General features: G+C 43.8%; 2 protein-coding genes and 1 pseudogene across 3 annotated transcripts; 2 read left to right on the top strand and 1 right to left on the bottom strand.

Annotated features, from left to right (window-relative positions):
• Positions 1-24,619: 24,619 nt before the first annotated feature.
• LOC124649564 lies at positions 24,620-26,099 on the top strand (annotated as a pseudogene).
• Positions 26,100-26,800: 701 nt separating this feature from the next.
• On the top strand, positions 26,801-32,047 carry LOC124707117. Of its 2 annotated transcripts, none has more exons than XM_047238776.1 (3): positions 26,801-27,000; positions 30,404-30,491; positions 31,580-32,047. In XM_047238776.1, the coding sequence occupies exons 1-3, from the start codon at positions 26,812-26,814 to the stop codon at positions 31,615-31,617; spliced, it is 315 nt and encodes a 104-aa protein (XP_047094732.1). In that variant the 5' UTR covers positions 26,801-26,811; the 3' UTR covers positions 31,618-32,047. The 2 variants fall into 2 exon arrangements, with proteins under 2 accessions (XP_047094732.1, XP_047094733.1); XM_047238777.1 differs by having other exon boundaries at positions 31,589-32,047.
• Positions 27,830-30,907, bottom strand: LOC124707116 (COBRA-like protein 3). Its single transcript, XM_047238775.1, is given in 7 exon segments — positions 27,830-28,183; positions 28,186-28,428; positions 28,515-28,795; positions 28,880-29,039; positions 29,429-29,885; positions 30,114-30,193; positions 30,792-30,907. Coding segments are annotated over 7 exon segments (1,485 nt in total). The 5' UTR covers positions 30,877-30,907; the 3' UTR covers positions 27,830-28,004.
• Positions 32,048-72,089: the final 40,042 nt, after the last annotated feature.

Consider the following 72,089-nt stretch of genomic DNA (forward strand, 5'->3'; position numbering starts at 1 on the left):
CCCGGTCCATTCTTTTATACCGAAATACAAATCTGCTTGCAATACTTGTTCTTTACTTGTTTTCTTGCAAACAATCATCTTCCACACAATACGGTTAATCCTTTGTTACAGACAAGCCGGTGAGATTGACAACCTCACTATTTCGTTGGGGCAAAGTACTTTGGTTGTGTTGTGCGGGTTCCACGTTGGCGCCGGAATCTCCGGTGTTGCGCCGCACTACATCCCGCCGCCATCAACCTTCAACGTGCTTCTTGGCTCCTCCTGGTTCGATAAAACTTGGTTTCTTTCTGAGGGAAAACTTGCTGCTGTGCGCATCATACCTTCCTCTTGGGGTTCCCAACGAACGTGTGAGTTACACGCCATCACCCACCCTTTGTTTCAATTCCGACGTTGGGTCCTCGCCGGCCAGCGTATCCATAGGATACCATCCGACCTCGACTACTATCAGGTATCCTGACCCGATACCTTCGCCAGTCATTGCTACCCATCATAGACCGCATTACCGTGGGGACTTAGGGCTCCCCAACCACTCCGCTTGTCCCTCGGGATTCAAGTGACTACGGTAAGCGCATCCGTTGATGAACGAGAGGGAGAAACACAACTGACTACACCGTCCCATTCCAGATCTTATGGTTAACACGGTTGTTACGGCACAAGAATCACTGGACGACATTTGTTGTTTAATCCTAGATGGATATAAACCCTTGCAATGGAACCTCCACCATACTCATGCCATGGTTCCATTGCCCACCACATAGTCATATTCATAATTATGAAGATAGCATTTTTGCTTTTCATGCAAGAGTAATAAGTATAGTACTTTACAAGTAATTTGATAAAAATACTCAAAGTAACATGAGCAAGCGATGAACTTGCCTTTCTTGACTGCAAGATTATGCAGGCAAGGTCTTCGATACGGGATAACTCCAAATTCTGAAATAGCATCATCGTCTGGTAAGGACGATGTTTAAAAGATTGGCAAGGATGCAATAATGCATAAGTATGAGATGCAATCGATCTAAGCATGACCTAACCCCGATGATTTAGGATTAGTGAGTTGTAATGGTTAGTTCAAGGTGTGTTGCACTTTTATAGATGGTTCGCAAACAAGGTTCTTATTAAGGTTTGATTAACTTGGTAGCATAAACAAGTAGTGTAATACATCATAACAATAACATTACTAGCACACAACAATGAGATTTGGTATAATCCAAACATGTAATAAATAATTGTTGGTTTTAGTACTATATGGCATGGTTAATGATTACTTATCATATACTTCAAAAGAATAACTTTTGAAGAACATGTTCTTTAATAAAGAACAAGTATGATAGTTAGGGTTGTGGAGTTCTATGGTTTACTATGGGTTCGATAAGCTTCTGGAGTAATGATTAGATGGATCTCAACATTGTTGGACTCATCAATAGCTAGGGCTTGTATGGTTTTACTTAAGCATAAGCGAGCAAATAATTATACATGGTTACTTATCATGGTTGGTTATATCTTGTTGGTGATAGCTAGCTAGGGTTTATAGGTCCTATTAGGTAGGGTTGATGGCTACTCTCTATTTACTTCAAAAGAATAACTTTTGAAGAACATATCACTTAAGGAATAAGAAGTATTTCAATTGAGGCTTAGGTTGTCTAGGGTTTGCTATTGGATCTACTAAGTAAGAATAATTGGTTCCTAAAATAGGATGGTTCATAATTCTTTGGTACTTGTAGGGTTTAGTGGAGTATGGGTATGTAATGCAAATTATTGGATATAGTTGCTATTAGGGTTCATCACAAGGTGTGATGCTAAATAAGGATAACTAAGGTTGATATCTCTAAGAATAGGAACTAGGGTTTACACTTGGTTGACCCTACTTGATCATCTAGGTCTGATGGTATGCATACATGGAAGACTAAATTATTAGTGATAGGGCTTCTACATTTTATGTGGACATGACAAGTATTTAGTTGCTATTATGGTTCTATGGATGAAAATAAAGTACCATGATCACCTGTTATAACCTAGGTTTAGGTTTATAAGCAATGTAGGGTTCACATAAAATAATGGAGTTAGGGTTTGGTTCATAATTGAATTAGGTTTTTAAGGTTTCACATGAAATGATAAGGTTGTAATTTCATTCAATAAGGGATTAGGGTTTCCTAAATACCATATAGTTCTTAGGTTAATAACTTCATTATAAGGTTGAAGTTATTAATAACTTTGAAATAAAAATAATATTGGATTTGGCATTTTATTATTTTTAAAGAATTAATAATTAAGATAATTATTATTCAGGGTTTAAATCCCTCTATTAAGGATTTAATAAGATAATAAATAAAGAAAATTAGTTTTTGTGTTTTCTTTATTTACTTAATGGTTTTTACTAAATTTAGAAGTTTTTCCTAATTATTGAATTTTAATTGAATTTAGAATTAGAATAAAAGGCTTAAATAACAAGTATTAAATAATTAAATTTTTATTAAAAATAAAAATTTCATATTATATTTTGATTGGATAGATTTTATTTTTATAAAAATTTTGATATCTCATTTGTATTTTTCTGAGTTAAAATGAATTTTAGATAATTTGGCAAAGTTTCAGATATTTTCTGAAATTTGAATTAAACTAAAAATACTAAATGTACCGGGTTAAACTACCCACATAGTCACTGACCAGTGGGCCAGAGACACGTCAGCCACCACGCGGCCTTTGACCGAGGTCAAAATCGCCGAGGTGGCGCTGGAGTGGCCGACCGACGGCCAGTTGCCGACGGTGACGGCGATTCGGTGCTCCCGCGCCTATGCTGAGTTGCTGGATGGACGGGCGGTGCTATGCTGAGCCTAAGAGTGGCGGCACCCCCTCCTATTGGTCACCGGAGTAGCTCCGGCGAGCACAAACAGCGGCGGCGGCCACGGGTGCATGACGCGGCGACGCTACGGCGGGCTAGTAAGCAAGGCGAGCATGCCATGCGGTAGAGGAGCTCACCGCGAGCACGACGGGCGTGTCGGCGAGACTTGTGGTGGCCTACATCGACGGCGAACATCGTCGTCTGATGGTGACCGGCGGAGAAACGATGGCTTGATTCGTCGGGCTTAGGGCTTCCCGGCAAGCGCGCCTCCACGAGGAGGTAGCTGGAGACAAGGCGGAGCTCCAGGGCTTCACGGCGTGGCTCGAGGGTGCTCCAATCGACGGCGAGAAGAATCGGCCGACGTGCTAGGGTTTGAGAATTTCGGGGAAAAAGAAGAACAGGAGCAAGGGAGGCTTTGGCCGAGTATTTATAGGGTCGAGGTTGGTCGTCGTCGGTCGCGCGGTCCACAATGGCGGCCGGGACGTGGAGCTCGTCGTCGCCGTGGCGGTCTCCCGTGCGTTGACGGTGGCGAAGACGGAGACGACGCTCTCCTCGCTCTTATCCGCATGAAGCGGTACACGGGCTGGGCTGGGCTGCCTTCGTGGGCTGCTTGCTGGGCTGTGGTGGTGGGCTGCTGCGGCCAGGTGAGCCAGGTGAGTTTTTCTCTCTTTTCTTTTTCTTCTCTATTTTCTGTTTTGAGATTTGCTCATTTAAATTCATATTTGAATTCTGTTATTTTTGCAGTTTCTCAATTATGTTAGTTCCATTAAGATTTAGTGCAATGATTATTACACCACTATTCTATTTGGAACAAGTATTTTATTTTGGATTATATTGCATAATTGTGGCTTATTCAAATAGCAAATAGGCATGAATTTATATTCTCATTTTTAATTTCCTTTTTCTTATGAATCAAATCTGTTTGGAATTATTAGAGTTGATAATTTCAACTCAAAGTATTTCAGAGGTTGTTATTAGGACTTGATTTCTATTTGAGAAGTGGATGACCTACATATGATTTTATGTGAGCACCAATTTATTAGGGTTTTATAATTTCTATTATAGCCCCCCTTGTAAGGTTAACACTATTGTTATATTTTAATAACAACATGAAATGCCTAGAGTAAATATTACTCTCTTCATGGTTTGGTCTTGGTTATAAGAATAAGTGGTTGATCACCACACATGGGTTTCAATTATAGGATTTAGCACTAGGTTCATCTTATGTTCAATAATTGAAGCATAAGATAGGAGAATGAGATTCAATCTCCTCAAGCAAGAGCTAAAAGATGAGAAGCATACTAATTTTATGCTCACACAAAAAAATGAATCCTATGAGCTTGAAAATGAAAAATCTATTGATGATGCTTGTGCTACTAACTCTACTTCTTGTGAAGCATCTACCTTAGAGGAGAATGTTGAGCTAAGGGCTCAACTTGAGTTGCTAACTAGCAATTATAGGAAATTGGAAGAAAGTCATGAAAAGCTCTCGGGCTCTCATAATGATCTTCTAATCTCCTATGATGGGCTAAAGTTAGCTCATGAGGCAAGTATCACTAAGGTAACAGCTTGTGAGCCTCATATGGACATTAGCACAACCTCTACTCAAAATGCTATATTGCCATGTGCTAGTCCTAGTAATCCAACTACTCATATCATTGATACATCTCGTGTTGGATTACTTGCTTCGCCTTGTTGCTCTAACAATGAAGCTTCTACTTCCTCTAGTACTTGTATTTCTATTAACCATGTAGAGGAAATAAAAGAGCTCGAGGCCCAAGTCCTTTCTTTGAAGAAAGACTTGGAAAAGCGTCATGAAGGGAAATCCGCACTTGACAAGATGTTGAGTGCGCAACAATCCCCCAATGACAAGAGTGGACTTGGATTCAACTCCAATAACAAGAACAAGTCCAAGAACAAGAGAAACAAGAAGAAGGGCCAAGAACAAGTCAAGGATCTGGCCAAGATTGTTTGCTTCAAGTGCAAAGTTGAAGGGCACCATGTTAGATCATGCCCATTGAAGAAGAAGAAGCACTTAAGTGAGAAACAACAAGGGAAACGGCCACAAGGTCAAGGTCAAGCTCAAGCTCGACCTCAAGTTGAAGATAGGCCACTTCCCAAGAAGAATCAAGATAAAGTTCCCCAAGAAAAGAAATCAATAAAGAAGAGAAAGGGGAACACTTGCTAATTATGTCGTGAGAAGGGGCACTTTGCCTCTTCATGTTTAAGTGGTACCTTATCTAACCCTATAATTGTTGATGATGATTATTCTCTAGGGAAGGATAAGGATGGCAATGTGTTTGCCAAGTTTGTTGGAACTCAAAGTGGTTTCAAGAAAAGAACCATTTGGGTTGCCAAGCCTATTGTGACTAACCTCTTAGGACCCAACTTGGTTGGGGGCCAACAAGCTCAAACTTGATCAATAGGTGCGTTTGGAGGGCATTGGAGACTTGGCTACTTCATGAAGAATTAAGGGATCTTCATATATTATATTTCATCAAGCCAAGTCATAAGGATTATCATCTATATCTTATATCCAATGTTCCTCTTTGCGGTAACTTATACTTCAACTCATCATATTTATTGTAAGTTACTTGCCCCTTTGCATGTTTGGTTTTGTACCAAATATGTGTTTGTATGTGTTGTGTCTTACTTGCCTATCTTGTGTATTCAAGTATGTTTGTTTGACTCATCATATACTTGTGTATTGTTCTGAGCCCAATGCATCTTGATGATATCTTATTTGGCTCTCTTTGAGTGATTAATGGAACATCCCATTTTGGGGGAGTGATATGCATTGTGCATCTCTCTTTCTTTAAAATGTGTGTACATGGGTACCACCACTTGGTATTGATATTGCAAGATTATCTAGTCACTATGTGGTGTGTCATACTCATGAGAAATTCAAATTCTAAATGTCCATTAATCATCTCTAGTCAAATTTTAAATTGCCTCTTGTTTAGAAGAAATGCTTTATCATATTATGGGGGACTAATATGTTTTGTACATATCACAAGCCTAGAAAATGTGAACATATGAGGTTATGCCACTTAGAGTTGATGCTCTTAATTATCTTGTTCCTAGGTGGCATGTTTGCTCAAACAAGCTCCATTCTTATTAAAAAGCTTTTATTACTCATCTTATGGGTTCTTGTTTGAGTAAGAAATTCTTGGTGCGGTTTTTCCTCAAATACATATCTCTATATCTTATTTGGGACACCGTTTGCTTCAAGCTATTCTAATCATTGCTGTGCGTGATTGTTTGACTAGTTGAAGCTATCAAGAATCTTTATCCGTGCATAGTGCTTAATTCTATATACTTATCCTATGCCTTTTATTGTGAAGTTGATCCTTACTATCATTGTCAATACACCACCGGAAATTATTTCCAATATACTCATTGTCTTTGACAATTGATAACCTTGTATGTGGTTGAATTAATGGATCATCTTCACCTTGGATTGCTTCTTATTGCCTTATTTTATTTCCAAGAAACCTTTTGTTGCTCCCATGTGTCTTCCTTGTCCTTTGAAAATATCTTTTGATAAATTCTCTTGATTCATATCAAGTGTTTGTTTTGGAAGACAAACCTTTTCCTTGCGGTACATTGTGCCATTGTGAAAAGTGTAGAGGGTTTGGTTTATTTGTTCGAACCTTGCTCTTTTGGGAGTTTTGCTATCTCATTCCTTCTTCTATGCTTTATTTGTTGAATGAGATAAATCTTTGAGCATGTTTGCTTTATTTCATCCTTTATGCTCAATGGTTTCTTCTTAGTTCATTTGTTGAACTTTGTTGAACAAATCTTTTGTGATTTGCTTCTTTGATATAATTTGGACAACAAATTTGTTTGGTCACACCTTTATGCCTTCTTGAATTCATTTGGTGTTTTGTCCAAAGTGTGTCTTTCTTGGATCTTTAAAGTCTTTATGCGTGCTTATATGTAATTTGTTTATATTTGTAGCATGCTTGCTTTCTTTGATCCATTATATAGGGTATACTCCATCAAATCCTAAATGGCTAAGATGTGCATGAAATTCAAATTTCATCTAAATATGCACATATTTATATGGAGTGTGTCCTATATATTGTGGTTAGTCTAACCATGTTGGACCCAATAAGTTTGGGGGCCAAGATGTACTTGAATGTTGTTTTAGGTACATTGGAGATGCAATGGAGGCTTGTCTCATCATAAGGAAGGTGTTGTCACCATATGAGAATTGGAGTCAAGCTAGGATGATCAATGAACTCTTATCTACTACATCATGCCATTGCTATCTCGGTAACAAGTATCTTATTCATGCATACTCATATAGCATCCAACCTCTTGTAGGTTGCATCTTGGCATGAAATTCTTTATTTCGAAAATATTGCGGTTATTGAAAAATCCTTTTAAATAAAACTTCTTATTGTACATTTGCGTAATTTGAGAAGATGCATACGATAGGAATATATATACATCATGTGTATGATTCACCTATCCCAAATATGCCCTCTAGCAATTTATTGCATATCAATTCCTCAAAGAGCTCTTATGTGCAATATTGATGAAATTGCGAAATAAATCCGTATTTGTGATACTTGTTGCCTTTCTCAAAATATTCCAACTAGATTTACTTCCCTTATTGTTAGTTGTGATGTTTTTGAGATTTTCTTGGTTGAAGCTCATTCATATACCATAAGTGAAAATTGGAGCCATAGGCTATATATGCTTTTTAAGCAAACATCCTTTGGTATATTTTATGACTTCATCTTGGATATCTTGTCTTATTTATTTTATTAACCTCTTGTGTGTGCATGTTTCTTTATGGATCACATTGTCCACTTTAGAAACTTATATACATGAGAGCGTTAATCCATCACCTTGATATCCTTGTTCTTTGCCGACCATCTTTTATCCTTTTGTTTTTAGTGGTGTTGGTAAAGAAGATTTATGAGTGCTTGGTTTATTTTTATCTTCATGCACTCATATCTCGTATTGTTGGACTCAAGTTGTTCTTGATAAGCATATTCTCATTATCTTGTGTATGTTCTAAATGATATAGAGGGAGTGAGGATTCCATGTTTGTGCATATTGTATTCAAATGCAAACATTATAAATTATGCACGAACCTTGGGGAGCTTCCTTATTTTATTTAGAGCACTATATCTCTCTTATCATTACATCTTTATTTGTCCAATTTGATCTTTGATTGCTTGCTTTATTTGTTAAAGCTTTCTTCACCATGTTATCCTTGTGCAATCTTTGATCCTCAATATAGTTTGACTTCCTTCAAGTATTCGTCATTGGATATGTGCATTTGATTCCACTCAAATTATGAGAAGTGCACACCTTGGGGAGGAACTCACATTATATTGGCTTTCTAAATTTTTCACCCATTTCGGCACTTGATGCCAATGGGGGAGAAGTTTAGAGGGTTTAAGGGAATGGTTTTATACTTAAGTTTGGTTTGTGCTTAAGTGTTTTGTCTCTCATGCATTCCATATTTATATGTCTTGCATGGTTGTTTATATATAGTGGAAATTATCCCGAAGGTTAATCTTGACAATGTATGCAATGAATTCATGTTCATCACACGTGCATACATTGTGGGGGAGTTTGCTCTATATATATTGGTTCTACTCACATCCCTTGCATTAGTTGTAGTTGTGTGAGTAGAGTTGGTTTTGATATGGGATAGTAGCTTTGTGCTACTTGACCATATCAAATACAACCTCTTGTATACAACTTATTCTCGGATAAGTTGCGTACTTGTCTCTAATACTCATTATATAAACCCTCTTATTGTGGTTGTCATCAATTACCAAAATGGGGGAGATTGTAAGGGTATATTGCCCCTATGTGTGGTTTTGGTAATTAATGACAACCCCTATGGACTAATGTTTTCATTGAGTTTATATGAAGGAATATTCCATAGGTACTACTTGTAGTCCATGTGTTGGATTCAAGTATGGATGCCATGAAGATAAAGATATACCTTGAGTATTGGCATCAAGATCATCGATTTGAAGATATATATGTGATATGATCAAGAAGAAGAAATGAAGATGGAGTTCCTATGCTCTAGCTTATGTGTTAAGCAATGAATGATCAAGATCTTGAGTGCTTGATTCCAAGTGAAGAATTCAAGATATGGCTCTAAGTCGGTGTCATGATAGTCTCATAAGTTGAGCTATGGTTGACTAAGATTTAGAGCATGCAACCAAATGAAGAATCCTTTATACACCTCAAGATAGTATGATAGAGCATGAGAATATACAAGGTTGACCAATACAAAGTGTGAAGATATGCATCAATGGAGCTTTCCCATCATAGTTTATGGGGGAGCATTTGTGAGTCTTCACGAAGCAACGATGATCAAGTAAGGCATTCCGGCTTGAGTGGAGCTTGAAGAGTTATCATCAAGATCAAGCGGGATGCGCAAGGCAAAGGTATGGCCTTGCTAGGTTTTCCTTTTACCGGTCTCAAAGTGGATGTTGGGAGACCGGATTATAGGATAGATAGCCGCACTATCAAGAGGGGCTTTCGGTTGGGTAACTTGAACGCATCGTCTTAGGGAGCTCAATACTTTGCATACTTTGCATATCCCTATTGCTTCTTGGTGTTTCTCTGTGTGAGGTTCTTGAGCTTGTTGCTAGCTTTACAACAAGCCCAAGTTCATCGAAAACGGAATCCGCATGCATCTTCTATTGCGTTTTCGAGTTTGGACGACTTCACCGTTTCTTAACGGTGGGAGACTCCCTCTCTAGAATCATCTAAAATATTCTATGAGGAGTCGTTATCTTTCCAACAAAATTGGTTTCATGTCAATCGGAGTTCGGGAGCATTTTCTATTTTAAAGAAAAAGAAAAGTTTTTTTAGGGGTCCCGAATTCCGGTCTGTGGCCCGGTACACCGGGTGCTGCTACCGGAAAAGTCGGTAGCCAGCCCGGTACACCGGGTGCTGCTACCGGAAAGGTCGGTGGCCAGCCCGGTACACCGGGTGCATCTACCGGACTGCGTAGAGGAACCAGAGCACAGGAGATTCCGGCAGCCAGCCCGGTACACCGGGTGCTGCTACCGGAAATGTCGGTAGTCAGCCCGGTACACCGGGTGCTGCTACCGGGCAGCCCGGTATGTGGCCCGGTACTACCGGGTCAGATACCGGGTTGCTCGACTTTGCCTCAAACGGTCAGTTTTCTCAGCCCGACTTTTTCCCCAACGGTTACATTTCGGCTTGGGCTATAAATAGCCCTTCTTCCACCTTGGGCAAGTTAAGTTCTTACTCTCTCTCTCTCCTCCATTGTCATCTTTGAAGAACTTGCCCGATCTCTTGATTCCCCCCATGATTCTTGCTCATTCTTGAGGGATCTAAGAGAGGAGATCAAGATCTACAATCCCTACCAATCCATTTCTCCTCTAAGTGAGGGGAACCCTTTGGATCTTGATCTTGGAGTCATTTGTTGATTTCCTCTTTGTTCTTCCTCTCCAATCTCATCCTAGCATCTGTTGCTTTGGTGGGATTTGAGTGTGAAGGATTTGAACACCTTTGGTGTTCTTGCTTTGCATCATTGCATTGTGTTGAGCTCTCCACCACGATTAGTTCGAGTGAGAGCCCGTGAGCTTGTTACTCTTGGAGGGAGACCTCCTAGTTGGCTTGGCGGTTGGTGCTCCGGTGATCTCTTCAAGGAAGATTGTGAAGAGGCCCGGGCTTCTCCTTCGTGGAGCTTGTGAAGTAGTTGTGGAGCTTGCCATCTCCGGAGTGGAGGAAAAGCTAACCATAAGGAAGGGGCCATTATCCTTCGTGGGTTTGGCTCGGAGAATAGGGTGAGCCTTCGTGGCGTTGGGGAATCCTTCGTGGGACCTCCACTCCTCCAAACGTGACGTACCTTCTTGCAAAGGAAGGGAACACGGGAATACATCCTCGTCTCCGCGTGCCTCGGTTATTTCTACCCGAGCTTACTTTCCTTGTGATAGCCATCGTGCTTGAAGTACATATATCTTGCTATCACTTGTGCTACATATATCTTGTGCCCATCTTGCTTAGCTCTAGTTGTTGTTGTTGCACTTAGGTGAGCCTAGCATATTTAGAGTTTGTGCTTGTAGAATAAACATAGTTTAATTCCGCATTCTTACAAGCCAAATCCGTAAGAGTTTTTAATCGCCTATTCACCCCCCCTCTAGGCGACATCTCGTCCTTTCACTAAGCTCTAGGTTCATTTGCATAAAGCCAATTTTATTTCATAAGAACTTAGTAGTAAAAGACTCTTTATTTGCCTAACTAACTCAAGTGGGAACATTAGTGTCATTCCCACAACTCTTTTGTGATCAAGTCAAATTCACCTTTCAAGTTCAAGTCACCAGTCATAGGTCACATTTTTGAAATTGTCTGATGACGGAACAATATGGCCTTTCCAACCGTCCATAACTGTGGACACGGCTATTCGAATAGGTTTACACTCTGCAGAGGTTGTACACTTGTGCCAGAACTTTTGATTACATCCGTCAGGGATTGCCCTGAATAATCATACTCAGTATGCGGATCATCAACCATAACCTTTCACTTACATACCCTAGTATAGGCACCTCTCCCCATGAGCTTGGCCTCCCAGTGATGCCAATCTGCCATCCTAGGAACTGCACAGGGCTTGGGCCGGACATTCACCTCATTTTCACGTCATTTCACCTTTTTTTTGGGGGGAGGCAGCTTTCGGCATAACCCCTATGACGCTTGTTTAGAGGGAACCCATACTAAAGTACATAAATTTCCAGTTAAGCCCTACCCATAATCAGGTATTGTGGGGGTACTCAGAAATTGGAATGGTATTGCATCCGAACCCAACCATCAGTTTTTGTCAAATTCACAATGTCATTCACAAGTCATATTCACCTTCAAAACTTTCAATAGAATAACTCATCATTCTAAGGTTTTCAAAGTCATTTGATTCACCTGTTCCCAGCTAGAGTAGTCAATTTTAGTTTTAGCACTAGCCACTAGTCATGAGGGGTGCTAACTAACTTGTAGCTCTCTAGGCTAATTTTGATGTTCTTGTAATACTCCATATCCAGACCAAAGTTAACTATAAAAGTAAGCTTTGATAATCAAAGTAAAAGCTTGCAAGAATAAAACTTGGGATTGGATTCTCAACATAAAATAGAAGTGTAATGGTGCCTTTCTCTTAGAAGAGCTTTGCATTAGGGTAGCTTGCAAGAGTATAGCTTGCAATAATATAGCTTGCCTTGAGTGGTACAGTGATCAAAGTTTTCTTCTTCTTCCTCGTAGAAGACCTCCTCCTCCTGGTAGTCTTCGGTACTAGCGTCTATAAACGGATACGAGGTATACAATCACCAAACAAATCTTAAGGGCTAAACTAAGCACACAATGGTTCACACAAACTATTCTAGCATCCCATCCTTATTAACATGGTGAGTGGCTTTGTTTTCTTTTTAAGAAAAATAATTTCCTCTCATTAACCATATTGATTAGGGTTTCTATTTAGTTCTTTGGAGAAATAATTTCCTCTCATTGAATCCTGTTAAGATTTAATCTCCTCAAATAATAAGGTATGAACACATGTTGACTAAGGTCAACACTTCATAATTATCATTTGAGAAAATGATTTAAATGAGGTATTACCCTCATGCAATTTAACACTACTATAATAATAATTTAATATCACCAAGTAGTACAATATGAGATCACATAGACCAAGGTCAATACCTCATGTTGAATTACTTGAGACAAAGATTTAAATGAGAGAATATCTCTCATACTATTTAATAAATAATTTTGGGTAATTTAAATGGACTAGAAATAGCCACATAGCCATTATTTTGCTCTAGTCCATGATCACAGTAAACACCTATGCTATATTTTTATATATTCATGGAGAGTATTTGAAATGTGATTTTTGAGAGTTCGAATCAACTCAAAATTCATTATGGTTGATTTTTAATAAATGTTTGAATTTTGAAAAGGTACTGACTTGTTATTTTTAGTGCAAGTGATCTACAATGAAACAAGGTTGAGAACAGTGGGGTTTGATAGAGAATTTCACAAGCTTTCCAAATATATAAAATTCATGAAATTTGGCTTAGTATATTTTTTTATTTAAATTTGAATCAAGCACCAGTATGGAATTTGAGTTAAATCGAATTAAACGAGATTTGAATTAAACGGGCGCGCGGGAAAACAAACGGGCCGGCCCAACTGTGCTCCAGTGCGCAACGGGCCGCCTGACAGTGGACCCCACACGTCAGCGTGTCTTAAACGCCGAAGCGGTACGGGGGAGAGGAGGCCGTAGGATTAGGCTTGGATCGGACGGCTATGGTTCATCACCTTCCTCGACAGGGCTCGCCGAAGAGCAAACCCTACCGGCGGCCAGGGGGTTGCGATGGGAGGCTTACCGGCGTTCAGCAAGTCCGACGAGGCAGGCAATCGACGTTGTCGACGACGGCGAGTCGAAGGATGGTCGCAGCGGCTCCAGGGATGCTCGGGATCGTCGACTTCGTCGAGCTACTGCAGCGGCGGACTCCGGCAAAATTCCGGCGAGCTGGTGTGTAATCGGAGAGGGGAAGTGGTCGAGGAGGTTCAGAAGGGAGAGGGGAGCAAGCTGGTGTGAAGAAATCGTCCATAGGGTGCCTCCTTTTATAGGGTCCAGAGGTGACCGTGGGGCCCGGGGCAGGTCAATGGTGACGACGGGGCTAGAGGTCACGCGGGGATAGGGGAGTGGGCGCATCATGTAGGCGACGTCGAGGCGGACACGACGAGCGTCAGGGCGCTGAAAATGGAGCACAGGAGCGTCGTCGTCGTCATCGTGTACCTGGGTACTGTGGCGGACGGTCGCCGACGATGGCGTCGTCTACAGGGCGCGGGCGAGCCAGTGAGGATGTCTATGAGGTAGCTGATGTCATGGTGGGTGCGTGGGGAGAAAAGAGAGGGCGAGAGGTGGTCGGACGCGACGAGGCGAGCTTGTGTACTGGCGCGTCCAGAGCGTGCTCGTGCACGCTCTGGCGCGTCCTGGCGCCTCTGGACACGTCGTGTTCTGGGTGCTGTCGGCCTCTCCTTGGCCAGGGCTTGCGCTAGTGGGGTCAGGGGGTCAAGGTCAACTTGTTTGACAAGGTCAGAGAGAGAGGTGAGGAGAGGGGAGCAGGTGTGCATGGTGGTGATCATGTGGCCGGCATGGTCATGTCTTTTGATCCTTTGTGCATTTCTCTTGCTCTCTGAGGGCATGGCATGCTTGAGTGAGGTGAGGTGAGTCTACTTGACAAGGTTAGAAGGACAAGAGAGGGAGGATGATATGGGTTGGCATGATGAGGGGCATGAGGTCATGGCATGAGCTTGGCATTGGTCATTTCTCTCATGGAACAGTGGGGCAAAGGCATGGTGGGGTAGAGGAGAGGTGCAGGGATGCAGAGGTGGTCAGGGTTGGACTTGGTCCACCCTCCAAATCTAGCATGGGCACTTATATGAACCCTGCCTGCAAGGTGTTCGACACAATGCCCGCAAGAAAATTATTTTTAAATTTTGCCAAATCCTTTTATGGGTGTGATTCAAATAATGTTTGGCACCTAGTGCTGGTGTTGGTTTGCAAATTTGAGTGGTTTTGTAAAAATCCAAAATGTGTATGATCTAGAATCTGATTCAATGTTGCCACTTGGCATGTTTATATTAAGCATTTGAGAAAGATTTTGGAAGGTTGGTCAACACAAAAAGTATTCACCTTGATGAGGTCTTGGATGAGGTGCAAAGAGTTGAGAGACTTTGGTTTAGAAATTTCTTAATACAAGGGCTCAAAGTGGGTGTCATGATATAATTGGCAGATTTGACCATTATCATATGTGAGTAGGTTTTGCTATTTCTTTTGATTTGATTTGTATTTCTTTGATTCCAAAGTGATTATTATTAGTTTAGTAACACATGCAAACCATTGACACAATTCAAAATGGCCTAGGTTAAGGATTTACAAAAATGGCCATAGCCTCATATGTGAATTTCTTGTTTTTATTCTCTTTTCTTTTTCTTTGACCAAAGGTCCTTGTTTGGTGTTCATGGAGTGTTGGATTAAGTTTAGATATGGGTTCAAACCATTTTGGTAAAGTAAAGATGGCATAAGCCAAGATTTGCAATTATGGCTATATGCCCACATATGCCTCTATGTATAATTTCATTTTCTTTTGGTTTCACCTTTGATTTAGTTGGTGAGTACTAGGTTGGGTTTGTTGAGGTTTTTCAAACCATCCAAACAAGGTAGAACATGGCATAGTTTATTATTTGCAAGAATAGCCATAAGCTCACATGAGCTTTTTCTTTTATCTGTTTTTCTCTTGGCTATGTTTCTTTTTGACTCCAAAGAGTAAGGTTTAGGGTTTAGGAACCTTTCCAAACATTTCAACAAACAATCATGGCAACAACACAATATAAATGCATGAATACTATGCAAACACTTTAAATTTAAATCAAGGGTGTGGTTGGCTCCAAATTTTGGGAAATAGCTTTTAATGGTTTGTCAACATATTAAATAAGGTTTCCAATGAACCTAGGGGTGAGATAGGGTAGTTATCAACTTTCACTAGATCCCCAAATTATGGCTAAGTGTTGAATTGAGATACTTTGATTATTGTGGCTTCTAGTTTTAGTTGATGTGTTTGATTCCTTTTCTGTTCTTAATTTAAGTACCAAATTCTATTTAATGGAGCAAGGCAGTTATTATGGCAATAACTAATTAAAACACTCATTCAAACAATATTTAAAATAAAAGTTTTTTTTTATTCTTAATTTTGGCTTCTTGAATTCTTGATAATTAACATTTCAATTTTTGGGATGTTACAAACCCTTCCCCCTTAAACAAATCTCGTCCCGAGATTTAAGAAAAGTTAGGTTCCTAAGAGAGATTGGGCAGATGAGTTAACAGGAAAACATACTTGGCATGGCCTAGGGTGCTTCGTGTGCTTCGGTTGCATTCATGTGGTAGAGACGGCCGTTGCGGTTGTTTGGGTTCCTTCTAGCTGCGAAGCGGCACTGTTGCTGGGCAGGTGCAGCAGTATTGGGGGCAGTCTTGGCAAGCTTCTTGGGGCACTCATTGGAGTAGTGACCCACAGTTCCACATTCATAACAAGTCACAGTTGACTTGTCCTTTGGGGTGACGGGGACAGCGTTGCTTCCAGTCCTTGGGGCATTGTTGGCAGCTTTCATTGGGCACTTATTAGAGTAATGACCAGTAACACCACATTCATAGCAAGTCACAGTGGACTTGTCTCTGGGGGCATGGTTGGGTATTGGGATGAGCTGCTCCAGTGATGCTATCCTCATGCGGAGGCGAGCAATGAGGTAGTCCTTCTTGGCGTGCTGATGGCGAAGTGCCTTGCGCTCCGTTGCAAGGATGTTGATGGTGTCAATCATCTTGGCATGCTCAATGTGCATCTGGTTGGCCCGGGCACGGGAGTTGTTGCGGGTAGGAGGGGCCATCTGAACAATGAGGTAGATCATAAGATAAGAGGGAAATTTCTATGGTTTGTTTGAGATAAAATTTGAAAAGTTTCAAAACTTGAGTAGTGTTGAGGGGGTAAAAACCAACAACACTTTTTCATTCATACCAAACCATCATACCTTACAAAGCTAACACACCGTTGGTTTTAAGAACCATTCATTCGTTCTACGATACAAGGGACAGGATACAAAACTCACACTTAGTGCTCTCTTGCTACGAATTTACGCAAGTGCTCTAGTGATACTACTCTTCATCTGGAATGGTGGTTTCTTTGTCTTCATAGGCGAGCTGCTTGGCGTTGGTATAAGGCACGGGTGCTGTCCAATTCGTTGCAGGTCTTGTGCAGTATGAAGTCAAGGTGTGCAAAATTTTATGGAGCAGTACAAAGAAAAGTAGAGCATATCTTTGTGAAAAGATCTCAAGGATAAGAGTGCGAATAGGTTTTCAGAAATACCGTTTAAAAAGGATCTCAAGGATAAGGGTAAGAATAAATTTTCAGAAATAATCTTTTTGAAAAGATTTCAAGTATAAGAGGGAGAATAAATTTTTATAAATATTCACTTTCTTTGTTTTGAAACTAAGTTTTTCAGACGTCCATTCTAACTAGGGTCTCCTAAGGTCAAACAATGGCTCTGATACCAACTTGTGGACACCCGGATTTTTAAGTCCAGATGCCTATTATGCCATACATCGCAATCCCAGGAATATTGTTTTTGCGAGACATAATAGATTGATATCACAGAACATCATTCATTACAAACCATAATTGTCTTACATCAAAGGATCACATGATCCAGTCTTACAACTAGGGTTGATCTAATGATCAATTACAAAACACACACAGCGGAAGAAACGTAGTAGCGGTCCATCTGTTCCACAGGCAACTGTTGACGTCAGGAGTAGTCCTAGTTATCATAGACGTCCTGCTATCCATCTTCATAGTACTGGTGCTCCTCTTCATAGTCTGGCCATTTGAATAGCCAGGGACAAAGCCATGAGTACTTTAAAGTACTCGCAAACTAATACTAGTGTAAGCACTTATCAACTATGGCAAAGGGGTTCTAAGCTCTAGGTTCATTTGCATAAAGCCAATTTTATTTCATAAGCACTTAGTAGTAAAAGACTCTTTATTTGCCTAACTAACTCAAGTGGGAACATTAGTGTCATTCCCACAACTCTGTTGTGATCAAGTCAATTCACCTTTCAAGTTCAAGTCACCTGTCATAGGTCACATTTTTGAAATTGCCTGATGACGGAACAGTATGGCCTTTCCAACCGTCCATAACCGTGGACACGGCTATTCAAATAGGTTTATACTATGCAGAGGTTGTACACTTGTGCCACAACTTTTGATTACATCCGTCAGGGATTGCCCTGAATAATCATACTCAGTATGCGGATCATCAACCATAACCTTTCACTTACATACCCAAGTATAGGCACCTCTCCCCATGAGCTTGGCCTCCCAGTGATGCCAATCTGCCATCCTGGGAACTGCACAGGGCTTGGGCCGGACATTCACCTCATTTTCACGTCATTTCACCTTTTTTTTTGGAGGCAGCTTTCGGCATAACCCCTATGACGCTTGTTTAGAGGGAACCCATACTAAAGTACATAAATTTCCAGTTAAGCCCTACCCATAATCAGGTATTGTGGGGGTACTCAGAAATTGGAATGGTATCGCATCCGAACCCAACCATCAGTTTTTGTCAAATTCACCATGTCATTCACAAGTCATATTCACCTTCAAAACTTTCAATAGAATGACTCATCATTCTAAGGTTTTCAAAGTCATTTGATTCACCTGTTCCCAGCTAGAGTAGTCAATTTTAGTTTTAGCACTAGCCACTAGTCATGAGGGGTGCTAACTAACTTGTAGCTCTCTAGGCTAATTTTGATGTTCTTGTAATACTCCATATCCAGACCAAAGTTAACTATAAAAGTAAGCTTTGATAATCAAAGTAAAAGCTTGCAAGAATAAAACTTGGGATTGGATTCTCAACATAAAATAGAAGTGTAATGGTGCCTTGCTCTTAGAAGAGCTTTGCATTAGGGTAGCTTGCAAGAGTATAGCTTGCAATAATATAGCTTGCCTTGAGTGGTACAGTGATCAAAGTTTTCTTCTTCTTCCTCGTAGAAGACCTCCTCCTCCTGGTAGTCTTCGGTACTAGCGTCTATAAACGGATACGAGGTATACAATCACCAAACAAATCTTAAGGGCTAAACTAAGCACACAATGGTTCACACAAACTATTCTAGCATCCCATCCTTATTAACATCGTGAGTGGCTTTGTTTTCTTTTTAAGAAAAATAATTTCCTCTCATTAACCATATTGATTAGGGTTTCTATTTAGTTCTTTGGAGAAATAATTTCCTCTCATTGAATCCTGTTAAGATTTAATCTCCTCAAATAATAAGGTATGAACACATGTTGACTAAGGTCAACACTTCATAATTATCATTTGAGAAAATGATTTAAATGAGGTATTACCCTCATGCAATTTAACACTACTATAATAATAATTTAATATCACCAAGTAGTATAATATGAGATCACATAGACCAAGGTCAATACCTCATGTTGAATTACTTGAGACAAAGATTTAAATGAGAGAATATCTCTCATACTATTTAATAAATAATTTTGGGTAATTTAAATGGACTAGAAATAGCCACATAGCCATTATTTTGCTCTAGTCCATGATCACAGTAAACACCTATGCTATATTTTTATATAGTCATGCAGAGTATTTGAAATGTGATTTTTGAGAGTTCGAATCAACTCAAAATTCATTATGGTTGATTTTTAATAAATGTTTGAATTTTGAAAAGGTACTGACTTGTTATTTTTAGTGCAAGTGATCTACAATGAAACAAGGGTTGAGACCAGTGGGGTTTGATAGAGAATTCACAAGCTTTCCAAATATATAAAATTCATGAAATTTGGCTTAGTATATTTTTTTATTTAAATTTGAATCAAGCACCAGTATGGAATTTGAGTTAAATCGAATTAAACGAGATTTGAATTAAACGGGCGCGCGGGAAAACAAACGGGCCGGCCCAACTGTGCTCCAGTGCGCAGCGGGCCGCCTGACAGCGGACCCCACGCGTCAGCGTGTCTTAAACGCCGAAGCGGTACGGGGGAGAGGAGGCCGTAGGATTAGGCTTGGATCGGACGGCTGTGGTTCATCACCTTCCTCGACAGGGCTCGCCGAAGAGCAAACCCTACCGGCGGCCAGGGGGTTGCGATGGGAGGCTTACCGGCGTCCAGCAAGTCCGGCGAGGCGGGCAATCGACGTTGTCGACGACGGCGAGTCGAAGGAGGGTCGCAGTGGCTCCAGGGGTGCTCGGGATCGTCGGCTTCGTCGAGCTACTGCAGCGGCGGACTCCGGCCAAATTCCGGCGAGCTGGTGTGTAATCGGAGAGGGGAAGTGGTCGAGGAGGTTCAGAAGGGAGAGGGGAGCAAGCTGGTGTGAAGAAATCGTCCATAGGGTGCCTCCTTTTATAGGGTCCAGAGGTGACCGTGGGGCGCGGGGCAGGTCAATGGTGACGACGGGGCTAGAGGTCACGCGGGGCCAGGGGAGTGGGCGCATCGTGTAGGCGACGTCGAGGCGGACACGACGAGCGTCAGGGCGCTGAAAACGGAGCACAGGAGCGTCGTCGTCGTCATCGTGTACCTGGGTACTGTGGCAGACGGTCGCCGACGATGGCGTCGTCTACAGGGCGCGGGCGAGCCAGTGAGGATGTCTACGAGGTAGCTGAGGTCATGGTGGGTGCGTGGGGAGAAAAGAGAGGGCGAGAGGTGGTCGGACGCGACGAGGCGAGCTTGTGTACTGGCGCGTCCAGAGCGTGGTCGTGCACGCTCTGGCGCGTCCTGGCGCCTCTGGACACATCGTGTTCTGGGTGCTGTCGGCCTCTCCTTGGCCAGGGCTTGCGCTAGTGGGGTCAGGGGGTCAAGGTCAACTTGTTTGACAAGGTCAGAGAGAGAGGTGAGGAGAGGGGAGCAGGTGTGCATGGTGGTGATCATGTGGCCGGCATGGTCATGTCTTTTGATCCTTTGTGCATTTCTCTTGCTCTCTGAGGGCATGGCATGCTTGAGTGAGGTGAGGTGAGTCTACTTGACAAGGTTAGAAGGACAAGAGAGGGAGGATGACATGGGTTGGCATGATGAGGGGTATGAGGTCATGGCATGAGCTTGGCATTGGTCATTTCTCTCATGGAACAGTGGGGCAAAGGCATGGTGGGGTAGAGGAGAGGTGCAGGGATGCAGAGGTGGTCATGGTTGGACTTGGTCCACCCTCCAAATCCAGCATGGGCACTTATATGAACCCTGCCTGCAAGGTGTTCGACACAATGCCCGCAAGCAAATTATTTTTAAATTTTGCCAAATCCTTTTATGGGTGTGATTCAAATAATGTTTGGCACCTAGTGCTGATGTTGGTTTGCAAATTTGAGTGGTTTTGTAAAAATCCAAAATGTGTATGATCTAGAATCTGATTCAATGTTGCCACTTGGCATGTTTATATTAAGCAATTGAGAAAGATTTTGGAAGATTGGTCAACACCAAAAGTATTCACCTTGATGAGGTCTTGGATGAGGTGCAAAGAGTTGAGAGACTTTGGTTTAGAAATTTCTTAATACAAGGGCTCAAAGTGGGTGTCATGATATAATTGGCAGATTTGACCATTATCATATGTGAGTAGGTTTTGCTATTTCTTTTGATTTGATTTGTATTTCTTTGATTCCAAAGTGATTATTATTAGTTTAGTAACACATGCAAACCATTGACACAATTCAAAATGGCCTAGGTTAAGGATTTACAAAAATGGCCATAGCCTCATATGTGAATTTCTTGTTTTTATTCTCTTTTCTTTTTCTTTGACCAAAGGTCCTTGTTTGGTGTTCATGGAGTGTTGGATTAAGTTTAGATATGGGTTCAAACCATTTTGGTAAAGTAAAGATGGCATAAGCCAAGATTTGCAATTATGGCTATATGCCCACATATGCCTCTATGTATAATTTCATTTTCTTTTGGTTTCACCTTTGATTTAGTTGGTGAGTACTAGGTTGGGTTTGTTGAGGTTTTTCAAACCATTCAAACAAGGTAGAACATGGCATAGTTTATTATTTGCAAGAATAGCCATAAGCTCACATGATTTTTTTCTTTTATTTGTTTTTCTCTTGGCTATGTTTCTTTTTGACTCCAAAGAGTAAGGTTTAGGGTTTAGGAACCTTTCCAAACATTTCAACAAACAATCATGGCAACAACACAATATAAATGCATGAATACTATGCACACACTTTAAATTTAAATCAAGGGTGTGGTTGGCTCCAAATTTTGGGAAATAGCTTTTGATGGTTTGTCAACATATTAAATAAGGTTTCCAATGAACCTAGGGGTGAGATAGGGTAGTTATCAACTTTCACTAGATCCCCAAAATATGGCTAAGTGTTGAATTGAGATACTTTGATTATTGTGGCTTCTAGTTTTAGTTGATGTGTTTGATTCCTTTTCTTTTCTTCATTTAAGTACCAAATTCTATTTAATGGAGCAAGGCAGTTATTATGGCAATAACTAATTAAAACACTCATTCAAAAAATATTTAAAATAAAAGTTTTTTGTTTATTCTTAATTTTGGCTTCTTGAATTCTTGATAATTAACATTTCAATTTTTGGGATGTTACATTCAACGATGACTTCGTGATCGAAAGAACCATTTACAAAAAATAACAATTCCCTTTGTCTCGTGATATTTTACTTATCCGAAGTTTGATCATCGGTATCTCCATACCTAGTTCAACCTCGTTACCGATAAGTACTCTTTACTCGTACCGTGATATGATATCCCTTGTGAACCAGTCACATGCTTGCAAGCTAATTGGATGTCATTCCACCGAGAGGGCCCAGAGTATATCTATCCGTCATTTGGATGGACAAATCCCACTCTTGATCCACGTGCCTCAACCCTATACTTTCCGAACACTTAATGCCACCTTTATAACAACCCATTTACGAAGTAGTGTTTGGTGTCATCAAAGCATCCATCCGGTGTAGGTGATTAACATGATCTCATGGTCGAAGGATTAGGTTACTATGTATCTTAAAGCTTGAAGCACAACTAACTTAATGACTTGATCATATGCTACGCTTACTATGGGTGTATGTCCATCACATCATTCACCTAATGATATGATCTTGTTATTAATAACATCCAATGTTCATGATCAGGAAACCATGATCATCTATTAATCAACAAGCTAGTTTAACAAGAGGCTTACTAGGGACTCCTTTATGTTTACAAAACACACAAGTATTAATGTTTCCGGTTAATACAATTATAGCATGGGATGTAAACATTTATCATGAACACTAAGATATAACAATAAACACTTTTATTATTACCTCTTGGGCATATCTCCAACACAAATAACCAACCCACAATAAGTAGGGAAGGTGGGGTGGGGGGCGGTGGCCCCCTGACTTGTGCGTACCTCCGCCTCTAATGATGGTGTTTACTACTGGATCTTCCCGAAGATATTGGGGTTTATCTGTGCACGAGCGAAGCAATTGATGAAGGTTGCAATTGATTTATCACAAGGAAACCTAGAATGATATCGCCAAGTGTACCAGCGAGGATTGCACGGGCCTGATGCCGAGTGACCTGGAGTTGTTGAAGCTTCATTCTGTTGTTTTCTAGTTGTATGTGGATGTACAAAGTTTGTTTTCGTGTATTGTTTGTAGCTTTTAAGGAGTGCGGAGACAATGGTGGGAGCTGAATGTTTGTAGGTATCCGGTAGTTCCAGTGACAATGGGTTTTTGCCCCGTAGTCGATGTTTCGATATCAAACATTCATAGCAGGTTTTCCATTGGTGCTCCAACTCGCTCTCTCCCCTATCTTTTTTTTTTACTTTCTCATTCTAGTTTTGGTTTTAATGAACTTCGTCTTTCCGTGCAAGCGAACTTGCCCGGTTGGAATCCATCATCTTGAAGAGGTAACTCTGCGATAACATATCCTAGTTAAGCTAGCTAGCCATTCTCGTCCTCGGGTCGCTCCCCCCGCGGGCGACTCTAGGGCGTCCCAACCCTAGCCCCCGTCTACCCTCCCCCCTCCGCCCTTCCCCCATTGCCGCTGCCGGCGGGAGCCTCCGGGCAAAGCCCAGGCGGTGCTGGCGGCGGCGGCCCCTTCTTTACCCGGCGCGCTCCTTCTCCAGGCGGGGCTGGCGGGCTAGCAGCGGTGCTCCCTAGGTCGGCTGCGTTCTGGCGGCGGCGTGGCTCTCGGGCGGCCCGGTGTTGGGTGGCCTGGTGGCGGCGGCGCGGCGACAAGGAAGCTGGGGGCGGCGCTCTCCCGGCCCGGATCTGGGCCCTTTGGGCCCCATCTGGGCCTGGGCGGGCTAGGTACGGGCTTCCCTGTGGTGTCTCCGGCGAGCAACGGAGCGGCTCGTGCTGCGGGGGCTCTGGACTGCGGCGCGCTGACTGTAGCGTGGCCATGGGAGCTTCATGAGCCCGCCGGGCTCGGCCGGGCCAGTAGGGGCCTGGTTTGCTCCTGTAGCTGCGTCCGGTCGGTTACCGCAGGCGGCGGTGGAGGTTGTGCCCTCCCGCGTGGCCGCTGTTCAGCCGCCTCCTGGCCCTGGTTGTCTCTTCTCGTTTCTGTCGGTCGTCGTTGCTTGACCACGGTGAGACGGCGGTAGTGACTCCAAGACCGTGGTGGCGCGAGCTGGTGGGTGGTGAGGTTGGCGGAGCGCGATGGAGCGTCCGGGGTCGTGGTTCTTTGGGGGTTGGGAGAAATCCTTGTCGGATGTCCGACACCGACGCGGTGACGCCTGCTGGCGCCGCCATTCCTTCTTGAAGGGCGCCGGGTTCCCCCTCCCACCCCCCCCCCCCCCCCGCATACCGGGGGAAACCCTAGGATTTGTCCGGGCAGCAGCGTCGTCATCGTCGCATCCCTTCTTGAAGGTGTTGCTTAGGTATGCGGCGCTTCGGAGGGCTAAGATTGTGGTGGGAATTCTCCGGAGGGCGCAACGGTGGTGGATCATTAGCGTTTTCGTCGATCCGGCTTGGTCGACATTGTTTTCTTTTTTCTTCTTATTTTTTTTCTCTTGGGCTTGCCCTAGCGGTGGTCTCAATCTTGTATCGGTTGGTTGTTTGCTATATTAATATAGCGGGCCGAAAGCCTATTTGGAGGAAGAGGTAACTCTGCGGACTGTGGGCCTTAAGTTTTGGTTTGCTGGGTTACCTATTGGGCTACACTGGGCCGTAGCGGGCCATAACCCTAGCCATACGAGCAAAACTCTGACCGCAACTCCCCAAGCCGTTCTTCTTCGGCGGCAGATTCAAGAGCAGATTCCTCTGCTACAGATACCCACCCTTCTTCTTTCTCTGCAAGCCGCAGCAGATTCACCCACTTCATCAAACAGTATACTGTATACCTTCGGCGTCCGCCGATTTGATTTGATCAGGGAGAGGTTGGAAAGCGAGGAGGGGGAGATGCCGACGCTGACGAAGCTCTACAGCATGAAGGAGGCCCGCCCTCCACAACACCCCCGACGACTGCTGGATCGTCGTCGACGGCAAGGTAGCAAGGCTTGCGCTATCGCGCCCCCTCTCCTCCCTCATACTCTTCTCTTCCGATCTGGGTTGAACAATACCCGTAAGATCAGTAGTTAGGTAGGGGATGTGTATGTGTGGAACCGCCGGTGCGGTTGTTGCTTGTTGGGCTTCGAAGCCATCCGTAACGTGTTCGACGGAATGTCTAGGAGATGCTGCGCTCGCTTTCGTTGTGAGATGGCTGCAGAAACAAGATCCATCCAACAGCTCGTCTCCTCTACCAGTCTTCAGGCTGATAGTGCAGGAGCTGTTATTTCTTTCTGAATAAAAGTCTATAGTTTCCACGCAAAAACAATGGCTGCAGAAACTGGAACCAAGGGTCTCTGTGACTGAGTGTGGCCTGTCAATCTAGGCACCACTACTGGGTTTAATCCTTGCGGGACAATTGTTCTGGGATATCTTGTTTGTGGAGGCTCTGTTCCTCTTTTCAAAGAGATCACAGATGCCTCTGTTGAAGGCTTTGAGTCAAATTGAACTGGTTTCAAGTAGAGGCATAATGTTTGGCCATATGTTCCCTTTTCTGATTGCTCAGCACTCTTATGCCATGTTGATGGATGCATTGCAGATTTATGATGTGACCAAGTATCTGGAGGACCATCCTGGAGGTGCTGATGTTCTGCTGCGTGAGGTGACAGGTACTGCTACTACTCTCCTCCTGATGTCCCTTGTTCGGCACTTTTTATTTTCTCTTAGTTTTTTTGATCATATACGACAACCCGTTTGAAGGTAAGGATGGCACGGAGGAATTCGACGATGCGGGCCACAGCAAGGATGCCAAGGAGCTAATGAAGGATTACTTCATTGGGGAGTTGGACTTGGACGAGACGCCTGACATCCCTGAGCTGGAGGTTTACAGGAAAGAGCAGGACATGGCCTTTGCCAGCAAGCTGCTGGCCAACGCGGGGCAGTACTGGGCCATTCCGGTTGCAGCAGTCGGGATATCAGCCGTTGTCGCCATATTGTATGCACGCAAGAAGTGATGATCCCTTATAGGTTGATTGGATGACCATTTTTGGGGAACCAACCCATTTATATCTGGTTATGGATGGAGAATATGTACTTTTGTTCAAAGTGGAAGACGTATTTCTGTATTGAGGCCTTAGGCACTTGAATCTAATATTCTGCCACAAAATTGGTGGTGCTGTTTTATCAGTATGTCATTCAACGGATGGATTCGTTACAGACTCTGAACCATGTGTGCGATATAAACCTCTTGTGGGCTTGTTGCAGCAGCTAGCATAATTTTGTTCCATGCCACCACTGCTATTTGCTTTTGCAATGGCACCACGGCACTGTTTATTTCTAAATATTGTGATTTTCCAGTATCTTGCTTCCTTCTGGAAAAAGTAAAACTGAATATATCTGTACCATTGGTTCTTTTGTACCATTCAAGGCAAAATGTACTTTGCTGGTCCCTTGGTTTGATTGAAGCTTCCTGGGTTTGCTAATTTACGGCCATTATTTTCTCACATTTTTCATGTTCACCTTTTTCTTTCCCTCACATTGCATCACTTCACAAGGTGCATATAGTTGGGCAGTAGACTTCAGAAGCGTGGCGGGTGATTTTTGCTGGCCCCCTCTGATATATCTCCAGTGGTGATGTTCCACCATCAGTAGGTAAAAGTTAAAGAAATCTTATTCTGTGGTACTACTGAGTAACCTGGAAGAATGCACTTGGCCTGATAGTACTGTGCAGGGTCTCCCTCAGATTGGATTGGATTTCCTTCAAGGCTGAGCAAAAGCCAACATGTGGAAGGTGGTGAGGCTGGTTCTGAGCTTCAACCTGAGGCTTGCTTGCAACTGCAACCAGCCAACGAACCAACAGCTACGGTTGAACCATTTCACCAATCCTTCCATTACACTGCATCTCATCTCATGGGCACATATATATACCAGGCCATGGGTGGCATATTGTTGTCCTCTGTCTTGTTGGAACTTCATAAGCTCTCAGCGGCAGCAGCATCACTGAAGCGGGGTGAAGCTGGGAACAAGGCAAGGCATGGTTCCTTTCAAAGGGGAGCATATATGATTAATTTGTCGCAGAGAATGGTGTCTCGGAGGGGGTTTGTATCCATCGTCCTTGCTAAGGTAAAGTGTTTCTCCGGAATTCATGCGCTGCTATAATATCGTGATGCATTTTGTAGTAGTACTCTTGTTATGTTTCTCGTTGTGGTTTATCTATTATGAATAATACAAGTTCCTCTTGTTTGATCAAATAGATTGCCCGAATAGTAATATGTAGGAAAGATCTCTATCTGATATATATATAGCTTCTGTTTACCCTTTCTCCAAAGTAGCTGTAGATGATCATCTCATTTTTGTCGAAAAAAGAGTGTATCTTCGTTGGTTACTTTCTCTGCCTCGTGAAATGTTGCTTATCTTGTGGCACAATGGCACCGTATAAGCAATCAAGATTCAGACAAACCGAGAAATGCTACAGATGGGGGAAAAATCGAAGGGTATTAAGAAAAAACTCATATTGTGTAGATAGGGAAGCACTACTAGTATTATTAGCCCATTATACATACCATTAGCGTTAGGATGAACCTGGTACGTTAAAAATAACAGTTAAATGATTGCAGTCTCAAGTTCCTGTGTGCAGAGAAATTAGCACCGTTTCATACTTTATGTTGTAGCTTTTCTGATATTTGAGTTACGATTTCTTTCAGCCTCTAATACTGTTGTAGGTTGCTTCTTTTGGTTCGTGTTATCTAGCACACGGAACAAGAAAATCGTTCAGCTCAGGAACTTGGTTTAAAAGTCAAAGCGGCAAGGAAAACAATGCTAAATTTTAGATGAACAAGGAGCGCTCGCTCCCCAGATCCATTTTCATTGAAAATGAAACAATGCTGAATTATCTCAACCAACAGCATCTCCTTGTCACAAATTCAAAACATAATGATGGACAGCATGCATATACTACAAGAAAGGCAGTCATATAATTCAATGAAATATCCGTTTGCTATAAATACAAAAGGTGCAACTGTAATCACCTAAATTGCAGTAACTAAGTTCACCAAAGTGTTGTGGCCAGTATATACCAAACAACAAATACATTTCCGGCCCTTTTAACAACTTACAAAACACACATATCAGCTTTCCTCTGCGCGACACCTGTCTCTCCTATGCAACCGTGGAACTGAATGAGCAAATGACCCGTTGCCGCGCACCTCATGGGACCTGACAACAACTTGAAGCTCGCTGATTCTCTTGACCTCATTCATCATACATAAGCCAGCAAAGTAGCCAACACAATCGAGAATACCAAGACCGGGAGCGTCAACGGTTGTTTTGTTAGAGGGCTTGCATTAGGCAACCACGGATATGAGTCAGGGGACGGCATGACACAGTTATCACCATTGAAGTACACACGCCTTGGAAAGGCCCATCCCTTATCCAAGGTGAAAGTCTCTGAGTCCTTCTGCATGAGTACTTCTGACTGCGCATTTCCTAGCGGACCAGCTTGATTAAGGAAATCATTGTAGAACTTCATTCCCCAGAACATTGCAGTATCATCTGAAGCGGAAGGAATAAACCCCATCAGACAGGATGCACATTTTCATTAGGAAACCACAAGTAAAATAGTTCACAAAATGACTTACTTATGCGGCCTCCATATGGGGTAAGTGGCTTGTAGTTGAAGCTAAAAAGCTTGGTGATATTGTTGAAGTTAGGATGCTGGGCAACTAAGTTCCAATCTGAATAGTTCATGCGGTAGTTGAAGTTTGTGATAGTGACTTTCACTCTCCAGTAGTCCTTGTAGTTGAGCTTCACATGCCAGTGGACTCTTATCGGGCACATGTGGGAAGTACATTGGACAAGAGGCTGGCCGGTAATTTTGCCAGGACCATTGATGGCAGATTGTAAATAAGGCGAATTGTCACTGTAAAATGAAAAGGGTTCATAAGAAATTTTGCAGAAAATTAGAACCTTAATAGAAAGTGAAAGAGCAACAAGCTGTACTCACTTTACGCAGCTTCCTGGATGAGTGACATTGTTTTGACAGCCACAAGAGCATGTTGGGCAGTTCACAATAGTGTCATTGTAAAATGATGAAAGAGATACACAGCAGGTTGGAGTCTTCTGAGCAAGAAATTGGGAGTATGTGCAGGTTACATTCCAGGTCACTGTGAATAGATAAATTATTTGTTAAAATACATCAAATAAAGAAAGTTATCTGCAGTCAAACATAAACATATATATGGAACTAATCTGATGCTTCGTGGATTTGACATGCATTATTTGCATTAGAACAAAGCTGACTAAAATAGGCAGCCTGAGCTAACATCGGTTATAGGTGATGAACTCATCTCCCATCGAGAACAAATCGCTTGTCATTTCAATGGTTCACTCCTTCCACTAACCCTACACAAAATGTAACCTAGCATTCATCCATCTTTAAGGAGCAGAAACATGCTAAACTAGTACTACGATGTGTTCAGCTTACTAATGCATTTGCACAAAATATTCAAGCAACTAAGAGCAAGGAGCAAGGAGCAATAAATGGGCAACTTACTAAGAGCTTGGGTTGCCCTGCGCCCGTCTGAGGAGTAAAACCTGGTAGGCTTGCCAACAATAGCACGCCCACATGTGTACCCAGGACCTGGGGCCTTGAGAGTGAAGTTTTTCGGCACCTTAACCGTCTTATTGGTAGTCCCAGCAAGACCTACACTGATCTGGAAGGAGGAAGCAGCATTTGCTGGGTCCTGGTTAAATGTCTTTATAACTCCCGCCTTGCAGCAATTGGCAATTTGCTGGTTGAACGGGGTGCCTGGAAGAAGATCGACAATGTTTGGCTCCTTCTTGCAGCAATGGGGAGGGCTGCTCTTGAACTTTGAGCAATCACCCTGCTCGGTGGCCTGAGCCCCCACCATCGACCAGATGACCTCCTTCTTTGCCCACGCCCACCCCAGCGACCACCCTGGCGCAGAGATGTGCCGGAACTGTTGGTAGTTGAACATCGTGACTGTTGCCTGCACATGACAAGTTTGGAGAGAAAAATCATGATACAGCCATACAGGATGACCAGATATCTGTAATCGGGACGATGACTGCACTTGTTTGGTGGATACTATATTGTTAGTAGCAAAGTTTGTAATCGGTCATTGGCCGGTGCTACTTGTCAAGGTCAAAACTACTCGGTAAAAAACCATGGCCTGGGATGAAAGGCAGAGCTGTTGATGTGAAGGAGTGCTACTTACAACATAACCATCAGGAGTCCAACTGATAATATCCCATTTTATGGTGATGTTGCCATTCGGATCCAGCGAATCATAAGCCTCTGCAGTATCAAACAAAGGTTACATGTCAGACACACAATATATGGAAACAAGACAGTAGAAGAAGCTGAATTGCACGGTAGATGGACTCCTATGATATATCCTTGTTCCTATTTGCAAGATCTATCCGCTTAAACTGGCAACTGGACTTTTAAGCAGCAAAACACAGCTGATTGAGACGTTTTCACTAATTTGCTTTCCCTCCTGAACAGATCCATCGTTACACAGCACGAAGCCAGGGAGTTTTGGCCAAGAATCAGCAGAGAGTGGCACTGTGGAAGCTTGGCATGCGTCAGATAGGTATGTGGCTTCCTAAGTCGGGTTCGGAATTCGGAATCGAGCTGAATCAACCCGGTGGGATCTTGATTAGAAGCCACCGACACCGAGCTGGAGCCACCGACACCGACAGGACTAGGCGAAATGGGAGTGGCATTGACCTGACCGGCACGCAATCCGAACCTCGCGGTCGCTCCGTCTCACCAATACAAGGCGGCGATCGGGCAGCCGGATCTAACCAATTCGCCGGTTCCCGGCACGACGCGGCACCATCGAGAGGGTGAGAAGGACCGGGCGGGGGCAGGTAAAGGAGAGGAGCCGAACCTGTGGTGGCTGGCGCGGAGAAGAGCAGCACCGCGGCGAGCAGCACGGCGCAGCAGGCCGCCGCGGATCCACCAACCGCCGCCATTTCCCTTCCCACCCGCTACTGCTCCACCGACACTCCCTCTTTCGCAGGCAACCGCTACACCACCGATCCCCGCTTCACTTGGTACGGCGGCGAATGCTGCCGCGGTGGCGCTCGCCCGCCGGTGGCGGATGCGGCTGGGGGCGAGGATGGAGGTGGTGGTGGTGGGAGCGGAAACTCTCGATCAGCACCAATCTTTTAGAGCAGGCTGATTAAACTAATGGCGTTGGGTGGTGAGTGTCATGAGAGGCTAAATCACACATGCAGGCCGACACCTCGGGGAATAAATAAGCGCCCCTCTCCTCCCCTCTTTCTGTCGGTGGAGGAGATTAACAGCAGATGATTAGCGCGCGCGAGGCCACCGACTAACGCCGTCGGACCCCGTCGCCGTCCCGCCGGTTGGTGCTGTTACCTGGACGTACCAACAACCCCGTCGCGTGATAGCACTACCAAATTTCAGAGCCATCGTTTTTCTATTCCTGTTTTTTTGTTGTTCATCGGTCATTGTTACCTAGCTAGCCAACTATGCTAGCATCAAGATCTTTCCAGCTGTATGTGTGTGTGCGTAGTCTGTTGCCCAGCTCTAACAACCTCGTGGACATGTTCTTTTCTGTCTCTTTCTTCTCTTGTTGATTATTATTGGGAAGAGCATGGAATGAATGGGATTTATTGTAGCTGATTGCTGACAGTGTGGTCCGCATGGCAGTGAGTGCAGGGAATGTGACAGTCCGCATGGTTGAATAGCTCTGGGGGGTGGATGCGCATGTGCATGGCTTGCGGGTGGAAACTAATATCTGGACATTGTACAAGATCAGTTAAGGCTCAGCACTGAAAACTGGGCTCTTAAGTGTGAAACATGCGAGATGTCTCATGTACCAGCGAGGGAAATGATGAACTCTTCTGAATTTCCACGCTAGCTAGTCCTAGCTGCAGATTGTCAAATTGTTGTAATATGTTACATTGATACTAGTTTGGTCATATATACAAATAAAATTCAATCTCAATTAGGCTAAGAATTTATTAAGAGGTAGCACAATGGTTTAGAAGAATTATATACTGGTTTTAGATGAGTTCTGAAGCTTAACATTGCGATGGATTCTACAAACGAAATATTGAGTACATCATTGTTATGACAATAACTAAAGAGGGTGTTTGAGTCAATAATGTTCTTTTAGAACTTGGTGTAGTTTCGAGAGTGTCAGAACTATGAAGCTATATTGTATGCGACAATATTGGTAACATAAATCAGACCAGAAATTAAGGTTCCAACAAATATATACAAATGTCAGCTAATTGGAAATGAGTGATGCTGGTAGACGCAAATATTTTGCAAAGTACATGCTGATCTAAATGTTGCAGACCCGTTGACGAAACCTCTTCACAAGCTAAGCATGATCAACACCAAAAGACAATAGGTGTTAGATTTTTGCCAAATGTAAACTAGTTTATTTGTAGTCTAGTGCAAGTGGCAGACTGTTGGAGATTGTAAGGAGATTGTAAGGGTATATTGCTCCTATGTGTGGTTTTGGTAATTAATGACAGCCCCTATCGACCCGGACGTTTGGAACCTGGCTACGCGCGAGGATTAAATCGTGAGCATCAATGTTTGATTTGAGATTGGCACTTAATATAGCAGCTAATCAATACGCTTTCTTTAACTTTTCTATACCTGTTGGATACTAGAGAAAATACGGCAAGTGTTAAGGCAAATGTTAGAGTAGTTAATGCTAGTAAACAAAATTTGTCAGCGTAGTACAATGTCCTTTATTCTACATAGGAGTTGCTGAATTAATTCTCAGCTTTGCACAGGAAGAAAAAGGTAGATCGAAATATCAGGCTGGATTACTGAAAAAGATTACTTGCAAAACAGCAGCATAATTAGCACATTACACATGTAAACAAGGGATTATGATCTGACATCATTTCTTGAGACGGAAGCATTCGAAGAAAGTTAAGAAAATACCCAACGAACTAATTATAACTCTGAATATCAAACTGAGACCAACTGAAAAAAATATGAAAGAACCAAAAACAATTGCTGATCATAAGGCACTTGCTAAGCTCACGATTGGATCCATCGATTTTTCAGAGTTCATAAGGCACTTGCTAAGCTGCTGCTAGCTAATCAGATGCAAGCAGTACTGTAAGCCACAAGTCCAAGTATGAGAACATTACACGCAAATATCATGAAAAAGAACTAGGAAAATGCCCGCGCGTTGCAGCGAACCTTCCATCCATCTCCAACATCTCTCAAAATTTGATCGAATTTTTAATAGAACATGCCCGCTAATCTTTTTTTGAGGGATTATTCTAGTCTCTTTGATCCGGGAATATTTTCTATTTTTTTATATTCAAACCTATGAGGAAAATTCATGAACACTTATATTATCAAAGTCTCACGGGAACATGAGCATGAACATGACACCACTGTCCTCTGTGATGAGACTAAATCTAAAACTAATTTGTGTGTTCAGAGAAGAGGAATAAGCAAGTCCGACCAACAGCGGTAAAACAGACCGAGATGTACCTGGACTCCACAGCCTGCTGTCATAGTTTTGTTGCCTCGATGCTCCTTCCACTTGCCAACAACTCTTTATTTAGAATATCAACAAAGCTATTGAATGGTTTAGTGCCGAAGCAAGTATTGCAGAACTTGGAGTATTTGTGACAGTACAAAGGGCCCTGTGGAATTAATAGTCCATCAGTAACTACTAATAGTTGCTTGTCCGTGAAGCCAAACTATGATCCACGAGTAGTATGATCGAGAGGTAAAGGGTGGTTCTATATTAGTAAAGTTTGTCAGTATATAAACCACGATGGCATACATCACTGAACGATGGGGTACTATTTATGTATCCAAGGATACTAACCGATTTGTAGTTAAGCCTGTAGCTTTTGGTTGGATACTTGAGCACGGCCGAGTTCCAACGAATAGGCAGAACGGCGACTCGGCGAGACAGCAGACCCGCAGAGCAAGATCCGATCGTTCGGTCTCGTCCCGTGCTGGACCTGCGGAGAAGAGGGTGGTCCGTCCTCGTTGACCTTGGCTCTACTCTTCCCCATGGCATCCGTGCGCCTTCTTCGACGACTGCGTGGCCTGCTTCGATTGCGTCGCCGCTCTTCCTCCATGGCATCCGTGCGCCCACTTAGACGGTTGTGTGGTCTGCTTGGACACTCTCGGCAGGCGTATTAACGATCGAGACGCCGAGGCCGGGATGACCCTTCCAATCGTACTCGCCCTGATTGTTGTAATATGTTACATTGATACTAGTTTGGTCATATATACAAATAAAATTCAACCTCAATTAGGCTAAGAATTTATTAAGAGGTAGCACAAAGGTTTAGAAGAATTATATACTGGTTTTAGATGAGTTCTGAAGCTTAACATTGCGATGGATTCTACAAACGAAACGTTGAGTACATCATTGTTATGACAATAACTAAAGAGGGTGTTTGAGTCAATAATGTTCTTTTAGAACTTGGTGTAGTTTTGAGAGTGTCAGAACTATGAAGCTATATTGTATGCGACAATATTGGTAACATAAATCAGACCGATGAATTAAGGTTCCAACAAACATATACAAATGTCAGCTAATTGGAAATGAGTGATGCGGGTAGACGCAAATATTTTGCAAAGTACATACGGATCTAAATGTTGCAGACCCGTTGACGAAACCTCTTCACAAGCTAAGCATGATCAACACCAAAAGACAATAGGTGTTAGATTTTTGCCAAATGTAAACTAGTTTATTTGTAGTCTAGTGCAAGTGGCAGACTGTTGGAGATTGTAAGGGTATATTGCCCCTATGTGTGATTTTGGTAATTAATGACAACCCCCATGGACTAATATTTTCATTGAGTTTATATGAACATAGGTACTACTTGTAGTCCATGTGTTGGATTCAAGTATGGATGCCATGAAGATAAAGATATACCTTGAGTATTGGCATCAAGATCATCGATTTGAAGACATATATGTGATATGACCAAGAAGAAGAAATGAAGATGGAGTTCTTATGTAGAACTCAATATTAGCCATGCTCTAGCTTATGTGTTAAGCAATGAATGATCAATATCTTGAGTGCTTGATTCCAAGTGAAGAATTCAAGATATGGCTCCAAGTCGGTGTCATGATAGTCTCATAAGTTGATCTATGGTTGACTAAGATTTAGAGCATGCAAACAAATGAAGAATTCTTTATACACCTCAAGATAGTATGATAGAGCATGAGAAGATACAAGGTTGACAAATACAAAGAGTGAAGAATAGATTTAGAGCATGAAGAATGCGCCACGTGAAGTCATGTGGTATGGTAAGCCTTGTCAATTATGCTTTATGAACTAACCCATCATATATGTGCCCTTGTGTTGTCTATGTGGGTTAGGTATCTTTTCATGAGCATGCATCAAAAGTGAGATCTCATATAGCCCATGAGAGGATGACATCAAGTGATGATCGTCATCAAGGTTGAGTTGGGCAAGTTCAAGTTGAGCATCTCAAGAGGATCATATGCTTGAAGCTTGCCGTCCATTTGGTGATAATGGACATGTGAAGATGTGCATCAATGGAGCTTTCCCATCATGTTGTATGGGGGAGCATGTGTGAGTCTTCACGAAGCAACAATGATCAAGTGAGGCATTTCGGCTTGAGTGGAACTTGAAGAGTTATCATCAAGATCAAGCGGGATGCGCAAGGCAAAGGTATGGCCTTGCTAGGATTTCCTTTTACCGGTCTCAAGTTGGTTGTTGGGAGACCGGATTATAGGATAGATTGCCGCACTATCAAGAGGGGCTTTCGGTTGGGTAACTTGATCACATCGTCTTAGGGAGCTCAATCCTTTGCATACTTTGCATATCCATATTGCTTCTTGGTATTTCTCTGTGTGAGGTTCTTGCGCTTGTTGGTAGCTTTTCAACAAGCCCAAGTTTATCGAAAACGGAATCCGCATGCATCTTCTATTGCGATTTCGAGTTTGGACGTCTTTACCGTTTCTTGACGTTGGGAGATTTCCTCTCTAGAATCATCTAAAAATATTCTGTGAGGAGTCTCAATATTTCCAGTAATTGTTGGGGTTCTATTTTTCATTATCTTTCCAACAAAATTGGTTTCATGTCAATCGGAGTTCGGGAGCATTTTCTGTTTTAAAAGAAAAAGAAAAGGTTTTGGCCTGAAGCAATTCCCGGCCCACCGCCCGGCAAGGCCGAGCCTGCCACCGGCCCATCCGGTGCGCACCGGCCGTTGGGCTCGTGCACACCGGCCCGCTCCAGGTGTTCCCCGGCCCTTGTTCGGCTCCTGGCCCGGTGGCCGCCGGACCGTCCGGCCCAGCGCACGGTCGACCGGCCCACCCTCCGGTTGGGCCCTTTTGGCCGCTACGTGGCCCGCCTGCCCCGGCCTCGGCTCGTCGGTCGGCGGCTGCCGGCCTGTGCACCGGCCTGTCCGGCGCCGGCCCGGTGGACTGGCTGGGTCAATTTTTTGCCCGTTTTCTCACCCAACGGTTCTATTTTTCCCTAGACTATAAATAGGCCTTCTTCCACCTTGGGCTGGATAAGTTCTTCCACTCTCTCTCCTCCATTGTTGAATTTGAAGAACTTGCCCTATCTCGTGATTCCCCCCATGATTCTTGCTCATTCTTGAGGGATCTAAGAGAGGATAAGTTATTGAGGGATGTAACTTTTTCCCACGATCATTTTGATATATTATACGTTTTTTTCCGACGTCGTAGGCAAAAGTTAATGCCATTTTACCTTTTTCTAAACTTTTTATGCAAAAAAATTCGAAATTCAAATTTGTTAATTTTCCCTAATAGTAGGTTGCGTAACATACAGGAATCTTAAAAGATTTTATTTTTTGAATTTTCTATCATTTTCTTTTCTATTTTACAGAGTTAAAAAAGACGATCCACGGGGTGGGGGGGGGGGGGAGGTGCGTGGGGAGCAGAAAAACCTAATACGAACCGGTGCTAAAGGGTTCGCGGCTGATGCCTGAAGGAGATATGCCCTAGAGGCAATAATAAAAGTAGTTATTATATCTCTATGTTTATGATAAATGTTTATATGTCATGCTATAATTGTATTAACCGAAACATTAGTACATGTGTGATATGTAGACAACAAGAAGTCCCTAGTATGCCTCTTAAACTAGCTTGTTGATTAATGGATGATTAGTTTCATAATCATGAACATTGGATGTTATTAATAACAAGGTTATATCATTATATGAATGATGTAATGGACACACCCAATTAAGCGTAGCATAAGATCTCGTCATTAAGTTATTTGCTATAAGCTTTCAATACATAGTTACCTAGTCCTTATGACCATGAGATCATGTAAATCACTTATACCGGAAAGGTACTTTGATTACACCAAACACCACTGCGTAAATGGGTGGTTATAAAGGTGGGATTAAGTATCCTGGAAAGTATGAGTTGAGGCATATGGATCAACGAGTGGGATTTGTCCATCCCGATGACGGATAGATATACTCTGGGCCCTCTCGGTGGAATGTCGTCTAATGTCTTGCAAGCATATGAATGAGTTCATAAGAGACCACATACCACGGTACGAGTAAAGAGTACTTGTCGGGAGACGAGGTTGAACAAGGTATAGAGTGATACCGAAGATCAAACCTCGGACAAGTAAAATATCGCGAGACAAAGGGAATTGGTAATGTTTGTGAATGGTTCATTCGATCACTAAAGTCATCGTTGAATATGTGGGAGCCATTATGGATCTCCAGATCCCGCTATTGGTTATTGGTCGGAGTGAGTACTCAACCATGTCCGCATAGTTCTCGAACCGTAGGGTGACACACTTAAAGTTGGATGTTGAAATAGTAGTTCTTGAATATGGAATGAAGTTGGAATATTTGTTCGGAGTCCCGGATGTAATCCCGGACATCACGAGGAGTTCCGGAATGGTCCGGAGAATAAGATTCATATATAGGATGTCATTTTATGTGAATAAAATGTCGCGGAAGGTTCTATGGAAGGTTCTAGAAGGTTCTAGAAAAGTCCGGAAGAAACCACCAAGGAAGGTGGAGTCCACAAGGGACTCCACCTCCATGGCCGGCCAGCCCTAGTGGGGGTGGAGTCCCAAGTGGACTCCACCATAGGGGGCCGACCACCCCCACATGGGAGGTGGGAATCCCACCTTTGGGTGGGAGTCCTAGTTGGGCTAGGTTTGCCCCCTCCTATGGAAGGTTTTGGTTTCGGGTCTTATTCGAAGACTTGGACACCAACACTTGGGATCCACCTATATAATGAGGGGCCAAGGGAGGGGGCCGGCCACCCCTAAGACCATAGCTTGGCCGCCCCCTTGAGTGGCCGGCCACCCCTCCCAAACCCTAGCTTTGCTCCTCCACTTCATATTGCCCGGTTTGCTTAGCGAAGCTCCGCCGAACTTCTACACCGCCACCGACACCACGCCGTCGTGCTTGTCGGATTCAAGAGGAGCTACTACTTCCGCTGCCCGCCGGAACGGGGAGGTGGACGTCGTCTTCATCAACAACCGAACGTGTGACCGAGTACGGAGGTGCTTGCCCGTTCGTGGCGCCGGAACCGATCGTGATCAAGATCTTCTACGCGCTTTTGCAAGCGGCAAGTGAACGTCTACCGCAGCAACAAGAGCCTCATCTTGTAGGCTTTGGAATCTCTTCAAGGGTGAGACTCGATACCCCCTCGTTGCTACCATCTTCTAGATTGCATCTTGGCTTGGATTGCGTGTTCGCGGTAGGAAAATTTTTGTTTTCTATGCAACGTTATCCTACGGTGGTATCGAGCCGTGTCTATGCATAGATGGTTGCACGAGTAGAACACAATGGTTTGTGGGCGTTGATGCTCTTGTTATCTTTAGTTGAGTACTTTGCATCTTTATGGCATAGTGGGATGAAGCGGCTCGGACTAACTTTACATGACCGCGTTCATGAGACTTGTTCCTCGTTCGACATGCAACTTGTATTGCATAAGAGGCTTTGCGGGTGTCTGTCTCTCCTACTATAGTAAAGATTCAATTTACTCTTCTATTGACAACATTAGTATCAACGTTGTGGTTCATGTTCGTAGGTAGATTAGATCTATATCGAAAACCCTAAACCACGTAAAATATGCAAACCAAATTAGAGAGCGTCTAACTTGTTTTTGCGGGGTTTGGTGATGTGATATGGCCATAATGTGATGATGAATATGTATGAGATGATCATTATTGTATTGTGGCAACCGGCAGGAGCCTTATGGTTGTCTTTAAATTTCATGTTGAGTAGTATTTCAAAGTAGTTGTAATAGTTGCTACATGGAGGACAATCATGAAGACGGCGCCATTGACCTTGATGCTTCGCCGACGATGATGGAGATCATGCCCGAAGATGATGGAGATCATATCCGTGCTTTGGAGATGAAGATCAAAGGCGCAAAGACAAAAGGGCCATATCATATCACATATGAACTGCATGTGATGTTAATCCTTTTATGCATCTTATTTTGCTTAGATCGCGACGGTAGCATTATAAGATGATCCCTCACTAAAATCTCAAGATAATAAAGTGTTCATCCTTAGTAGCACCGTTGCCAAGACTTGTCGTTTCGAAGCATCTCGTGATGATCGGGTGTGATAGAATCAACAAGTGCATACAACGGGTGCAAGCCGATTTGCACATGCGGATACTAAGGTGGCCTTGACGAGCCTAGCATGTACGGACATGGTCTCGGAACACGTGATACCGAAAGGTAGAGCATGAATCATATGATTGATATGATGAACACTTTGAGTGTTCGCCATTGAAATTACACCTTGTCTCGTGATGATCGGACTATGGTGTGGTGGATTTGGTTCGTGTGATCACTAAGACAATGCGAGGGATATTGTTTTGAGTGGGAGTTCACCTAGATTTTTAATTATATTGAATTAAAATTTGAACTCAATTTGTCATAAACTTAGTCTAAACTATTGCAAATATATGTTGTAGAGATGGCGTCCCCAATCAATTTTAACCAGTTCCTAGAGAAAGAAAAGCTTAAGAGCAACGGTAGCAACTTCACCGACTGGTTCCGTCATGTGAGGATCTTCCTCTGTGGCGGAAATCTGCAATATGTGCTTGATGCACCGCTAGGTGACCCTCTCCGGCAAACTGAAACCGATGAAGTAAAAGCTGTTTACGAGACTCGGAAAACTCGGTACTCTCAAGTTCGGTGTGCCATCCTGTGCGATGCTGGAATCCGATCTTCAAAAACGTTTTGAGCACCACGATCCTCATGAGTTGATGAAAGAGTTAAAGACTATTTTCGAGACTCATGCGGCCGTGGAATGCTATGAAGCATCGAAACATTTCTTCGAGCTGTATGATGGAAGAAGGCAGCTCCATTAGTGAGCACATGCTCGCCATGACCGGGCATGCGAAGAAACTCAGTGACTTGGGAATAGTGATTCCTAACGGACTGGGGATTAATCGTGTCCTTCAATCACTGCCACCAAGTTACAAGAACTTTGTGATGAACTACAATATGCAGAACATGAACAAGGAGTTACTCGAACTCTTTGGCATGCTAAAAGCTGCTGAGATTGAGATCAAGAAAGAGCACCAAGTGTTGATGGTCAACAAGACCACTAGTTTCAAGAAACGGGGCAAGTCTAAGGGAAAATTCAAGAAGGGTGGCAAGAAAGCTGCCACGCCTCCTATGAAACCTAAGAACGGCCCTAAGCCCGATGCTTGAGTGCTATTATCGCAAGGAGAAGGGACACCTGGAAGCGTAATTGCTCCAAGTATCCGGCTGATCCGAAGAGCGGCCTTGTCAAGAAGAAGAAAGAAGGTATATCCGATATACATGTTATAGATGTTTATCTCACTGGTTCTCGTTCTAGTACACTGGGTATTTGATACTTGGTTCGGTTGCTCATATTTGTAACTCGAAACGAGGAACTAAAGAATAAACGAAGACTACTGAAAGATGAAGTGACAATGCGCGTTGGAAATGGATCCAAAGTCGATGTGATCGCTGTCGGCACACTTCCTCTACATCTACCTTCGGGATTAGTTTTAAGCCTAAATAATTGTTATTTTGTACCCGCGTTGAGCATGAACATTATATCTGGATCTTGTTTAATGCAAGACGGTTATTCATTCAAGTACTGAGAATAATGGTTGTTCTATTTTTATGAATAATATCTTTTATGGTCAAGCACCACAAAAGAATGGCTTATTTCTGTTAGATCTCGATAGTAGTGATACGCATATACATAACATTGATGCTAAGCGAATTAAATTAAATGATAATTCTACTTATATGTGGCACTGTCGTCTTGGTCATATTGGAGTGAAGCGCATGAAGAAACTCCATACTGATGGATTACTTGAATCACTTGACTTTGAGTCACTTGATAGATGCGAAGCATGTCTAATGGGAAAAATGACTAAGACTCCATTTTCTGGTATGATGGAGCGAGCTACGACTTATTGGAAATCATACATACCGATGTGTGCGGACCAATGAGTGTAGCATCGCGCGGTGGTTATCGTTATGTTCTAACCTTCACGGATGATCCGAGTAGATATGGGTATATCTATTTCATGAAACATAAATCCGAAACTTTCGAGAAGTTTAAGGAATTTCAAAGTGAAGTAGAAAATCAACGTAACAAGAAGATAAAATTTCTACGATCTGATCGTGGAGGTGAATATCTGAGTTATGAGTTTGGCATGCATTTAAAGAAATGCGGAATACTTTCACAATTAACACCGCCGGGAACACCACAACGAAACGGTGTATCCGAACGTCGTAATCGAACTCTCTTAGATATGGTTCGTTCTATGATGTCTCTTACTGATTTGCCATTATCATTTTGGAGTTATGCATTAGAGACAGCCGCATTCACTTTAAATAGAGCACCATCAAAATCCGTAGAAACGACACCGTATGAATTATGGTTTAATAAGAAACCTAAGCTGTTGTTCCTGAAAGTTTGGGGTTGCGAAGCCTATGTAAAGAAGTTACAACCGGACAAGCTAGAACCCAAAGCGGAGAAATGCGTCTTCATAGGATACCCTAAGGAAACTATAGGGTATACTTTCTATCACAAATCCGAAGGCAAAATATTTGTTGCAAAGAACGGAACCTTTCTTGAGAAAGAATTTCTCACTAAAGAAGTGATTGGAAGAAAAGTAGAACTCGATGAGATTAATGAATCTATACTCGTTGATCGAGTAGCGCGATGACGGAAGTTGTACTGTACCGCCTACACCGGCAACGAGAGGAAGCTAATGATAATGATCATGAAACTTCGAACGAGGAAACTACGAACCTCGCAGATCGACAAGGGAACGTGCCACTCCTGATTGGTATGATCCTTGTCTAAATGTCATGATTGTGGATAACAATAATGAGGACCCTGCGACGTATGAAGAAGCAATGATGAGCCCAGATTCCAACAAATGGCAAGAAGCCATGAAATCCGAAATGGGATCCATGTATGATAACAAAGTATGGACTTTGGTAGAATTACCTGATAGCCGAAAGGCTGTCGAGAATAAATGGATCTTCAAGAGAAAAACAGATGCTGATGGTAATATTACTGTCTATAAAGCTCGACTTGTCGCAAAGGGTTTCAGACAAATTCAAGGAGTTGACTACGATGAGACTTTCTCACCTGTAGCGAAGCTAAAATCTGTGAGGATTTTGTTAGCAATAGCTGCATTTTTCGATTATGAGATTTGGCGGATGGATGTCAAAACGGCGTTCCTTAATGGAGACATTGAGGAAGAGTTGTATATGGTACAACCCAAAGGTTTTGTCGATCCTAAAAATGCCGACAAAGTATGCAAACTTCAGCGTTCAATCTATGGACTGAAGCAAGCATCAAGAAGTTGGAACCGACGCTTTGATAAGGTGATCAAAGACTTTGGGTTTATACGGTGTCATGGAGAGGCTCGTATTTACAAGAAAGTGAGTGGGAGCTCTGTAGCATTCACGATATTATATGTAGATGACATATTATTAATTGGGAATGATATAGAACTATTAAGCGAGTGTAAAAGGTTATTTGAATAATAGTTTTTCAATGAAAGACCTTGGTGAAGCATCGTATATATTAGGCATCAAGATTTATAGAGATAGATCAAGACGCCTAATAGGGCTATCGCGAGTACATATCTGGACAAGATTCTAAAGAAATTTAGAATGGACGAAAGTAAGAAAGGATTCTTACCTATGTTACCGGGCAAGGTCTTGAGTAAGACTCAAGGACCGGCTACGGCAGATGAAAGAGAAAGGATGAGTAATATCCCCTATGCCTCGGCGATGGGATCTATCATGTATGCCATGCTATGTACTAGACCGGATATAGCACATGCTCGTTAGTTTGACTAGCGAGATATCAAAGTGATCCGGGAATGGAACAACTGGACAGCGGTCAAGAATATCCTGAAGTACTTGAAAAGAACTAAGGATATGTTTCTTTGTTATGGAGGTGACCAAGAGCTCGTTGTAAATGGTTACACCGATGCAAGTTGGAACACCGATCCCGATGACTCTAAGTCACAATGCGGGTACGTGTTTATATTGAATGGTGCTTTGCGATGAGCTGGGCAAGCTCGAAGCGGTGCACGGTGGCGAAGTCTTCAACGGAATCGAGTACATAGCGGCTTCAGAGGCTTCATAAGAAGCGGTATGGATGAAGAGGTTCATTGTAGAGCTCGGTGTGGTTCCTAGTGCATTGGACCCATTAATCATTTCCTGTGATAACATGGGTGCCATCGCCAATGCACAAGAGCCAAGGTCACACAAGAGGCTGAAGCATATCAAGCTGCGTTACCACTCGATTCGCGAGTACATCGAAGATGGAGAAGTAAAGATTTGCAAAGTACACACCGATCCGAATGTAGCGGATCCGTTGACTAAAGCTCTCCCTAGGGCAAAGCATGACCAACACCGGAATGCCATGGGTGTTAGGTATATTACAATGTAATCTAGATTATTGACTCTAGTGCAAGTGGGAGACTGAAGGAGATATGCCCTAGAGGCAATAATAAAAGTAGTTATTATATCTCTATGTTTATGATAAATGTTTATATGTCATGCTATAATTGTATTAACCGAAACATTAGTACATGTGTGATATGTAGACAACAAGAAGTCCCTAGTATGCCTCTTAAACTAGCTTGTTGATTAATGGATGATTAGTTTCATAATCATGAACATTGGATGTTATTAATAACAAGGTTATATCATTATATGAATGATGTAATGGACACACCCAATTAAGCGTAGCATAAGATCTCGTCATTAAGTTATTTGCTATAAGCTTTCAATACATAGTTACCTAGTCCTTATGACCATGAGATCATGTAAATCACTTATACCGGAAAGGTACTTTGATTACACCAAACACCACTTGCGTAAATGGGTGGTTATAAAGGTGGGATTAAGTATCCGGAAAGTATGAGTTGAGGCATATGGATCAACGGTGGGATTTGTCCATCCCGATGACGGATAGATATACTCCGGGCCCTCTCGGTGGAATGTCGTCTAATGTCTTGCAAGCATATGAATGAGTTCATAAGAGACCACATACCACGGTACGAGTAAAGAGTACTTGTCGGGAGACGAGGTTGAACAAGGTATAGAGTGATACCGAAGATCAAACCTCGGACAAGTAAAATATCGCGAGACAAAGGGAATTGGTAATGTTTGTGAATGGTTCATTCGATCACTAAAGTCATCGTTGAATATGTGGGAGCCATTATGGATCTCCAGATCCCGCTATTGGTTATTGGTCGGAGTGAGTACTCAACCATGTCCGCATAGTTCTCGAACCGTAGGGTGACACACTTAAAGTTGGATGTTGAAATAGTAGTTCTTGAATATGGAATGAAGTTGGAATATTTGTTCGGAGTCCCGGATGTAATCCCGGACATCACGAGGAGTTCGGAATGGTCCGGAGAATAAGATTCATATATAGGATGTCATTTTATGTGAATAAAATGTCGCGGAAGGTTCTATGGAAGGTTCTAGAAGGTTCTAGAAAAGTCCGGAAGAAACCACCAAGGAAGGTGGAGTCCACAAGGGACTCCACCTCCATGGCCGGCCAGCCCTAGTGGGGGTGGAGTCCCAAGTGGACTCCACCATAGGGGGCCGGCCACCCCCACATGGGAGGTGGGAATCCCACCTTTGGGTGGGAGTCCTAGTTGGGCTAGGTTTGCCCCCTCCTATGGAAGGTTTTGGTTTCGGGTCTTATTCGAAGACTTGGACACCAACACTTGGGATCCACCTATATAATGAGGGGCCAAGGGAGGGGGCCGGCCACCCCTAAGACCATAGCTTGGCCGCCCCCTTGAGTGGCCGGCCACCCCCTCCCAAACCCTAGCTTTGCTCCTCCACTTCATATTGCCCGGTTTGCTTAGCGAAGCTCCGCCGAACTTCTACACCGCCACCGACACCACGCCGTCGTGCTCGTCGGATTCAAGAGGAGCTACTACTTCCGCTGCCCGCTGGAACGGGGAGGTGGACGTCGTCTTCATCAACAACCGAACGTGTGACCGAGTACGGAGGTGCTGCCCGTTCGTGGCGCCGGAACCGATCGTGATCAAGATCTTCTACGCGCTTTTGCAAGCGGCAAGTGAACGTCTACCGCAGCAACAAGAGCCTCATCTTGTAGGCTTTGGAATCTCTTCAAGGGTGAGACTCGATACCCCCTCGTTGCTACCATCTTCTAGATTGCATCTTGGCTTGGATTGCGTGTTCGCGGTAGGAAAATTTTTGTTTTCTATGCAACGTTATCCTACAATGCCAACCCTTTAGCACCGGTTCGTGGCATGAACCGGTGCTAAAGGTCCCGCACGAACCGGTGCTAATGCCGCGGCTGGTCCCCTGGACGTCCAAACCGCACGAACCGGTGCTAATGACCCCTTTAGCACCGGTTCGTGCCAAATCCGGTGCTAATGCTCTTTGGAGCAAAAAACCAAAGCCTTCTTTTCTACTAGTGGACGATCAGGTTTAACTAAATTCCTATCGATTCATCGTGTTTGGACAGAAGTTAGCAAAAGGGAGAAAATTAACAGCCACGCTTGGCTCTCCAAGTCTTCATGGCTCTAACTGCTAGTGACAGTGATGGATTCACCATGGATAGCAATACTTCGACGTTGCCGTTCCACTTACTACTCGCTACTATTCTGCTAGACTTTTGTTATTTTGTCGATGAATAATGGCAGCCCTACCATCAGACTACCGCATCATCAGTTCATCACAAATGGCTGCAGCGAGTCTCTCCCGAACTCTCGATGAGGAGGGGCAAAATCGGAAACTCTCGATCAGCACCAATCTTTTAGAGCGAGGCTGATTAAACTAATGGCGTTGGGTGGTGAGTGTCATGAGAGGCTAAACCACACATGTAGGCCGACACCTCGGGGAATAAACAAGCGCCCCTCTCCTCCCCTCTTTCTGTCGGTGGAGGAGATTAACAGCGGTGCACGCGATTCACAGATGATTAGCGCGCGTGAGGCCACCGACTAATGCCGTCGGACCCCAGTCGCCGTCCCGCCGGTTGGTACCGTTACCTGGACGTACCAACAACCCCGTCGCGTGATAGCACTACCAAATTCCAGAGCCATCGTTTTTCTATTCCTGCTTTTTTGTTGTTCATCGGTCAGTGTTACCTAGCTAGCCAACTGTGCTAGCATCAAGATCTCTCCAGCTGTATGTGTGTGTGCGTAGTCCGTTGCCCAGCTCTAACAACCTCGTGGACATGTTCTTTTCTGTCTCTTTTTTCTCTTGTTGATTATTATTGGGAAGGGCATGGAATGAATGGGGTTTATTGTAGGCTGATTGCCGACGGTGTGGTCCGCATGGCGGTGAGTGCAGGGAATGTGACAGTCCGCATGGTTGAATAGCTGCGGGGGTGGATGCGCATGTGCATGGCTTGCGGGTGGAAACTAATCTCTGGACATTGTACAAGATCAGTTAAGGCTCAGCACTAAAAACTAGGCTCTTAAGTGTAAAACATGCGAGATGTCTCATGTACCAGTGAGGGAAATGATGAACTCTTCTGAATTTTCACGCTAGCTAGTCCTGGCTGCAGATTGTCAAATGGTTTTAAAGCTAATGCCACCAAGGAATTGAAGATTCTGTGGCGAGAACCTGGTCTTGTAAGCTCTTTTGCGGCGATATACAAATAACATGGGAAGTTTTGTATATGGTAGTGACAAACAAGTTGTTGTAATATGTTACATTGATACTAGTTTGGTCATATATACAAATAAAATTCAATCTCAATTAGGCTAAGAATTTATTAAGAGGTAGCACAATGGGTTAGAAGAATTATATAATGGTTTTAGATGAGTTCTGAAGCTTAACATTGCGATGGATTCTACAAACGAAACGTTCAGTACATCATTGTTATGACAATAACTAAAGAGGGTGTTTGAGTAAATAATGTTCTTTTAGAACTTGGTGTAGTTTCGAGAGTGTCAGAACTATGAAGCTATATTATATGCGACAATATTGGTAACATAAATCAGACCGAGGAATTAAGGTTCCAACAAACATATACAAATGTCAGCTAATTGGAAATGAGTGATGCGGGTAGACGCAAATATTTTGCAAACTACATACAGATCTAAATGTTGCAGACCCGTTGACAAAACCTCTTCACAAGCTAAGCATGATCAACACCAAAAGACAATAGGTGTTAGATTTTTGCCAAATGTAAACTAGTTTATTTGTAGTCTAGTGCAAGTGGCAGACTGTTGGAGATTGTAAGGGTATATTGCCCCTATGTGTGGTTTTGGTAATTAATGACAACCCCTATGGACTAATGTTTTCATTGAGTTTATATGAACATAGGTACTACTTGTAGTCCATGTGTTGGATTCAAGTATGGATGCCATGAAGATAAAGATATACCTTGAGTATTGGCATCAAGATCATCGATTTGAAGACATATATGTGATATGATCAAGAAGAAGAAATGAAGATGGAGTTCTTATGTAGAACTCAATATTAGCCATGCTCTAGCTTATGTGTTAAGCAATGAATGATCAATATATTGAGTGCTTGATTCCAAGTGAAGAATTCAAGATATGGCTCTAAGTCGGCGTCATGATAGTCTCATAAGTTGATCTATGGTTGACTAAGATTTAGAGCATGCAAACAAATGAAGAATTCTTTATACACCTCAAGATAGTATGATAGAGCATGAGAAGATACAAGGATGACCAATACAAAGAGTGAAGAATAGATTTAGAGCATGAAGAATGTGCCACGTGAAGTCATGTGGTATGGTAAGCCTTGTCAATTATGCTTTATGAACTAACCCATCATATATGTGCCCTTGTGTTGTCTATGTGGGTTAGGTATCTTTTCGTGAGTATGCATCAAAAGCGAGATCTCATATAGCCCATGAGAGGATGACATCAAGTGATGATCGTCATCAAGGTTGAGTTGGGCAAGTTCAAGTTGAGCATCTCAAGAGGATCATATGCTTGAAGCTTGCCGTCCATTTGGTGATAATGGACATGTGAAGATGTGCATCAATGGAGCTTTCCCATCATGGTGTATGGGGGAGCATGTGTGAGTCTTCACGAAGCAACAATGATCAAGTGAGGCATTTCGGCTTGAGTGGAACTTGAAGAGTTATCATCAAGATCAAGCGGGATGCGCAAGGCAAAGGTATGGCCTTGCTAGGATTTCCTTTTACCGGTCTCAAGGTGGTTGTTGGGAGAGCGGATTATAGGATAGATTGCCGCACTATCAAGAGGGGCTTTCGGTTGGGTAACTTGATCACATCGTGTCAACACCCGGATTTTTAAGTCCAGATGCCTATTATGCCATACATCGCAATCCCAGGAAGATTGTTGTTGCGAGACATAACAGTTTATATCATAAGTCATCATTTATTACAAACCATAATCGTCTTACAAAAGTAGATCACATGATCCAATATTACATAAATAGTTGATCTAATGATCAACGAACAATGCATAGCGGAAGCATAATAGTAGTGGACTATCTAATTCCACAGGTCAACGCTTGACGTTAGAAGAACTCCTAGTTGTTGTAGACGTCCTGCTGGCCGTCATCTTCATACTGCTGCTCCTCTTCATAGTCTGGCCATTTGAATAGCCAGGCACACAGCCGTGAGTACTCTTAAAGTACTCGCAAACTCATACTAGTGTAAGCACTATCAAATTTATTTAGGGGATGCTAGGCTCTAAGTTTATTTGCATAAAGCCAAATTTTAGTTCATAAGTATTTAGTAAAAGACTCTTCATTTGCTAACTAACTCAAGTGGGAACATTAGTGTCATTCCCACAACTCCTGTTGTGGTCAAGTCAAATTCACCTTTCAATTCCTCATTCATTATTGGAAAACATCTGACAACGGAACAGTATGGCCATCCAACCGTCCATAACCGTGGACACGGCTATTCGAATAGTTTTACACTCTGTAGAGGTCGCACACTTGTGCCACAACATTTGATTACATCCGTCAGGGGTAACCTGAATAATCGTAACTCAGTACGCGGATCATCAACCATAACCTTTCACTTACATCCCCTAGTATAGGCACCTCTCCCCATGAGCTTGGCCTCCCAGTGAAGACAAACCGTCAGCTCAGGAACCGCACGGAGGCTTGGGCCGGACATTCACCTCATTTCACGTCATTTCACATTTCTCGGAGGCAGCCTCGGCATAACCCCTATGACGCTTGTTTAGAGGGAACCCATACTAAGACACATGAACTTCCAGTTAAGCCCTACCCATAATCAGGTATTGTGGGGGTACTTGTAAATTGGAATGGTATCGCATCCGAACCCAACCATCAGTTTTTATCAAATTCATCATGTCATTCAAGTCATATTCACCTTCAAAACCTTTCAAAGTCATTTCATTTCACATGTTCCCATCTAGAGTAGTCAATTTTATTTGTTAGCACTAGCAACTAGTCATGAGGGGTGCTAATTAATTTGTAGCTATCAAGGCTAAGTTTGATGCTCTTGTACTTCACTATACTTAGACCAAAGTTAACTATAAAAGTAAGTCTGTAATAAATAAAGTAAAAACTTTGCAAGAATAAAACTTGGGATGGGATCATTAAGCATAAAGTATTATGTAATGGTGCCTTGCTCTATTTAGAGCTTTGCACTTGCAAGAATATTAGCTTGCCTTGGGTGGTGTACTGATCAAAGTGGTCTTCTTCTCCTTGGAAGTAGACCTCCTCCTCCTCTTGGTACTCCTCGGTACTAGCGTCTAAAAATGGATACATAATACACAATCACTGTACAAATCTTAGAAGCTAGACTAAGCACACACACGAGTCACACAAGCTAGGCTAGCATCACAACATTATTATTATGTTGGTTGACTTTGTTTTCTTCTTAAGAAAAATAATTTCCTCTCATTACAAATATTAATTAGGGTTTCTATTCAATTCTTTGGAGAAATAATTTCCTCTTGTTAAGATTTAATCTCCTCCAATAATAATATATGACCTAGGTTGACCAAGGTCAACTTCTTCATAATCATCATTTGGGAAAATGATTTAAATGAGGTGATACACCTCCTGCAATTTAATCCTAACATAGTAATGATTTAATGTCATCAATTAATTCAATATGAGATCAATTAGACCATGGTCACTACCTCATGTTGAGTTATTTGAGACAAGATTTAAATGAGGGAAATGCTCCCATACTATTTAATAAATAATTTTGCACAATTTAAATGGACTAGAAATAGCCATAGAGCCATTTTTTTTAATCTAGACCATGATCATACAAACAACTATGTCATATTTTTATATATTCTGATAGACAATAGGAAATGTGATTTTTGAGAGTTGGAATCAACTCAAAAGCATTTTTGGTTGATTTTTAATAATTGTTTGAAGTTGAAAAAGGCCCTGCCTTGTTATTTTTGTCACATTAATTCTATAGAATCTATGGGTGAGACCAGTGTAGTTGTTTAGAAAATTTTATAAGCTTTCCAGATATATAAATTTTGTTAAATTTGGCCAAGTAGATTGGATTCTATTTAAATTTGAAAATGGATACAGTACTCAATTTGACAAATTTGAAATATTTAAATTTGAATCACTGGGCCTAGGCGGGAAACTTAACTGGGATGCACAGAAAAAATTAAACGGGCCGGCCCAGCAGTGCGTCTCGCACACGCGGGTCGCCTGACGCTGGGACCCACGTGTCAGTCTCACTTAACGAGCGAAACGGTAAGGGTGAATGTGGGGCGTAGGATTAGAAGGGGATCGTGCGGCGCTGGTGCGTCGTCGTCGACGGCGAGCACAGCTCACTGGCGCGGCGAAGGCAGGGGGTCGGAGGCTCACCGGCGGCGCGGCGATCATCGGCGATGTGCTGCGGTGGCGTTGTGGACGACGGCGGATCTCCTCGAACAGACGGCGTCTCCTGGGGCAGCTCCTAGCTCCTCCTTCTTCCGCGGCGGTGCTACGGGCTACGGTGGTGCAATTGGGCGGCGCTAGTGGGCAATGTCGAGCAGAGAGGTGTCGAGGAGAGCGAGGGAGAGGAGGGGAAGGTGCTGGTGTGGTGAATGGAGGTACGGGGGTGCTCTTTTTATAGCGGCTGGGCGAGGCCGTGGTGTTGCGGAGGTGGCGGTCATGGCGATGCGGCTACAGGGGCGCGGAGTGGCTGGTGATGACGCGAGCGGTTCGGCGACGTCACGGCGGTCACGCCAGGCCTGATTGCGGTGAAAACTAGACGGAGACGAGGGCAGGCGCGTGATGCGAGCGCACGGTGCCACGGCGGAAGTCGTCGATGGTGATGACGGCCACCGTCCTCTCCGGCGCAGGTGAGCGTGTCAGGGGAGTTGCTGGGTCACTGTGGAGTGCGTGTGCGCGCGGAGGGGTCAAGGGGAGGACGAGGGTGACGAGGGGTAGTGACGCTCTGGCGCGTCCAGAGCTTGTCGCGTCGTGCTCTGGCGCGTCGTGGGCGTCTCCGGGCACGCTCGTGCTGGCGCGTGGCGTGCTCCATTTCGTCGACCGGCGTGTCTAGCGGGTTCAGGAGAGTGAGAGGAGGCTATGTGACACGGTGGTGCACGTTGGATTCGGCCAGAGAGAGGAGTGGCATGGTGAGGTCATGATCACGACGGCATGGCCATGTCCTGATGTGCTAGGAGATGGAAGAGGGTGCAGTGGTGGTGCACTGATGCCAAGGGAGGTGCCAGGGTCTCAGGGATGCAGGGGTGACCAAGGTTGGACTTGGTCCACTTTTACAAATTCAGCATGGGCTCAATTCTAGCCCCTGCCTGCAAGGTGCTCGACCAAATGGCCGAAAGATTGTCAAATGGTTTTAAAGCTAATGGCACCAAGGAATTGAAGATTCTATGGCGAGAACCTGGTCTTGTAAGATCTTTTGCAGCGATATACAAATAACATGGGAAGTTTTGTATATGGTAGTGACAAACAAATTGTTGTAATATGTTACATTGATACTAGTTTGGTCATATATACAAATAAAATTCAATCTCAATTAGGCTAAGAATTTATTAAGAGGTAGCACAATGGTTTAGAAGAATTATATACTGGTTTTAGATGAGTTCTGAAGCTTAACATTGCGATGGATTCTACAAACGAAATATTGAGTACATCATTGTTATGACAATAACTAAAGAGGGTGTTTGAGTCAATAATATTCTTTTAGTACTTGGTGTAGTTTCGAGAGTGTCAGAACTATGAAGCTATATTGTATGCGACAATATTGGTAACATAAATCAAACCGAGAAATTAAGGTTCCAACAAATATATACAAATGTCAGCTAATTGGAAATGAGTGATGCGGGTAGACGCAAATATTTTGCAAAGTACATGCGGATCTAAATGTTGCAGACCCGTTGACGAAACCTCTTCACAAGCTAAGCATGATCAACACCAAAAGACAATAGGTGTTAGATTTTTGCCAAATGTAAACTAGTTTATTTGTAGTCTAGTGCAAGTGGCAGACTGTTGGAGATTGTAAGGAGATTGTAAGGGTATATTGCCCCTATGTGTGGTTTTGGTAATTAATGACAGCCCCTATCGACCCGGACGTTTGGAACCTGGCTACGCGCGAGGATTAAATCGTGAGCATCAATGTTTGATTTGAGATTGGCACTTAATATAGCAGCTAATCAATACGCTTTCTTTAACTTTTCTATACCTGTTGGATACTAGAGAAAATACGGCAAGTGTTAAGGCAAATGTTAGAGTAGTTAATGCTAGTAAACAAAATTTGTCGGCGTAGTACAATGTCCTTTATTCTACATAGGAGTTGCTGAATTAATTCTCAGCTTTGCACAGGAAGAAAAAGGTAGATCGAAATATCAGGCTGGATTACCGAAAAAGATTACTTGCAAAACAGCAAGCATAATTAGCACATTACACATGTAAACAAGGGATTATGATCTGACATCATTTCTTGAGACGGAAGCATTCGAAGAAAGTTAAGAAAATACCCAACGAACTAATTATAACTCTGAATATCAAACTGAGACCAACTGAAAAATATGAAAGAACCAAAAACAATTGCTGATCATAAGGCACTTGCTAAGCTCACGATTGGATCCATCGATTTTTCAGAGTTCATAAGGCACTTGCTAAGCTGCTGCTAGCTAATCAGATGCAAGCAGTACTGTAAGCCACAAGTCCAAGTATGAGAACATTACACGCAAATATCATGAGAAAGAAAAGGGATTGTACGGAACGCAGACGGACATATCTGACTGAGAGGAGAAACAGACTATCCATATACCAGGTCGCCCGTCGTTCCTGCTGCCAGCGGTCCTCGATTCCAATCCATGGCGTTCCTGCGGCCGCGCCCGGCGTTCCCGCCGCCGGCGCCCACGACGACGATGCTGAAGCGCAGATCCGTGTCAACCACGCTGTGCATCATGATGCGGCAGAGGAACTCGAGCCACTCACGCGACCGGTCGCCAGTCGTTCCCGCGGCCACGCCCGGCGTTCCCGCTGCCGGTGCCCACGACGACGACGCTGGAGCGCAGAGCCGTGTCGACCACGCTGTGCATCATGATGTGGCAAAGGAACTCGAGCCACTCACCGCGCTCCGATCTCGCATCCAGGAGACGCTCTCCTCCAGGTCACCGGGGTCCCCGTCGTAGGATCATACGGAGTCGGAACCACCTGCGTCGCGAGAACCGGCACCGTCCGCGCCGCCGGATGCCATCGCAGCAGGGTGGCAGCAGGCTGAGCAGAAGAGGAGAAGCAAGAGGAGGTGCCAGCGGAACGGGAGTTCTCCTTCCCACCGATCGAGGGGCCACCCAATGTCGTGGACGCTGCGGCTGTTCTTGGCCAGTTCGCCGCCCAGTTCTTGGAGGCGACGACGGTGGGCGCCACCGCGGGCCCAGTACGGAGGAGATCATGATCTCCTTCTCAGCCGGAGGGTGGTCGACGTGCCGGGGCTCGAGAGGTGGCTGCGGAAGGTGGAGGCGCTCGCGGAGCTCGCGTGAATCATAGAGCTGTGCTCCAACGAGGATTCGGCCGTGCTGGAGGCGAAAAGGAAGAGGGGATGCGGGGAGGAAGAGATGGGAAGGAGCAATGCAGGGCAGGGGATTTAATGCCAATCAATGTCACGCGTCTGTGAGCAGAGAAATACACACCACATACCTCATATACCTGCTAGCAAATACACATGTACTCAGACAGATGTTGCTCTCGGATTTGCGGCAGATTCATCCTCGCCCGTACCCGGGTTCCATTCAGTATTTCCGCAACCCATATGGACTAATGTTTTCATTGAGTTTATATGAACATAGGTACTACTTGTAGTCCATGTGTTGGATTCAAGTATGGATGACATGAAGATAAAGATATACCTTGAGTATGGCATCAAGATTATCGATTTGAAGACATATATGTGATATGATCAAGAAAAAGAAATGAAGATGGAGTTCTTATGTAGAATTCAATATTAGCCATGCTCTAGCTTATTTGTTAAGCAATGAATGATCAATATCTTGAGTGTTTGATTCCAAGTGAAGAATTCAAGATATGGCTCTAAGTCGGTGTCATGATAGTCTCATAAGTTGATCTATGGTTGACTAAGATTTAGAGCATGCAAACAAATGAAGAATTCTTTATACACCTCAAGATAGTATGATAGAGCATGAGAAGATACAAGGTTGACAAATACAAAGAGTGAAGAATAGATTTAGAGCATGAAGAATGTGCCACATGAAGTCATCTGGTATGGTAAGCCTTGTCAATTATGCTTTATGAACTAACCCATCATATATGTGCCCTTGTGTTGTCTATGTGGGTTAGGTATCTTTTCATGAGCATGCATCAAAAGTGAGATCTCATATAGCCCATGAGAGGATGACATCAAGTGATGATCGTCATCAAGGTTGAGTTGGGCAAGTTCGAGTTGAGCATCTCAAGAGGATCATATGCTTGAAGCTTGCCGTCCATTTGGTGATAATAGACATGTGAAGATGTGCATCAATGGAGCTTTCCCATCATGGTGTATGGGGGAGCATGTGTGAGTCTTCACGAAGCAACAATGATCAAGTGAGGCATTTCGGCTTGAGTGGAACTTGAAGAGTTATCATCAAGATCAAGCGGGATGCGCAAGGCAAAGGTATGGCCTTGCTATGATTTCCTTTTACCGGTCTCAAGGTGATTGTTGGGAGACCGGATTATAGGATAGATTGCCGCACTACCAAGAGGGGCTTTCGGTTGGGTAACTTGATCATATCGTCTTAGGGAGCTCAATCCTTTGCATACTTTGCATATCCATATTGCTTCTTGGTATTTCTCTGTGTGAGGTTCTTGAGCTTGTTGTTAGCTTTTCAACAAGCCCAAGTTTATCGAAAATGGAATCCGCATGCATCATCTATTGCGTTTTCGAGTTTGGACGTCTTTACCGTTTCTTGACGTTGGGAGACTTCCTCTCTAGAATCATCTAAAAATATTCTGTGAGGAGTCTCAATATTTCCAGTAATTGTTGGGGTTCTATTTGTCGTTATCTTTCCAACAAAATTGGTTTCATGTCAATCGGAGTCCGGGAGCATTTTCTGTTTTAAAAGAGAAAGAAAATGTTTTGGCCTGAAGCAATTCCCGGCCCACCGCCCGGCAAGGCCGAGCCTGCCACCGGCCCATCCGATGCGCACCGGCCGCTGGGCTCGTGCACACCGGCCCGCTCCAGGTGTTCCCTGGCCCTTGTCCGGCTCCTGGCCCGGCGGCCGCCGGACCGTCCGGCCCAGCGCCCGGTCGACCGGCCCACCCTCCGGTTGGTCCCTTTTGGCCGCTGCGTGGCCCGCCTGCCCCAGCCCGGCATGTCAGCCGGTGCTGCCGGCCTGTGCGCCGGCATGTCCAGCGCCCGGCCCGGTGGACCGGCTGGGTCAATTTTTTTGCCCGTTTTCTCACCCAACGGTTCTATTTTTCCCTAGACTATAAATAGGCCTTCTTCCACCTTGGGCTGGATAAGTTCTTCCACTCTCTCTCCTCCATTGTTGACTTTGAAGAACTTGCCATATCTCTTGATTTCCTCCATGATTCTTGCTCATTCTTGAGGGATCTAAGAGAGGATAAGTTCTTGAGGGATGTAACTTTTTGCCACGATCATTTTGATATATTATACGTTTTTAATGCCATTTTACCTTTTTCTAAACTTTTTATGCAAAAAAATTTGAAATTCAAATTTGTTAATTTTCCCTAATAGTAGGTTGCGTAACATACAGGAATCTTAAAAGATTTTATTTTTTTAATTTTCTATCATTTTCTTTTCTATTTTACAGAGTTAAAAAAGGCGATCTGGAGGTGCGTGGGGAGCAGAAAAACCTGCTAAAGGGTTCGAGCCAACCCTTTAGCACCGGTTGAACCGGTGCTAAAGGTCCCGCACGAATCGGTGCTAATGCCGCGGCTGGTCCCCTGGACGTCCAGACCGCACGAACCGGTGCTAATGACCCCTTTAGCACCGGTTCGTGCCAAATCCGGTGCTAATGCTCTTTGGAGCAAAAAACCAAAGCACTCTTTTCTACTAGTGGACGATCAGGTTTAACTAAATTCCTATCGATTCATCGTGTTCGGACAGAAGCTAGCAAAAGGGAGGAAATTAACAGCCACGCTTGGCTCTCCAACTCTTCATGGCTCTAACTGCTAGTGACAGCGATGGATGCACCATGGACAGCAACGCTTCGACGTTGCCGTTCCACTTACTACTCGCTACTATTCTGCTGGACTTTTGTTATTTCGTCGATGAATAATGGCAGCCCTACCATCAGACTACCGCATCATCAGTTCATCACAAATGGCTGCAGCGAGTCTCTCCCGAACTCTCGATGAGGAGGGGCAAAATCGGAAACTCTCTGTATGGGTATTTTACCCTTATCCATTATTTTGGTAACAATGACACTGTTGCTAGAGTATTTGATCTAATACATGTCTATGAGATTATTCCCAGGTATTAGCTAAATAGGTATAATGGTGTATAAATGGAACAAAAAGTTAAAGGGAGACCCCCCACTTCGACAAAAATAAAGAAGGATTTCTCAGCACCCGGCCGGTCACAGGCCCGGTCAGACCGGCCGTGGCACCGGGTGGTCCGGCGTTGACCGGCCCTAGGACCGGTGCACACCGGGCACATTCCAGTATCGCTGGCACCTTCGCCCGGTGCTGGCCCGGCCTGAGGTCCGGTCTGGACCGGCCTGCTCCGGTCACTCGCCCGGTCGGACCGGGCTGTGGACCGGACGGCCCGGCGGAAACCGGAGGCCATGTACTGTGCGACAAGTCCCGCCCCGGTCAAGGCCCGGTCCCAGCTCCGGTTCGGACCGGACGGTCCGGTCTCTGGGCCGGTCTGACCGGCCCCTGCGCCGAACGGCCCGGTCCTAGGCCCAGTTGACCGGGTTCCTCAAAGAAAATGCTGAGGTGTCAAGTTGCAACGGCCAGATTTCAAGTGACACTATAAAAACCCCTTCTCCTACCTCTGGACAGTTAGGCACTACACTGAAAACTGTTCTTGAGCTCTCTCTCTCTCACTCCATTGATAGAAACACCAAAAGCCTCAGATCTCCCTCCTCCTCCACCCAAACTCAAATCCCTCCGGGGAAAAGAAAGAGGAGGGCCAGATCTACCGTTCCACCAAGCCAAATCTTGTTCCCCCTTGTATTCATCAAGAAACTTGCTCTCTAGCGTTCCTTGGAAACCCTAGGTGGGCAAAAGAGGTCCGGAAGCATCCGGGCTGTGGATTTGCTCCTGACAAGATTGTGAAGGTTTGGAGGCTGCCTCAAAGTCTACCACAAGTGAGCGAGCTATTCCTTCGTGGGATAGGCTCCGGAGAATAGGGTGAGCCTTCGTGGCGTTGGGGAATCCTTCGTGGGACCTCCACCTCTCCAAACGTGACGTACCTTCTTGCAAAGGAAGGGAACACGGGAATAAACCCTCGTCTCCGCGTGCTATCGGTTATCTCTAACCGAACTCCTTACTTGTGATATAACTGCATGTGAGAGCATTCGTGCTTGAGTTCTTGTATCATCATATAGGGTGCCTCACCTAGTTTGCATTAGGCTAACCTTTATATTCCGCAAAGCCTAATATTGCAAAGAAAGAATTGAAATTTGTAGAAACCTATTCACCCCCCCTCTAGGTTTACCATCTCTGAACTTACAATTGGTATCAGAGCCTGGACTCTTTCGAAGGGCTTCACAGCCTTAAGAGTGAGATGGATAAACTATTCGAGGGTCTGGATGAAGATTCTAACCTTTCGGTTAAGGAGATGAAATCCAGATTCTTAGCATATGATGCTGAGAAAAAGAAGAAGGAGGATGAAGTACAAAGCCAAATGGCACAAATGACTGCCATGCTTAAGAACTTGACTAGTGGGACTTCTAGTGGGACTTGATTCCTCCGGAAGGTTACCATGAAGTCAATCATGACTATCCCAAAAACACTTCACCCATGCCTCATATAAACCATAGTGGGAATGTTCCCCATTTTGATGGAACTCACTTTCCTTTTTGGAAATCCTCTATGGAGTCTCATATTCGCAGCTGCAGTGTGGAGTTGTGGGAGATCATTGTTAATGGATACCGGAAGCCACAAGATCCCATTCGGTTGACCTCCACCGAATTCTACAACCATCAACTCAATGCTTCTGCATGTGACAAGATTAGGAGTGGCATCAACCGCAAGCTCCTTGATCAAGTCAATGACATTGACTCCGCTAAAGAGTTGTGGGATCGGATTGTAGTACTCCAAGAGGGAACCAATCTGATCCAAGCAGCTCTCTATGAGTCAGCAAAGATAGAGGCAACTATGTTCATGATTAGAGAAGGAGAATCCTTGGCCGATGCCTATGGAAGACTTGGTGCTCTTAGAGTGAAGGTCAAGGGCCTTGGATGTGAAAAATACAACGATGGTTTTGAGATGAATGAAGAATTCATAAAGTCCAAGGTCATTGCCATGATTGCAGTCAAGCAAAAGGACACCAACCTTGCACTCAACTTGCAAATCCTTACCAAGCAAGCTGATCTGAACGCAGATGATCTAGTCTCCTATGTGGCAGCCAATGACAACATGGCCAAGACAGGAGAAAGGCTCATGGCGATGAACCGTGTTGATGAATCCTCACACAACCTTGCTTTGAAGGCTAGGGCTGACCAAGAAAGAGAAGAAGCCTATGAAATCGAAGAAGATGAAGAGATGACTTCAACTAGTGACATCGCGACAGATTTTGCTTTCTTTGCCAAGAAGTACAAGAAGAAATTTCCAATATCCTTCAATGAGAAGAAGAAGAGAACGTGCTACAACTGCGATGAAGATAGTCACTTTGCAAATGAGTGCCCTTATGAAAAAAGGGTAGACAAGCCAAAATTTATCAAAGGGGTCAAGCCAAGATTGAAGCCAAACCCTATCAATGAACGATACAAGAAGAACAAGGGAAGAGCCTTTGTTGGGGCTGAGTACTTCTCCGATGAAGAGGAAGAAGACAAGGAGAAGGAGGCCGGAGTGGCTGGTTTGGCTTTCTCCAAACCCGGGTCACTCTTCACATATGACTACTCCAAGGATTACTCCACGGAGAATGATATTGGTTCTTCCTTCATGGCAAGAACAACTCATGATGATGACTCCGATGACTCTCCCTCCTCCACAATCGTCGGCTCTTATCTAATGGCAAGGGAAACAAAGGTAATGGAATCCCCACCTTCTCTATCTAGTGTTCTTGATGATGAAACTGAAAATCAAGAAGAGGTAGCTATGCTTAAGGAACTTTACAAAGTAAGATGCACTCTTCGTGGTGATGCTCTTGTCAAGTTTGATTTCTTGATGGACTCCCTCAAAGAAAAGGACGAGTCTATTGTTAGAATATCATTTGAATGATAAAGAACGGAGATTCAATCTCCTAAGACAAGAGCTAAAAACCGAAAGTTGCATATCTCAAGGCCTTAAGCAACAAATTGAAACTTTTGAACTAGATAAAGTTAAGGACCTTGAAACTATTGAAAGGGCTCAATTGTTGGCCCAAGAGCTCGATGCCTCAAAAAAGGAGCTTGAAGTTGCTCATGCTTCTCTCAATAGGGATCTTGACCACCTTGAAAAAGCTAACAAGCTTGTTAAGGATGAGCTTAAGAAACTTAGAGAGAACCATGAACTACTCCAAGAAACCTACAAGAAGGCTCTTGGATCAATGAATGATCCCATTATTGCTGAAAATGTTGCTAGTTCCTCTACCTCATTTAGTTGTGAGCATGCCAAACTTGTTGAGGAACATGTTCGTTTGCAAGAGGAATTATCTTTGCATGTTGAGACCAATACATATCTTGAATCCTTGGTGACCAAATATGGTCTCAACTATCATCCAACTGATTCGGCTTGTGAACAAGCAACTATTCTTAAAGAAAATGCTAGGTTGACAAAGGAACTTGCCAAGTTCACCACCGCCAAGAATAAGATGGGATTGGATGACCTTTTGAGTAAGCAAAGGTCAAACAATCAAAAGCGTGGACTTGGGTATGCTCCCAAGCCCTACAAGAAGAACAACTACAAGAAGGAGAAACCCGCTCAAGAGAAGAACAAGAAGGTCACTAATGTTGGCAAAGCCTCAAAGGGCAAAGCCACTAGTGGTGACCGCACGTGACCTAACAATCACTATGATTTATTTGTTGATTATTATGGTGATGTTTATGCTAACTATGTTGGCCCTCGTAGTGGCTATGCTTATAGAGGGTACTCAATTTGGGTACCAAAATATCTTATTGCCATTACAAAGGAACCCATTAATCGATGGGTTCCTAAAACCTCCACTTGATTTTGTAGGGGTATTCCTCCGGTGGTCCAAAATGGGTGTTTGATAGTGGATGCACCAATCATATGACCGGAGGAAGAGGTGTGCTTGACCAATTCATAGAAGATATTAACAAGAAGTCAAGCATCACCTTTGGTGACAATTCAAAGGGAAAGGTACTTGGGTATGGCAAGGTGGCAATCTCTAAGGACTTGTGCCTTGAGACGGTCATGCTTGTTGAATCCCTTGGCTATAATTTGCTTTCTATATATCACCTTGCGGATGCCGGTTATAATTCATATTTTACTAATTATTGGGTGAAAGTCTTTAGGAGTGATAATCTCAAATTGGTCCTTGTTGGATATGTGGAGAACAACCTTTACGTGGTTGACCTCTCGAAAGAGAGCCCCTCTCCCTCCACATGTCTAATGGCGGCCAAACATGACGAAGGTTGGCTTTGGCATCGCCGCCTTGGTCATGTCAATATGAGAAATCTTAAACAACTCCTAAAGGGTGAGCACATTGTTGCACTAACCGGCATTTCCTTTGAGAAAGATCGTGTATGCAGTGCATGTGTAGCGGGAAAACAACTCAAGAAGAGACATCCTATCAAGAGTATAGTCACCTCCTCTAGGCCTTTGGAGCTCCTTCACTTGGATCTCTTTGGACCATCACATTATGATACTCTTGGTGGGAGCAAGAATGGACTTGTCATTGTTGATGATTATTCAAGATACTCTTGGGTCTTTCTCCTTAAGTCTAAGGATGAGACCTATAGAGAATTCATCATCTTCGCCAAGAAGGCTCAACGCATGTATGAATCTGAGATCAAGGCGATAATGACCGACAATGGCACCGAGTTCAAGAACTACACTATGCAAGAGTTTGTTGATGATGAGGGCATCAAGCATGAGTTTTCAGCTCCATACACCCCTCAACAAAATGGTGTTGTTGAAAGGAAGAACCGGACTATTATTGAGATGGCAAGAACTATGTTGAGTGAATTCAATTCACCCCATAACTTTTGGGGAGAAGCCATCTCTACAGCTGTCCACTACTCCAACCGGCTCTTCCTCCGCCCCCTGCATAATAAAACTCCATACGAGCTTCTTACAGGTAACAAGCCTAATGTCATGTACATTCGTGTCTTTGGATGCAAATGCCTTGTTAAGAACAATAAGGGGAAGCTCGGTAAATTTGAAACTAGAACTATAGAGGGTACATTTGTTGGATATGCGGAGAACTCTCACGCCTATAGATACTACAACAAGTCCACTGGGGCTATTGAAGTATCTTGTGACGTGGTGTTCTTGGAGGATAATGGCTCCCAAGTGGAGCAAGTTGTTCCATGTGTTGCAGGAAATGATGATGATCCTTCTAGTGCCATCAAGCTTATGGGCATTGGACACATCCGGCCCACAGAAGTTCATAATGATGATCAAGATGATGGAATAGAAGTATCAAGCTCAGCCCAAGTAGAGCCTAGCTCAACTCAAGCTGAGCCATCAAGTGCAACTCAAGATCTATCCTCTTCTCAAGATGAGCCACATTCCGAAGAACAAGAAGAAAGCCCTCAACCCACTGAGCAAGACCATGATGCTGATCAAGAAACATCCTCAACTCATGTTCAAGATCAAATTGTCCCTCATGATCGAGTACTAGCAAGAGATTAATTTGTTGATCATGAAGGAACCATTCGGAAGATCAAGGCTGCAACAAGGGCAAGTGACATGAAAGTAGATCAAGTCCTTGGTACCATCTCAAAAGGAGTGGTAACTCGTAGACACCATGCATTACTTATCACTTATTGTCAACACCATGCTTTTGTGTCTAGTTTTGAGCCACTCAAGGTACATGAAGCCTTGGTTGATCCGGATTGGGTAATTTCCATGCAAGAAGAATTGGAGTGTTTCACCCACAATGAAGTATGGTCTCTAGTTGAGAGACCCAAGGATCATCGCATCAATGTTATTGGGACCAAACGGGTATTCAAGAACAAGCAAGATGAGAATGGCATTGTCATAAGAAATAAAGCAAGGTTAGTGGCGCAAGGGTTTGCCCAAATAGAAGGTATGGATTTTGAGGATACCTTTGCGCCGGTAGCCCGTCTTGAAGCTATTCATCTTTTGCTTGCATTTGCATCTTTCCACAATTTCAAACTATATCAAATGGATGTGAAAAGTGCATTTTTGAATGGTCCCCTAAAAGAAACTGCATATGTAGCTCAACCCTCGGGTTTCGAAAACCCACGCCGACCCAACCATGTGTATTTACTCCATAAGGCACTCTATGGTCTCAAGCAAGCTCCACGTGCTTGGTATGAGTTCCTTAGGGATTTCTTACTACATGATGGGTTTTGCATGGGTACGGTCGATTCCACCCTTTTCACCAAGCGGGTTAAAGGGGTGGCTTATTTATATGTCAAATATATGTTGATGATATTATCTTTGGTGGAACTAACCCCAATCATAACAAAGCTTTTGAGCTATTGATGACTAGGAAATTTGAGATGTCCATGATGGGAGAGTTGAAGTTCTTTCTAGGCTTCCAAGTGAGGCAACTTGCAAAAGGCACCTTCATCTCTCAAGAAAAGTATGTGAAGGACATGCTCAAGAAGTTTAACATGACCGATGCAAGCCCAATGAAGACACCCATGCCCGTGAAGGGGCAGCTTGGCTCATGTGATGGTGAGAAGGATGTGGATATAAAGGTATACAGTTCCATGATAGGATCCTTGCTCTACCTTTGCGCTTCTAGGCCGGATATCATGTTAAGTGTAGGGATGTGTGCTCGTTTTCAATCTGCTCCTAAGGAGAGCCATTTGATGGCGGTCAAACGGATTCTAAGATACCTCGTTCTTACTCGTACTCTCGGGCTGTGGTATCCAAAGGGGTCAACCTTTGAACTCATAGGCTATTCGGATTCCGATTGGGCCGGTGATAAGGTTGACCGGAAGTCTACCTCCGGGGCTTGCCAATTAATTGGCCGGTCATTGGTGAGTTGGTCATCCAAGAAACAAAACTCCACCGCTCTATCCACCGCCAAAGCCGAATACATATCCGCGGCATCTTGTTGCACTCAGTTGTTATGGATGAAGCAAACCTTGAAAGACTATGGTGAATCTCTTGGTACGGTGCCTCTTCTATGTGACAACGAAAGTGCAATAAAGATCGCCAATAATCCAGTTCAACACTGTCGCACCAAACACATTGACATTCGCCATCACTTCCTATGTGACCATGTTGCCAATGGGGACATTGATCTCACTCATGTGGGAACAGCGTACCAATTGGCGGATATTTTCACTAAGCCTTTGGATGAAGCCCGGTTTGTAAACTTGAGAGGAGAACTTGGTATTCTTGATCCTAAAAACTTAGATTGAATAACTTCTTGCACTATATTCTTGCATTTAACTTGCTATTTAGCTTAATTGTGCAGCACATATGGGGATAGTCATCTTACCATGTCTTGGTATGATGCATACCTATGTGTGCGACATAAATAGACCCAATGTCATTATATGGACCCAAGCATGTCTCTTCGAGGTCTCATGACATTTGCGCTTTAACATAGGGGGAGTAATCCCCCGCCCTTCATTAAGCCTCAATTGCAAATTGATTTGACTATATAAGGCTAAATGATCTTATTGCAAAAACTATTTCAAAATGATTTATGATTCTTGATATATTTCAAATCATGCCCATTGTTGCTATTTACATCTTGTTTGGATTTCACTCAAATGGGTATGTCTAGAAAACCTTGTGTTTCCTACCCCATGTCTGTGCTCCTCTCATCATACATCTATCTATCTATATGTACATGTCATCGTATGATCATTCACACACATTTGCACAAAGATTAGGGGCAAAACGAGGCAAAAATGTGCTGCCCGGTCCCTGGTCCGGTTGGACCGGCCCATGCGCCGGCCCTCCCGGTCTCCAGCCCGGTCAGCCGGGTCGGGCGCCGGTCGCGCGACTGGTTAAGTGGGGAGGAGGTTACCCCTTGGGGCTCTTCTTCCTCACTTCCTTCCTCCACCATAGACTCCATTGGCGCCGCCCCCTTCATCTCCACCACTCCCTAGGGCTTTCCCACCACTAGAACCTTCTCAAACTCCACCCACCATAGATCGGGCACATTGGAAGATCTCCACCAAGCGATTTGGTTCCTCTCAAGCCATATTTGGAGATTTTGGGTTTTTGGCCCTCAAACTTCCTCTTGCTGTTCTTCTTGTTCTCTTGAGCAAGGAGGACCATGTCTTCGGGTAATTTCCTCTCCCCATCCCTCTATGTCTTGATTCCCTCACACATTGTATATTTTTGGGGATTTGAGAAAGTTAGGGTTAGGGTTAGGGTTTGTCTAAAAAGTCCTCATGCCATTAGAGTGTCACACACCACTATGCACTTGCTCCACTCTACATTGTTGTAATATATGTACAAGTAGATGAGTTTTTGTATGATTTTGTGATTGAAATTCTGGGCAAAATCTCACAAATCGACAGTGCCCGGCCCCAGGCCTGGCCAACCGGCCCTCACGCCGGCCGGCCCGGCGGCTCGCCCGGTCGACCGGATGGTAGACCGGCCAGTCCGGTCTCTCGTCCGGTTGGACCGGCCGGTGCGCCGGCTCGCCCAGTCTTTCGCACAATCTCGTCAAAACACTTGAACATATGTTATACTCCTTGGTCTCCTTATCTCTGATGACATGTACACTTATCCCACTGCTATCCTCGCTCTATTTGCTCATTCACAGGTGATTCAGGTGATGACCCCCGTGGTACTATTTCCAAGAGAGGGAGGCATGAGAGGCCTCCAGGGTGTCGCACAAGCTCTCGTATGTCTAGCAGAGCAGCTCAGGGCAGTGGTCCAGGTAGTTCAGCTGGAGGTTGAAGCAAGACAGTGGCCAAGAGAAAGGAAGACAAACATGCAGCTCAAGAGGATGATCTTGTTGAGAGAGTGCCAACGTACAATGTGGGCACAGTGCATCTTGCTGATTGGAGAAGACTCAGAGAGGCGAATCCCTATCGGTTCGAGGAAAGGACTTATCTTGGTGAAGATAGGGAATTCTGGACCAACACTCAAGTGAGCATATGGGATGATTTCTACAACTCCATAGAGTGTATGAAGAATGGTGTCATTGTGATGCCAAGGCCATCAATAGGGAAGTACTCACCATGCACCAAGCCACTAAGTATCGCTTTGTGGTTGATACCTTGCAGAAGATGGGGCTGTTTGATCTTGTGTGTCTGAAGCCTGGTGATGCAAAGGGAGTTGGGTACTATTGTCCACTCCTTGTCCATCAATTCCACTGCACCGTGTTCTTTCATGATGATCCCGCTCGCACCATGACTTGGATGACTGGACAAGAGAAGTACTCTTGTAATTATATTGACTTCTGTGAAGCCATGGGATTTGGTGGTGGCCGTGCTCATGGTTTCAAGATTCACTCTCAGGATAAATTCACTCATGGGGACATTGCTTTCTGCTATCCTCCGGAACCTACAGCTGATCCTCCCATTATCTCTGGAATGTATTATTCTTACTTTGTGCTTGCCAAGCTCTTCCGTGAGAATCTCATCAGCAAGTCAGGAGATACAAGTGAATGCTGGGCCTACCATCTTAATCTCATGTACTATTGCCGTCCTGAAAAATTGAGGACTATTGATGGCTGTGACCTCCTCTACTGTGAACTGAGGCGCTCTGTTCGAGACCGCATGACTCCAAACTATGCTCAGTATATTCAGCAGCTCATCAATACTGTTGTGCCAACTCCCAACAACAAGAAAGGACAGCTAATCAAGATGGAACCTTACAAGATTCCCCAGCAGGGAGATAGACCGGAAGTTCCATCTATGATGCCTTCTGAGCGCCGGTCCAAGGAAAGGCATGACCCTGCTAGCTCCAGCTATTCTATGCGCCCCAAGCGGGTGCCTCTCGCTTCTTGACTAGCCTATGGCAGATGTGCAGGAATACCAATGATGTTGCTCATCAAAGCCTTGCCTTGAACCAAGAGACTAGGAGGTGCCAAAATGAGTTCATGGCTACAAGAAACCATCCTGTTCCTCCGCCTGGACCTGAGATGGAGCATGTGGTTGCACCGACTTGGGAGATGCCTCCCATTAATGATGAGATGCTCCAGAACTTTGATATCTCACTATTTGCTCATGGTGGTCTTCCTCCTCCTACTACTAGATCTGCTCATGCTCCTGAGGCTTCTGGAACTGGCATTGATGATGAGGGAAATAAAGATTATGACGAAGATGAAGAAGAGGATGATGATGAGGATGGTGATGAGGACTCTCCACCCACCGGGACAGAGTTCTATTGATGGGAGCGTTAGCATCCCTACTTTTTTCTTCGCCTTTTTGGTGTTCCGATGCCAAAGGGGGAGAAGAGAGTAGAGTCTAGGATCACGGGGTTCCTTGGGTGTTGCACAAGCCATGCTTGATACTTTATTTGCTTCTTACTTGGCTTGTGCTACTTGCTTGTTTTTCATTTCCGGAACCATTTGCTACTTTGAATAATTCGTGTATGGACAAGTTATTGTATGCTTAAACTCTATGTTAGGGTGATTATGCTATTTGATTATATCTATATATATTCCTGTCCATACCATGCTTGTTTCCTAAAGATATTGGGGGAGCTTCTCATGTTTCAACAAATGGTGCACTTTGCATTCAAACGCAAACTCTCCAAGTGCACACATTATGGGGGAGCTGTCTTAATATCTTATATGGAATCAAGGTTTAAGCTTATCATAATATCTATATGTGACTCTAGCTCGGTTTGTCATCGTATACCAAAAAGGGAGAGATTGTAAGGGTATTTTACCCTTATCCATTATTTTGGTAACAATGACACCGTTGCTAGAGTATTTGGTCTAATACATGTCTATGAGATTATTCCCAGGTATTAGCTAAATAGGTATAATGGTGTATCAATGGAACAAGAAGGTAAAGGGAGACCCCCCACTTCGACAAAAATAAAGAAGGATTTCTCAGCACCCGGCCGGTCACAGGCCCGGTCAGACCGGCCGTGGCACCGGGTGGCCCGGCGCTGACCGGCCCCAGGACCGGTGCACACCGGGCACATTCCAGTATCGCTGGCACCTTTGCCCGGTGCTGGCCCGGCCTAAGGTCCGGTCTGGACCGGCCTGCTCCAGTCACTCGCCCGGCCGTCCGGTCTGTGGACCGGACGGCCCGACGGAAACCGGAGGCCATGTACTGCGCGACAAGTCCCGCCCCGGTCAAGGCCCGGTCCCAGCTCCGGTTCGGACCGGACGGTCCGGTCTCTGGCCCGGTCTGACCAGCCCCTGGGCCGGACGGCCCGGTCCCAGGCCTGGTTGATCGGGTTCCTCGAAGAAAATGCTGAGGTGTCAAGTTGCAACGGCCAGATTTCAAGTGACACTATAAAAACCCCTTCTCCTACCTCTGGACAGTTAGGAACTACATTGAAAACTGTTCTTGAGCTCTCTCTCTCTCTCTCACTCCATTGATAGAAACACCAAAAGCCTCAGATCTCCCTCCTCCTCCACCCAAACTCAAATCCCTCCAGGGAAAAGAAAGAGGAGGGCCTGATCTACCGTTCCACCAAGCCAAATCTTGTTCCCCCTTGTATTCATCAAGAAACTTGCTCTCTAGGGTTCCTTGGAAACCCTAGGTGGGCAAAAGAGGTCCGGAAGCATCCGGGCTATGGATTTGCTCCTGACAAGATTGTGAAGGTTTGGAGGCTGCCTCAAAGTCTACCACAAGTGACCGAGCTATTCCTTCATGGGATAGGCTCCGGAGAATAGGGTGAGCCTTCGTGGTGTTGGGGAATTCTTCGTGGGACCTCCACCTCTCCAAACGTGATGTACCTTCTTGCAAAGGAAGGGAACACGGGAATAAACCCTCATCTCCGCGTGCTATCGGTTATCTCTAACCGAACTCCTTACTTGTGATATAACTGCCTGTGAGAGCCATCGTGCTTGAGTTCTTGTATCATCATATAGGGTGCCTCACCTAGTTTGCATTAGGCTAACCTTTATATTCCGCAAAGCCTAATATTGCAAAGAAAGAATTGAAATTTGTAGAAACCTATTCACCCCCCTCTAGGTTTACCATCTTTGAACTTACACTCTCGATCATCACCAATCTTTTAGAGCAGGATGATTAAACTAATGGCGTTGGGTGGTGAGTGTCATGAGAGGCTAAACCACACATGCAGGCCGACATCTCGGGGAATAAACAAGCGCCCCTCTCCTCCCCTCTTTCTGTCGGTGGAGGAGATTAACAGCAGCGCACGCGATTCACAGATGATTAGCGCGCGAGGCCACCGACTAACGCCGTCGGACCCCCGTCGCCGTCCCGCCGGTTGGTGCCGTTACCTGGAGGTACCAACAACCCCGTCGCGTGATAGCACTACCAAATTCCAGAGCCATCGTTTTTCTATTCCATTTTTTTTGTTGTTCATCGGTCAGTGTTACCTAGCTAGCCAACTGTGCTAGCATCAAGATCTCTCCAGCTGTATGTGTGTGTGCGTAGTCTGTTGCCCAGCTCTAACAACCTCGTGGACATGTTCTTTTCTGTCTCTTTTTTTCTCTTGTTGATTATAATTGGGAAGGGCATGGAATGTATGGGGTTTATTGTAGCTGATTGCTGACAGTGTGGTCCGCATGGCAGTGAGTGCAGGGAATGTGACATTCCGCATGGTTGAATAGCTCTGGGGGGGTGGATGCGCATGTGCATGGCTTGCGGGTGGAAACTAATCTCTGGACATTGTACAAGATCAGTTAAGGCTCAGCACTGAAAACTGGGCTCTTAAGTGTGAAACATACGAGATGTCTCATGTACCAGCGAGGGAAATGATGAATTCTTCTGAATTTTCACGCTAGCTAGTCCTGGCTGCAGTTGTCAAATGGTTTTAAAGCTAATGGCACCAAGGAATTGAAGATTCTATGGCGAGAACCTGGTCTTGTAAGCTCTTTTGCAGCGATATACAAATAACATGGGAAGTTTTGTATATGGTAGTGACAAACAAATTGTTGTAATATGTTACATTGATACTAGTTTGGTCATATATACAAATAAAATTCAACCTCAATTAGGCTAAGAATTTATTAAGAGGTAGCACAAAGGTTTAGAAGAATTATATACTGGTTTTAGATGAGTTCTGAAGCTTAACATTGCGATGGATTCTACAAACGAAACGTTGAGTACATCATTGTTATGACAATAACTAAAGAGGGTGTTTGAGTCAATAATGTTCTTTTAGAACTTGGTGTAGTTTTGAGAGTGTCGTAACTATGAAGCTATATTGTATGCGACAATATTGGTAACATAAATCAGACCGATGAATTAAGGTTCCAACAAACATATACAAATGTCGGCTAATTGGAAATGAGTGATGCGGGTAGACGCAAATATTTTGCAAAGTACATACGGATCTAAATGTTGCGGACCCGTTGACGAAACCTCTTCACAAGCTAAGCATGATCAACACCAAAAGACAATAGGTGTTAGATTTTTGCCAAATGTAAACTAGTTTATTTGTAGTCTAGTGCAAGTGGCGGATCGTTGGAGATTGTAAGGGTATATTGCCCCTATGTGTGATTTTGGTAATTAATAACAACCCCTATGGACTAATATTTTCATTGAGTTTATATGAACATAGGTACTACTTGTAGTCCATGTGTTGGATTCAAGTATGGATGCCATGAAGATAAAGATATACCTTGAGTATTGGCATCAAGATCATCGATTTGAAGACATATATGTGATATGATCAAGAAGAAGAAATGAAGATGGAGTTCTTATGTAGAACTCAATATTAGCCATGCTCTAGCTTATGTGTTAAGCAATGAATGATCAATATCTTGAGTGCTTGATTCCAAGTGAAGAATTCAAGATATGGCTCCAAGTCGGTGTCATGATAGTCTCATAAGTTGATCTATGGTTGACTAAGATTTAGAGCATGCAAACAAATGAAGAATTCTTTATACACCTCAAGATAGTATGATAGAGCATGAGAATATACAAGGTTGACAAATACAAAGAGTGAAGAATAGATTTAGAGCATGAAGAATGCGCCACGTGAAGTCATGTGGTATGGTAAGCCTTGTCAATTATGCTTTATGAACTAACCCATCATATATGTGCCCTTGTGTTGTCTATGTGGGTTAGGTATCTTTTCATGAGCATGCATCAAAAGTGAGATCTCATATAGCCCATGAGAGGATGACATCAAGTGATGATCGTCATCAAGGTTGAGTTGGGCAAGTTCAAGTTGAGCATCTCAAGAGGATCATATGCTTGAAGCTTGCCGTCCATTTGGTGATAATGGACATGTGAAGATGTGCATCAATGGAGCTTTCCCATCATGTTGTATGGGGGAGCATGTGTGAGTCTTCACGAAGCAACAATGATCAAGTGAGGCATTTCGGCTTGAGTGGAACTTGAAGAGTTATCATCAAGATCAAGCGGGATGCGCAAGGCAAAGGTATGGCCTTGCTAGGATTTCCTTTTACCGGTCTCAAGGTGGTTGTTGGGAGACCGGATTATAGGATAGATTGCCGCACTATCAAGAGGGGCTTTCGGTTGGGTAACTTGATCACATCGTCTTAGGGAGCTCAATCCTTTGCATACTTTGCATATCCATATTGCTTATTGGTATTTCTCTGTGTGAGGTTCTTGCGCTTGTTGCTAGCTTTTCAACAAGCCCAAGTTTATCGAAAACGGAATCCGCATGCATCTTCTATTGCGATTTCGTGTTTGGACGTCTTTACCGTTTCTTGACGTTGGGAGATTTCCTCTCTAGAATCATCTAAAAATATTCTGTGAGGAGTCTCAATATTTCCAGTAATTGTTGGGGTTCTATTTTTCATTATCTTTCCAACAAAATTGGTTTCATGTCAATCGGAGTTCGGGAGCATTTTCTGTTTTAAAAGAAAAAGAAAAGGTTTTGGCCTGAAGCAATTCCCGGCCCACCGCCCGGCAAGGCCGAGCCTGCCACCGGCCCATCC

Source organism: Lolium rigidum, chromosome 4, assembly GCF_022539505.1.
Source record: "Lolium rigidum isolate FL_2022 chromosome 4, APGP_CSIRO_Lrig_0.1, whole genome shotgun sequence".
Taxonomy (NCBI): Eukaryota; Viridiplantae; Streptophyta; class Magnoliopsida; order Poales; family Poaceae; genus Lolium; species Lolium rigidum.

Coding starts and splice junctions, on each gene's coding strand:
- LOC124707117 (XM_047238776.1), top strand. CDS start 26,812: ATGGGTGGCATATTGTTGTCCTCTGTCTTGTTGGAACTTCATAAGCTC. Junction 27,001..30,403: donor TATCCATCGTCCTTGCTAAG/GTAAAGTGTTTC, acceptor CCTCCTGAACAG/ATCCATCGTTACACAGCACG. Junction 30,492..31,579: donor GCTTGGCATGCGTCAGATAG/GTATGTGGCTTC, acceptor TCCGCATGGCAG/TGAGTGCAGGGAATGTGACA.